The 67677-nt window shown below is 52.5% G+C and overlaps 3 protein-coding genes across 4 annotated transcripts; 1 reads left to right on the forward strand and 2 right to left on the reverse strand.

The window, feature by feature from the left end:
• Positions 1-9664: 9664 nt before the first annotated feature.
• EXTL1 (exostosin like glycosyltransferase 1) lies at positions 9665-23516 on the forward strand. The gene is made up of 11 exons (XM_045859496.1): positions 9665-11298; positions 16081-16177; positions 16481-16588; positions 17459-17578; positions 18142-18274; positions 18457-18563; positions 19412-19501; positions 20440-20526; positions 20870-21030; positions 21888-22059; positions 22216-23516. Exons 1-11 carry the CDS (start codon positions 10529-10531, stop codon positions 22396-22398), a joined length of 2028 nt encoding a protein of 675 aa, XP_045715452.1. The 5' UTR covers positions 9665-10528; the 3' UTR covers positions 22399-23516.
• Positions 23517-25859: 2343 nt separating this feature from the next.
• Positions 25860-33771, reverse strand: SLC30A2 (solute carrier family 30 member 2). Its single transcript, XM_045859497.1, has 8 exons — positions 33140-33771; positions 32288-32508; positions 31087-31233; positions 30301-30454; positions 29355-29529; positions 28518-28623; positions 27277-27411; positions 25860-26983 (listed from the first exon to the last, which is right to left on the reverse strand). The coding sequence occupies exons 1-8, from the start codon at positions 33187-33189 to the stop codon at positions 26838-26840; spliced, it is 1134 nt and encodes a 377-aa protein (XP_045715453.1). The 5' UTR covers positions 33190-33771; the 3' UTR covers positions 25860-26837.
• Positions 33772-37330: 3559 nt separating this feature from the next.
• On the reverse strand, positions 37331-48885 carry TRIM63 (tripartite motif containing 63). 2 transcript variants are annotated; one of them, XM_045860001.1, is made up of 9 exons: positions 48562-48885; positions 47506-47678; positions 44852-45017; positions 43897-43992; positions 42473-42706; positions 41792-41814; positions 41317-41441; positions 39009-39080; positions 37331-37909 (listed from the first exon to the last, which is right to left on the reverse strand). In XM_045860001.1, the coding sequence occupies exons 1-9, from the start codon at positions 48718-48720 to the stop codon at positions 37899-37901; spliced, it is 1059 nt and encodes a 352-aa protein (XP_045715957.1). In that variant the 5' UTR covers positions 48721-48885; the 3' UTR covers positions 37331-37898. The 2 variants fall into 2 exon arrangements, with proteins under 2 accessions (XP_045715957.1, XP_045715956.1); XM_045860000.1 differs by having other exon boundaries at positions 44852-45020; positions 48562-48879.
• Between the last annotated feature and the right edge of the window lie 18792 nt (positions 48886-67677).

The following is a 67677-nucleotide window of genomic DNA, read 5'->3' on the forward strand; positions in this document are numbered from 1 at the left end:
GATATCTACTCTAGTGGGGGAAACGCAGGGGGTTATGGGAGCCTTGAATAGTGGCACCTGCATAGGGGGAAATGGAGTCAGCAAGGCTTCTTAGAGATCTCACAGAGAAGTTAAAATTGAAAACTGGAGGAACAGAACTTAGGAGTACAGGGAGTGTGAAGAATATTTTACACTCTGCTGGAGCGTGGAGTGTGAGGAATGGAATGGAGAGAGTGAAAGAGACCTGGGAAGATAGGCAGCACAGCATCCTCGCGGGTCTTACAAGCTTCCATAAGAAACGTGGATCATTCAGGCAGCTCAAAAACTTCCAATGGCTTCCTACTACCTACTGAATGAGGTCCCAACTCGTTACCCTGGCGTTCATAGGCCTTCCCTAACCTGGTCCCCCACCCTCCTCTCCAAAAGCGTTGCATATGCCCATCTCCGACAGAAATCCCTTCTCTTCTGCCTTGCTCTGCTCCCAGCTACATTTACCTGCTCACCGTTGTGGACGTGTATTGGATTCTTATTGTTACTACCACACTCATGCTCTTCTAGGTACATTTTCCTGCCTGATGTCCTGTCTAAGCTTGTTCTTCCTTGGAAATTCCCCTAGGTCCTCCTTTTCTCTCCATGAAGCTTTTCTGGTCCCTCCAGTCCCAAAGGGACATCTGCCTCCTCTCTGTTGCTGGGGTATTTTTGTGTGCCTCTCATTTGGGGGCTTGCTTCATACTGCCTTGTGCCATCTCCTAGGTGGGAGGTCTTAACTCTGTAATAAACTGTGAGTAACTTGAGGTCAGGTGCTGAGCTGCACAACTGATACTCCACCTGCCAACCACACGTTCCCTCGGATCACCGGAGTGCAGAGTCTGTGCTTCAGGCTTCCTTAGGCTCACCTCTGCTGACACACTGCCACTGCCACCATCCTTCCACAAGCCAAGACGAAGTCATCAGGATAGGGCGATGGCAGCACTGCACTGTGGTAATTAAGCCTCAGCTTTAATTAAAGCCGTGGTTGGTGGCAGTGAAGGAAGAATATGAAAAGCTTAGAGCACAGCAGAGTGGCTACCTCTGGCTGATTAACGGGTCTTGTGAGGCTGGCCCAGAGCACTCATGACGGACCAGAGTCCGGAGTCCCAGGAGGGGCAGCTGGAGGTCACTTCTCTGTCTTCTGCTCTAGACCAGGCCACGCTGGGGACATTTGGCTGCTGAGTTTCAAACTTACCAAAAACAGCCTTGGCTGGTACGGCTCAGTGGGTTAAGTCCCAGCCTGTGAACCAAAAGGTCACCGCTTTGATTCCCAGTCAGGGCACATGCCTGGGTTGCAGGCCCGGTCCCCAGTTGGGGGTGCACGAGAGGCAACCACACAATGATGTTTCTCTCCCTCTCTTTCTCCCTCCCTTCCCCTCTCTCTGAAAATAAATAAATAAAATCTTTAAAAAACTAAAAGTAAACAAATAAAACATAAACCATTTCTTTTTTTAAAAAAAGTTTATTTATCTTTAGACACAGGGGAAGGGAGGGAGAAAGAGCAGGAGAGAAACATCAATGTGTGGTTGCCTTTTGCATACCTCCAGCTGGGAATCTGGCCACAACCCAGGCATGGGCCCTGACTGGGAATCAAACCAGTGACTCTTCAGTTCCAAGGCCAGCGCTCAATCCACTGAGCCACACCAGCCAGGGCTATAAACCATTTCTTAAAAAAAATAAACTTCCCAGAAACAAGGGTGTTGCAGCTTCCTTCACCTCTTTTGTCACTGTTAGATCTGCTTTGGGCCCAAGCTCTTTTGTTCTGCAAAATAAAATACTTAAGTTCAATTGTATCTCCTTCCAATCTAGTCTCTTCTGGTATAAACATCCAGATGCTTTCAGTTTTCAGCAAGCAGTTGATTTTCTAGCCTTTTCATCATAGATCTCATCCAATGACCCGAGGTTCCCTTCTAGTCTGCTACAGTCCCACTCTGGTCGTTACCTTGTTGCTGTTACTTTAAGTCGGTGTTTGAGTGACCAGCCTTGGATTTCCTGTTCTCTCCCTGATAATGGAGAAAATGAAATGGAATAAGCATTGCTAAAAGAGTCACTTAAAATGGAGTTGGGAGGTCAGTAAGGGGGTGGAGCCTATGTATGTGTCATGTCTCAATTCTTGGAATTTTTATTAAGTTGCTGACCTGTTGTTAAACTTCGCTCAAGGCTGAGACAAACATCTGGATCAGTGATTGCTGCAAGGACATATATGGACCTTGCTTCCACCACATCGTGGTGCTCAGACCGTCTGCATTCTTCACCTTGAAAGGAGCCGATCCATTTTGACAACCTGCACTCTCCACCTACATAATGGGCTTAACCAATTGCAGCTGACCTAGCCAACACCACTCACATGGAGGGCCAAAGTGAGGACCACAGGTACCGTTTTGTCCTTCATGAGCCCTGCCTCTGTTTCCTCTGGAGAACAATGTAGGTTGCCACCTGAATCTGTGCCCCCGGATTACTATTCCTCCTATGCTCAAATGCTTTTTATTCTTTATTACAACTTATACCTTATTTTTTGTTAACACCCTCTACCTGCTGAAGTCAGTGGACACTTTTTTTAGTCCAAGTATTATATGTATACAACAAAGTGTGTAAAGTGCATTAATATTAAGTAGTTAGCTTACCACCCCCTTTTAAAGTTTGACGTAGAACACTTCCAGTATACTGAAAAGGTTGCCTCGCCTCCCTTCTCAGTTTATAGCCACTCATCCCCACTCCCCAAAGGGAACCACTGTTTTTCTTTCTTTCTATCATCATCAACTAGTTCGGGGGAAACAATGTTTTGTAACTTTTGACAATAATATTTTATGCTCAATGATCCTTCAGCCTAGGAAACCTGTGTCGATGCCATTCCTGACAAAGACCACCAGAGACACACGTGTGATCGAATCAGTTGGCTACTCACTGCAGGGAGGCGGAATGCACGTGATGGGAAACTGGGGGCATCTCAGAAAGAGGGTACAGAGAAGACATAGGATCTGGGCTTTCGTTAGATGATTTGGGGGAGGGTTTAAGGAAGCAAAGCACCTGGATTGGATGCCCTCTGGAAAGGGGGGTGGTACTATGACTGGGGGTCTTAGTGATTCTAATCTAGAGGGAGGGAAGACCACTGAGGCCAGAGCAGTCATTCGTAGTGTCTTATACGAGGGTAGAGTGGTGGTTGGACCTTTTAGTTCACGTGTTGTCTGTGATCAGACATGATTCTGGCATTGTCCTATTTGTGCCTTGATCCATCAGGGTCACAGAGTGGCCTTTGTCAGATGTGAATGTTCTGTGGACTTGTTCGTGTTCAGCCCGGGAACACCAAAGACCTGCTGTGAGTGCCAGGCCAGCCCCCAGCTCCTAGGGACCACTTTTCTCTTTCCCATGTGCTCACGTGTGTTGACGTCTCCTCTGGGCTGGGTGCAGGGGGTATACAAATGATTTGTCTTAGTAGCCTTAAGAACCTCAAAGTTGGTGGGGAAAGTGGACAAGAAAACAAATACGTACCGTTGAGAAGCACGATAGTTAAGGATCTAGACCCTGGAGACAGGCTGTAAATTTTAAATCCCAGATCTACCACTTACTGTGAATTCTTGAGCAATGGCTATTCTCTAAGCCTCAGTTTTCTCATCCATAAATGGGGATAGCAACGGTACCTACAGGATAGAGCTGATGCAAGGATTATATAAACTAACCCATGTACCACTGATTGCTGAAAGGGCTTGGATTTGACAGGAGGCAGAGGTGGATCCAGGTTTTGTGGGGCTTGAAGCTCAAACAATTTGGGAGACTTTCTTCAAGAAAAAGAATTTTAAAATACCTTGCTTTTTCTGAATTTGAAAACATATGGTTGTGTGAACACATTGCAAGGTCCCTCCCAAGGCCTCAGAAGGGAAACTGAAGCTTAAATTTCATTAGCTTCTTTGTAACTTGGACTCTCGGAAGGAGCAAAATTATGAAAGAGGTTTATTCTTTTCAAATCACTGCCTTCAAACTCTCCCAAAATATTCTAGGCGTGGCTCAAACCAACTCGAACTCTCTTAGCTTTCTCTTGCATTACGGCCATGGAAGTCAGTAGGCAGTAGCCAGTGGTGAAATAGTTCATTGACTCGGGTCCTGCACTGGACATAGCTGCCCCGTCTGATAGTGGGATGGGACAATGGGGCAATGTCACCATAATGAAGTATCTTCACACCAAAAGATGAAGCTGGCAACTCCATAGGATCTAGTAGAATTTATTATAGGGAAATTGACTCACAGGACAACTGGGCAAGGGCAGACAGAGGGCGCAAATTATTCTCCCCTAAAGCCTCCAGTCACTGTACTGTTTTAATAATATAACTCAGGTACTAATGACAAGACAAAGGGACAAAGAATGAAGCAGTGCCAGGGGACATGCTATCACCAACTTGACATTCGTCTTGGTTGTCATCTGGCCACTACTAACAAAAATATTTAGGGTTACCTTTTCGGGAACACACATAATCATTAACTAGAGGGCTTTGATACGCTTACTAAGAATAGCAAGGTCGGACGCTGGCTGGTGTGGTTCAGTGGATTGAGTGCCAGTCTGCAAACCAAAGGGTCACCAGTTCGATTCCCAGTCAGGGCTCGTGCCTGGGTTGCAGACCAGGTCCCCAGTAGGGGGCATGTGAGAGGCAACCATGTATTGATGTTTCTCTCCCTCTCTTTCTCCCTCCCTTCCCCTCTCTCTAAAAATAAATAAATTAAAAATCTTAAAAAAATAAAAAACAATATATCAACTGCAGCTTTTATTGTGGTTTCTATGGGAAGAATGGATGGGGCAGAGTAAATAGGCTTAAGACTGGCTGATATGAATGTCAGTGAGCTCTGAGGCACAGGAGCTGTACCCGGCTGTCTGGTACCTGGTCCTCGGGGGACTAGGGCAGGGGGTAGTGTCCCTGAGTTTGAGTGCCCCGTAGAGGGGTGGCTGGAGCTCTGGACTGGTTGCTTTGCATTTCAAGAGCAAGCTCAAGGGTAAGTCCCTTATAACCTTTAGGAATTGGGAAGTCTTGGGAGGGGGAGTCCCTCCAAAGTCAACAAGCCACCACCCCCACCCCACTCCCACCCATGTCAAAGCACCAAAATACAGAAACTAAAAAGATGTAGTGAATACAGAGTTACAGACAAGGAAGGATGGGATTTACTTTTAAACAAATCTTCTCGCTGCTGTGAGAAGACAGTATTTTAGTGAGACCAGAAGAAAGGCATGGCCAGGGGCCGATCCGGGCCCAGAGCGATGGCGGCCTGCACCAGGGTGGGAGCAGGGGAGGGGAAACCGGGCTGGTGGCAGGGTTTGTTTGGAGGTGAAACTGCCAGGACCTGAGCGACCTCTGATGAGGACGCTGGTTGGATTTCACGAGGCAACTTGAGGCCCATCTCTCCTCTCTTCTTATTTCTGGGTTTTGTGCCTGTGTTTCTCCGCCAGTCATGGGTTGTACTATCTCACTCTTCTGATGTTAACAGCGTAGTAAAGGGATTGTAGGAAATGCTGCTTCCGGATTAGAGATAGAAATAAAGTGTCCAGCGTGATGCCTGGCATATAGTAGATACTCAACAAATCGACAGCCAGTCCAGCAGGTCTGATATCAGCCCATGATTTGGCCTATGGCCCACTAACTGGGTTCACCTCTCTGCATCTCCCTTCCCTAATCTGGAATCAGAATTAACAGCACCTAGCTCTTCCGGTGGCTGTCAGGATTAAATGGGGTGATGCATGTGAGGGGCTCAGCCTTTGCAGGGGCTCCATCAGTTGCCATAACTACCATGTCTTAAAGAATGTCAGTCTAGGCCAGGCTCCAGAGGTGGGGCCCAGAGTTCAAAGTTCAAGAGAAACCGGACTGAGCTGCCTGTGTCTGCTCCTGGGAGCCCACTTCCGGGCCTGATTCCTTCCCCCAGCTCCCACCTCTCTGCTGGGGAGCTCCTCAAAGAGCCAGCAGCAAGCTGTGTTTACTCTGCCAAGCAGCATCCCCAGGGAGGGAGGAGAGGAGAAATAAATCTTCCTGCCTCTGCTTTGGAAAGCAGACTGATAATTATCTGCCTGGGAGGTAAACATTTGCTAAGCTGGCCCTGTGCATTAACTCCTCGGCACCCAGGCCTGAGGTGAAGTTGTCTGGGCATGGGCTGCTCTGGGCGGGCCCCGGGGCACCTAGAGGAGGCTGGGCGTGGCTTCTGGAGCCTTCAGAGAAGCTCTTAACTCAGGTTGAAATGCTCAGGAAGACGGGACAGAATGACTTCAAGACCAGGATTTGAAATTTGCCTGTCTGCTTGGCCTGTCCAGCCCTGCAGCCCTCCAGAACCCTGTCCCGGGAACGTGGACCCCAAAGGAGCGGCCAGGGCTGAAAGTCTATTCAGCAGTTTCAGGCAGGGATGCTGTCCTGTGTGTGAGGGGCTGGACCAGCGAGGTCTGCTCACCTCAATCCCCTCTGGCTTTCTCCAGACAAGAGAAACCCACCCCACAGGAAGCACAGGCCCATTTCCCACAGGAGGGGAGCCCACGGGCAGTGTCTAGATGTGGCCGGTTAGAAGGCTGCCTTGGGCTGACTATGATTATTCACACGGGTGCACACCTGTCCAGCTTGCCAAGCACTGTGAGCTCATCCCACATGTTAGCTCATCCCACATGTTAGCTCATCCCACAAGCCCCACCATAAACCTGCGAAGCAGGAATTAGCCCACTGTGGTGCAGTGGTTCCAATCCAGGTTCTGTTACTCATTGGCTGTATAGCCTTGGGGCAATCACTTCACTTTTCCTAAAAAATGGGGAAACCCCTGACTGGTGTGGCTCGGTGGGTTGGGGCGTCGTCCCGCAGACCGACCCAGAGGTTGCTGGTCAACTCCTGGGCAAGGCCCGTGCCTGAGTTTCGTGCAAGGTCCTGGGCTGGGTAACAGACTGATGTTTCCCTCACACATGGATGTCTCTGTCCCTCTCCTTCTTCCTCCCTTCCCTTCTCTCTAGGAATAAATAAGTAAAATCTTTTTTAAAATGGGGAGAATAGCTACCTGTCTTCCTCCCCACCCCTCTCTCTCCACCTTTGCAATATTGCTTCAGGGCTTTAATGAAAACCCGGCTCTAAAGAGCTCAACAGTGCTTGGTGCAAGGTTGGCAAATTTGTCAGCTTCTCCCTTGAATCTCACATTTCACAGGGGAGGAAAATGAGGCTCAGTGAGCTTTGCAATGATATTCACCTGAATGCTTTTTAAAAATATTTTTTTAAATGTCACAGCTTAGATTCCTTTTTTTAAAGATTTTATTTATTTTTATTTTTTTAGCGAGGGAAGGGAGGGAGAAAGAGAGAGAGAGAAAAATATCAATGAGCGGTTGCTGGGGGTCATGGCCTGCAACCCAGGCATATACCCTGACTGGGAATCGAACCTGCGACACTACAAAGTATTTTTTAAAAAAGATTTTATTTGTAAAATAAAACCAATGTATGGTTGCCTCTTGAGCACCCCCTAGTGGGAAACCTGGCCTACAACTCAGGCATGTGCCCTGACTGGGGATTGAACCAGCGATCCTTTGGTTTGCAGGCTGGTGCTCAATCCACAGAGCCACGCCAGCCAGGGCTGCTAAAAATTATACAAATGCATAGTGAACACGAGTCAAAGTTGCATTTCACTTATTCATGAAGAAGTTCTCAGGATGACAAAGCTGGTTCAGAGGACTGACTGATATAGCCAAAGAAGCATAGAGAATGCTGGGAAAAGATTGCTAGTCACATTCCAGACACAAATGCCCTACAGTGAGTGGCCTACAACCTTTCGGCCTTAACCTATAATCTCCGCTGGTCAGAAATCATTTTGATACTATTGGATATCTGTTTCCTATGAATTAGCACCTTAGTTCTCGGACTTATAAAATGCCTGGGCCTGAATACACAGGGAGCCGCGTGACCCCTGGGGCTTGTCTGGTGATGCCCCAGTGGGTGGATGAAGATCACGGTCTCCTCATTGCCTCACTTCTAAGCTTTGTAAACTTTTCCTTAACAAGGTCAAGTGTTAAAGGCTGGGAAAGGGAAGGACTGACCTTCTGAACTGTGTCAGGATTACTTCTGAGCAAGAATTCCAGATCTTTTTGCTCTAGAAAGCCTAGCCCTGCCACCATGTTAGGCTGATGATGAGAAATTGAAAGCCAAGAAAGAGGCTGTGACGTGTCCAGGATCACATACCGTGCCTAGGGAAGGGGCAGAAGCCAGAACTGTCCCCCTACCCCCCATCTGGTCCCCTGGGCTACGTCCCTGGCCTTCCCTCAGGTGGGGTCCAGGTGTGGATTATCCACTATGGGCAGGAACCTCTCTGAATCCTGGGGGTGCCCAGGGCTGCAGATTCCCTTTAGCTGGAGCTGGAGTGATATCGTGGGCTCCTGCGGGGTTTCACCAGGGTTTGAGCGTATCTGTGCTCCAGCAAGTGAGAGCTGAGACCCCGGAGGCTCCTGCAGCTGCACTGGTTAATTTTGCAGTGAGGCCCCAGCCAGCTCAGAGCTGGAGGAACAAGCAGCAGCAGAGAAGCAGCAGATGGGTTTCCACGGTGACTGCCTCCTAGAGCTCAAAGTGTCTTCTTTCCTCTTGAATGGAGATGGGGTTGCAGCAGGAAAAACTTGGGTACAGGAGGAAAAAAACAAGTCCTGGTCCTGATCTACCCCAGATGGAAGCTTAGTGTCCCTTGAGCAAGTCACTCAACTTCCTCCGGGTCTGAGGAGGAATAAGCGCCTACTCTGTGCCAGGCATTATCTCATTTAATCCCCTTCCCAGCAAGCCTTTGTTCCTGATATTTCTGTGATCAGCATTTTACAGAGGAGGAAACGGAAGCACAGAGAGGTGGAGTAACTTGCACAGGAACACACAGCTTGTTAAGAGCACCTGAGCTATGCTCTTAACCACAGCACTATATAGACTCCAGGCCTCTAGACGGGAGGCTAGACACATCCCGTCTGCAGATTTCATGCCCATCCCAGAAAAGCAAGGGTGGAGGAAGCAGAATCAGGCTGCAAGGAGAGAACACTCCAGATCCAACACAGGGAACTTAGCCTTTGTTTTCTGCCTGGGCACCTTGGCCAATATGACACCTGGCACCTGGGGCAGGAAGCAACTCTAGGCCCAGGCAGCCTGCAGACACCCTCCTCCACCCCCTGCTGCTGCCAGGGTGTGGGGTGGGGGCAGCTGAAGGAAGAGGGACCAACCTGGAAATCGTCGGGAGCACTTTGCCCAGCACCCTCACGGGGCTACTTAACACCTCATTTATATTATGTCATCCGACTTGTAGACTCCCACACTCAGGCCCCCAGCTGGGGTGACCATGGGAAGCTCTAAGGATTAGGGTCAGGAGCTCAGGGTTCAAATCCCCAACCCTGCCTCTTAGCTGAGTCTCCTTAGAAGGATAACATCCTTTCCCTGAGCTTCGCTTTTCTCATCTGTAAAAAATGACAGTGATAAGCCTCTGACTTGAAGTGTTAATGTGAGAATTCAGAGACAGGCTGTGACAGCTCATGGCAAACTGAGGTATGGTCCCTGCTGGCTCTGATTAGCAAGTCAAAGAAACTGGTTTGGAAGGGGTTAAGTGGAGACCCTGCCTCCCAGCCAGGAGCGAATCAGGGCTGCCAGGGGAGGGGCCCGGCTGCCACTAGGAGAGAGATCGAGACTGGCCAGATGTTGCCTGGAGAGGGAACGGAGAAGACAAATCCGAAGGGCTTGGGCGCCATGGGGCAGGGTCTCGATGCAGGGTCCCGGCCTCTGCACCGTGACAGCTCCAAGACAGAGGGTGCAGGGCCAGCTCCCAGGGGTTGGAGGAGGAGGGGCCAGGCTGCCTGAGCTGGAGACAGCGGCAGGGTAGGAAAGGATCAGGACCAATAGCCCTTTTGGCACTGTAGCCAAGGGGCACCAGCTGCATGCAGGCCTTGACCTCAGCTGACCCTGATAGCCCACATGGGGCACTGGGTCTAATTTTAACTCAGCCACAGGGCCTGCAGCCCAGGAGTGCTTGTCAGCGGGCACAGGGGTGGCCAGAGCTGCTCTGGGGCTGCTCAGGCTGGGGGAGGATTGGGGAGACCACCCCGTGCTTCTTCCAGCCCTGCACCCTGGCCAAGCCACCTCTTGTGGGAGCTCTGACAGGTCCCCCATGGCCTGGCAGATTGTACTCTCCATCAAGGACCAGGTCAGGGGGTTCAGCCAAGAAGAGAGGACACAGCCTAGCAATCTAGACAGCGGTTGCATCAGCCTGAATAGTGTCCGGGGCAGGGGCTCCTGCTGGGAGAGCAAAGGTTGGCTTGGCTGTCCGAAGGCCCAGGAGGCAGAGTCCTGACCACAGGAAAGCCAGGCCAGAAAGCCGGGTTCTACCTGGCCTCCTTGTGCCTGGTTGGCAACTTGCTGTTTGACCTTAGGCAGGACAGCCTGCTCTTCATGAGCCTTGGTGTTCCCATCTGTACAATGAGGGCACTGAACTAGGGTGATCCCAGCTCCAGTGACCCCGCGTCGGGCCCCTGCACCTCCTGCTTCCCCCAGCCCTGGCTGTGGGTGGCCACATGCAGTCGTGGAGAAGGAAGTCCCTGTGGCTGGCACTGTTGACCTCCTGGCTTCTCGGCCTCCTGGGAATCTTTCCCCTTCTCCGCCTGGCAGTGCCCACCAGACCGCGGGCAGGGCCCCCCCCAGGCTGGCCCCGCTGGCTGGATGCAGAGCTCCTGCAGAGTTTCTCCCATCCTGGGGAGCTGCCAGAAGATGCCCCTCGACCTCCTCAAGCCCTCCGCAGTGGCAGCTGTGATTGGGGAGCTTGCTTTGATGCCTCGAAGTGCAGGGGTGGCAGCCTCAAGGTGTTTGTGTACCCGGCCGCTGGACCCATTTCTGAGACGCAGCGCAAGATCCTGGCTTCCATTGAGGGATCCCGCTACCACACCTTCGACCCTGCTGAGGCCTGCCTCCACCTCCTCAGCCTGGATGCCTCAGCTGGAGGGTGCAGCCTGGTGCCCCCGACATGGGACCAAGGCAAGAACCGTCTGGTCCTCCGGCTCCACCCAGCCTCCTGTCCTTGGACCTTCCAGCTGGGACAGGCGATGGTGGCTGAGGCCAGCCCCCCAGTGGACACCTTCCGGCCTGGCTTTGACGTGGCCCTCCCGATTCTCTCTGAAGCGCACCCGTTTCGAGGTGGGGCTCCTGGACAGCTGCGGCAGTACAGCCCCCACCCCAGGGCGGCCCTGCTAGCCCTGGCAGAAGAGAGGGGTGGGTGGCGCTCGGCAGGGACCAACTCCTCCACCTGCCCCTGGGACGGGCGCTGTGAGCAGGACCGTGGACCTGAGCTGTAAGTGGAACTTCCCCCTGGGGGCTGGAGGAGAGGGGTCTGTGAGGGGAGCGAGCCCAGAGGTCAGGGTGGAGGGCGGGATGGAGACGGGAGAACTAGCGACAGCAGGAGGGAGTCAAGTTAGACAGCGGGGAGCCCTACTGCCTGGTTCAAGGCGGGTTTTGGAGTTCTCCCTTGGGGATCTTGAAAAACATAAAAACATGACTCACTCTTACTCTTTTTCTCTTATGCCAATGCCTCCTTCACTAATATTTTATTTAACGTGCACTCCTATACTGTTAGCTCTGTGCTGAGCACTTCCATAAATAATGATTGTAATAAGATAATACTCATTGCTATCATTAAGTGTTTGTGTATCAGTCACTGAAGCTCAGAGAGGTTAAGTCATTGTTCGAGGCCACCCAGCCAGCGAGTGCACAGGCAGTATTTTAACTCAGAATCGCCTGTCTCCAAAGCCTTCAGCATCAGCATTCCGAATTCTAAGGGAGGGTTCGTTTACCGTCGACCCTGTCAAATCCCACAGGGCCACGGTGATCAGTCACAGGTGGGGGCTGCGCCTGTGTCTAACTCTGGAGATTGACCTAGCAAGGAAACAGTCTTTGGTCAGAGCAAATATGAATTGGGCTAGACCTACAGAAGAACTTCCTGCCAGTGGGAGTCCTGAATACATATAGAGGGCACTGGCCTATGGGACATGGAGAGCTCATTTAGAAACTTCTCTCTACCTGGCCCCGTTGGGGTGACACACCTTAGGTGATACAGCTATTAACCCCTAAGCACCCTAACCTGTCTGCCCCCCCCCCCCCCGGAGGCCAGCAGTTTCCAAAAGCTGGCAGGGCAGGCAAGAACGAACATCTTCCTGAGCTTGTCCGGGGACCCTGAAGCAGAGGATTCCCTCTCCCTCCCCCAGGCACACCCCTGTTCTCTGCCGGCACAACGTGGGCTATTCTGAGCTCCGCTTCCCTCCCAGGAATTCGTCCCGTGGCCACGCTCCGTTTTTGCCTCTGCCTGGGGCTTCTGGGGCTTTTCGCAGCCCAAGGGTGCTCGTGGGAATAAATCTCTCTACTTCCTCTAGGGAGCCCCACAGCCAGGGGAAGTACATACGGAATTTCCCCACCAGCTCCCACAGCCTTTTGGCCAGGACCCTCTCCTAGTAGGCATTCTCGGCAGTTACCCCAAAAGCCAGGATCCCCCAGGTACCTCGAGCTCAGAGCTCACCTTTGGTGACAAGGGGCTCCACTCACCATGCCCTGTGTCACTTTTCTGACTTGGCTCTTAGCTGTTCTTGCACAGACAGGTCTTCTTTCAGCTGACTGTAGTTACTGCGAAATGCAGCAGGTTTCACTGGTGAATAGGAAAGGTATTGCAGCCTGAACCTCTTGGAGAAACCGAGAGTTAGGGAGCTGTGCACAGTTTACTGATTGGCCCCGAACTGGCCAGAACTGGCCGAGGTTTTCTAATCAGCGTGGCCCTCCCTCTGAGTGGCATTTTTGGTAAGTTTTTCTCCCAGGCGTGACGCCTGGCAGGCTCTGATATTGTTGTCTAACATCAAGAAGTTCTGTCTTTGGCTTCCTCCCTCCCACCTGTAGGTCACAGGAGTTCTCATCTCTGGGGCAGTTTGGGTCTCAGTTTCCCTGAAGTGCCAGGCAGCTGCCTGAGCTAGCGGGCAGTGCAGGGACAGAGTGTGGGAGGGAGGCCGGCAGCCGCGCGGCCAGCCCTGGAAGGTGGCCTGCGTAAACCACTGCTGGCCCGAGAGAGAGGCGATTCACTGTCCCCGCCGCTGTCCCACATTCACTCAGCGAGCAAGGGAGAGGGGGAGGGGACGACGTGAATATTCAGGGAAAGCTTGCTCTGGGCCAGGTGCTGCGCCACCTCACAGAAGTCACGCTAATCCTCTGTCATGCCCTTCAGTGAGGGAGGTATTAGCGTTTTCACTCCGGGGAACGGGGAACCGAGGCTCAGAGGGGCGGAGGGCACGGGGCCAGCCTAGGGCCTTTGGTGACAGGCTCCTTGATTCATCACAGCCTCCCTCATGTTTCTGCTCAGGCGCTTGGCACTGGGCTTCAACCCTGCACTTCTGGCTCCAAAGCCCATGTTTTTCCACCTTTGTCGGGCAGTTCTCCTGTTGCTTTGGAATAAGCCTCCACCCACTGAAATTGTTACTTATTTTTATGAATAGGGGATTCATTCACATGCTACAAAATTCCAAAGGCACAAAAGGGCACACAGTAAAAACTCCCTCCCGCCCGGTCCCCGGCCACCCCGTTTCCCTTCCTGGAGCCAAACACCGCTGCTGGTTTCTCTCTCGCGTCTTTTCTGAGCTGCTCTGTGTGTGCACAAGCAACAGGAACCTCTGCTCTCCCATGGTTTTAATTTGTTTATTTGCACAAGTTCAGTGCAGGTTTTAAAGTCCCCTGGCCCATCTCTACTGGGTGCAGGGGGTGCCGTGCCTCCGGCCCATGACGCCTTTAGGGGCCTATGAAAGGGTTTTCATTTTTTTCTGAATCAGGAGAAAAAAATGAGCTTTTAGGTAGAAGAAAATATTTTCATATATAATATTAATATGTTCATGTTTATATCAACACATCAAATATAATTTTTATCCATTTTTTTTTATGGCAGAGGGGTCACAAAGGCCATAGGAAGTGCCCAGGGCATATGAAAGCAGGTGGAGCCACATGCGCTCCAGCCTTGACCCTGGGGCCCTGATTCCATGGCAAGTATCTTATATGATCACGGAACCCCACGAAACCCCAGATTTCATTGGCAGTTGCCACAACGACCCTTCTATAACACACACATGCAGGTGCTCCTCCAGCCTCTGCTTGTTTACTTCTACTGATGGGGAGCTCACCATCTTACAAGGCTACCGACTGACTACTCACAACCAGCTCCATTATTAGAACTTGTACCAAAACTGACTTTTCAGACATGGGGTCCATTGGTCCTGGGTCTGGCTTCAGTGGCACACTGAGAAGTCATTCATTTAGCACCCAGTGAGTGACCCGTTCTCTGCCAGGCGCTCTGCTCGGCCCTAGAGACCTGAGATGAGGGAGGCACAGCCCCGTCCTCAAGTAGCTTGGTCCTGCAGGACAGACAGACGAGTCCCTGGTTGTGATACACACTGTTAAGCATGGAGAGGCTGTGCAAGCCGCCTGGCTCCTGTACTTCAGAGCTATGTGACTTCTGCCGGCCTCGGTTTCCTCATCTATAATATGCGACGTTAACAGCACATACCTTCTATCTCATAGGGCTGCTGTGAGAATGAACTGTGGTCATGAAAGTCAAGCACTTAGCACAAAGTATGTGCTCGATAAAGGTTAGCTTGGCTCATTGCTGCTCCAGCGCACGTAAGGGCTGTGGGAGCAGAGAGGAGGGAGCCATCTCTGGAGAGATCAGGAAGGCTTGCTGGAGGAAGTGACATTTGAGCTTAGATGTTAAGACGGAGTGGAATTCCTTGGGCTGCAAGGAAGGGAGGGGTGCTCCAGGACAAGGCAGAAGGACAGTTCAAAGTGAGGGAACGGTGGGGGCTAATGAGGGCCGAGGGGTATAGTTCCTTCAACAGGCTCTTTGTTTCTGGGCTCTCTGAAGCCTTAATCTTAGGTGTTTTCAGTCCCTTAAGGCTTTACTGGGGGCGGGGGAGTGCTATAGCTGGCTGGTGCTGCCGCTTTTAATGAGGTGAAGGGGGTTCTGCTGTTTAACTCACTGTCCCTTTCATGGAAAGCCTGGTGGACACAGCACTGCAGAAAGAAGGCAGCAGCCCCGGGTGGTTCACATAACTCAGGGCCCTGAGTAGCGCACCTTGGTTCCCGTTCCAGCTCTGCCCAGCTCTTGCTGAGACCCTGAACTCATCTTTGAGTCTGAGACTCAGTCTCCCCATCTGTTCAATGGGGGTTGGCCCAGAGGCTGACTAAGGACTCCCAGGACTGCTCCTTGAAGGTTTGGACTCAGGACCAAATACGCTGTAGCTGAGGAGGATCCTGGGACCCTCTGGGCCCTGTTCACCAGTCCTGTTCTGAGCAGGCCGGTGAGCCCACGAGTCCTGCCTGACGCCCCTCCCCCTACCCAGCAGCTAGGTCACGGGCACCACTTCTGTGGGTGGGCGGTGCCAGGGAAGTGGCTCTGAGGAGGCTGTGACCCCCCTCCCCCCAGGCACACATAGCCTGAGTGTGGCCCTGGAGCTGGGGGAGGAGGTGGGAAGAACAGAGGAGGCCTGTCCTCTGGGTGAGGGGCCTCTGAGCAGCAGCTTCCTGTGTGGTTCCAGGCTGGGGGCCCAGCCCACCTCACGACAGAGGAGCCTTTCATGGGCCTGGGCCCTCGGGATGGGGGTGGGGAGGCAGGGCATGGAGGCCACTCAGGTGAGGGCTGCCCCAGAGTCTGCGGGGGGCAGAGCTGTGGGAGGGCAAACACGGGCATGTCCAAGTCAGACCGGCCTTGGAAAATCAGGTCCTGCCGCTGCCCATTTTGCAAATGAGGAAACCGAGGCCTAGAGGAGAGAAGGGAGGTTTCTAAGACCAGCAAGGGCAGAGGCAGAGCTAGAACCAGGGGCTCCTGCCTTGTGGGTGAGGGGTGCATGTGAGGCTGGCGCTTGTGTAGGTGTATCAGTGTGTAGCTGTGCTTGTGCCCGAGCGTTTGTTAACATACAAGAACAGGTGGTGGGTTTGTACCTTGTGAATTTGGGAGTGCTGCTGTGGGGGCTGGGGGGCCATCAGTGGGCCAGGTGCTGGAAAGTGCAGCTGTCTCAGGCCTCAAATACGCTGGGCCCCTCCTGTGCCTCTTTAGGGCCCGCCCTGGGGCAACGCTGCCCAATGCCACTTTCTGCCTCATCCCGGGCCGCAGCCGCCGTCTTGATGCCTTGCACTTCCTCCAAGCCCTGCAGGTACAACCCCAACTTGGGCATCCCCCATCCCTGACCCCCCACACCTGAGCTGCCAGGGTCCTCTGGGCCCCAGGCCAATGGGAAGGAGCCGCGAGCTGCCCTTTACTCCTTTACTCTGGGACTCGGGTGTGCCCGTGGCCCCGTTCATCCCACCCTCTGCGGAACAACCCACACTCCCCGAACCACTGGTCTCTCCTCCTTGCTCCTTGCCCCCAACAGCAGCAGCTGCTGCCTTGGAACTGGGAGGTGGGTGTATGTGTGTAGGGCGGGACGGGGCTCCCCAGTGACACCCCCACCCCCCAGGCTGGCTGCATCCCTGTACTTCTCAGCCCTCGCTGGGAGCTGCCCTTCTCCGAGGTTATCGATTGGACCAAGGCGGCTGTTGTAGCTGATGAGAGGCTCCCACTTCAGGTAGCCGAGGGCCCTGCCCGTGGGGTGGGGACTGGGCCCAGGACATGGGAGGGACCCCAGGACCCCAGCCCCTAGGCCAGCCCCAGCTCTCATCCATATGCCCTGTCTCTGTAGTATGTTGGTGACTTTGTTCCCAAGCCTCCAGGACTCCACCGGATCACATGGAGACAGACTCCTGAGGGTTCTGAGAGCATGTCCTGAGCCTCTTTCAGCCTTAGTTTCCCCTTTTGTAAAATGGGAGGAGTTAGAGCAGTTGATCTCCATGGGCCCAGCCCCACGGGTCCATGACCACTTAAATACCCAATGTAAGAGAAGTCCACACACACACACACACACACACAAAACCCCCAATTGGAGTGCCTCAATGAATGAGGCTTCGGGTGGCAAAGGAAAAGACAGCGACTCTTCCATCTGATGGAACCAGTTTTGCCCGGCTCTGGGAGATGCGGGTGTGAACTTTGACCCCGCTGAGAAGGGAGGAGGGTGCAGGGAGCTAACACCAGCAGCTACCTCGCACTGAACCTCTACGCCGCGCTGAGCACGTAACGTGTGCCACCTCATTCAACCCTCACAACCACCCTGGGCAGCAGGTACCATTATCGGCCCCACTTTACACATGCGGGAACACTCAGAGAGGTTAAGTCGCTTGTCCACAGTCACACGGTTACTAAATGGCATTGAAACTCAGCTCTCTGTGACCCTTGAACTTCCAATGCTATGTTACCCGGGACTTGGCCTGAGGGTGGCTGCTGCTAACTCTGGAGAACCACAGGAGAGGGCTTCTGGTTCCCTGACCCCCTACCCCAGGGTCAGTTGGGGCCTGACAAGGCCGCACCACACGCCTTCTCTTCTTCTCCCTCTGCGGCCCAGGTCCTGGCTGCCCTCCAGGAGATGCCCCTGACGCGGGTGCTCACCCTGCGTCAGCAGACGCAGTTTCTGTGGGACACCTACTTCTCCTCCGTGGAGAAGGTCATCCACACCGCTCTCGAGGTAAGGGGGGACTTGCATGGCTGGGGCCCTGGCACCAGGCTCCTGCCCCACCCCCGCAGGACAGCTCCTCCGCCTCGTTTGGGCTTCCCCCTTAAAGATGCTTCTGGGATGACGCGGAGACTGGAGCTCTTGGATAAGCTCCTTCCCCAACGCCGGCCTCAGTTTCCCCATCTGTAGAGGGATGGCGGTCGCAGATAGATTCCAAAGCATGCACCGACTCCAGCTGATGGGCGCTGGCTGCCCTGGGGCTGCGCGGGAGAGGCTTTGGGTCTGGAAAGAGTGTCGGAGCCGTTGGCGAGGTCCGTGACCAGTGAGGACGGAGAGGGAGGCAGCCAGCTCCCCAGCATCTGCCAGCTCCGGCCACCATCACCGAGTGTCTTCTACTCTGGACTCCTGCGTCTGAAACCCTTCTGCTCCCAGGGGTTGGGTGCCGCAGCTGCCACCCCCCTCCCGCAGCCTCAAGGGGGAGGGGCGGAGCTAGCCAGGTCCTCACTTCCTCAGACCCCGTTCACTGCCGCCCTGGCCACTCCGTCCAGTCTGCAGAGCCCGCTCTCATTTTACAGATTATTCAGGACCGCATCCTTGGAGTGTCTGCTCACCCCTCACTGCTGTGGAACAGCCCCCCGGGGGCTCTCCTGGCCCTGCCCACGTTTTCCACAAGTCCCTCGGACTTCCCCTTCTATTACCTACGGCAGGGTATGTCCTGAAGTCCCCTCATCGTATCTCCTCGAGTTCCTCCCAGTCTCAACCACAGAGCCCCACCAAGGCATCCCCAGGTCCCTGACCTCTCTCCTGGCTCCCAGGGTCCCCAGTCCCGTCACTCCCCAGAGGACTGTCCCCCCACCCCCACCCTAATAGCCTGTGTCTCATTCCCCCAGGCTCTCACCCTGCAGGCAGGTTCAGCGCCCTGATCTGGGTGGGGGCCCCAGGCCAGCCCCCCCTGAAGCTCATCCAGGCGGTGGCAGGCTCCCAGCACTGTGCCCAGGTCTGTCCCCTTGCCAGCTGGGATCCAGGGTGGGGGCAAAAGACAGGGCAGGGCCCTTGAAGACACCTGGACCCCAAAGATAACCACCCATTTTGGGGAGGGAAGGCACGGGGAAGACTTTTAAGCACCATTGCTGCCTTCTTCTTTAAGTCCCAAGTTTCTCGTCCTTTTTCCCCACCCCCCTCTCTGCCTCCCCATGGAAATTGATGACTCCATCCAAAAAGAGGTACCTCTTGGGGAGGCTGGAGGGATAAACATACCTGTGTTCACTCACTTACTCACCCAGCTCACTTTCTGAGCACCAGGCCCCGGGCTTGACGCTGAGGGTGCAGAGAAAAGGCAGGAAAGGGCTCTCCCCTGGGATTCAGATTCAGTCAGCATTTCCTAGCACTCAGGCTGCCAAACATACCTTCCAGAGAAGCCAGAGAGACTCTCGAGAACACTTGCAGAAGGGGCAAGCCGTGAGCTCAGCCGGGGCACAGATGGAGTGGCAACAAAGACGGGAATAGGAGCTGGGCTGGGAATGATAACGGAGCAGGAGGAAGAGAATGAAAATCTTCGAGACAGGGTGGGTGTGGGACACGGGGTCAGGACCCAGGCTAGGGGCTACCACTAGAACCCTCTTGAGTTCTGATGCCAAGGGCAGCTAGCTACCTTCGTGTCACTGGAACCCCTGCCTTCCAGACGCCCAGAGGCAAGAACAGGACAGCAATGAAAGGACCTCAGCTCCAGCTGTCTTCTCCCAAACTCACATGTACAGCCGCTCACCCATACTTCTTCCATCCTGAGAAAGAAAACGCTTGGGATCTTTCTGGCCCAGACTTCAGTAACACCCGCTTTCCTCCTAGATCCTGGTTCTCTGGAGCAATGACAAGCCACCCCCACCCAGGTGGCCTGAGACAGCAGTGCCCTTGACAGTCATCGAGGGGCACAGGAAGGTGAGGGGTGGGGAGCGGCATGGAAGGGGTGGGCTCAGCCCCAGGAGGCAGGGCCCCGAGTAGGGGGGGTGGCGGGGGGCGGATTTACTCTGGCCTGAGCCAAAGCCGGACTTCACAATGGGCCTGAAGAAATCGGACAGGAGGTTTGCCTACTGGCCTAATAGAAATGATTCTCTTCCACCCCTGGCCCTTGTGGATTGTGCTTCCAGAGCACTGGGGTCTTATGAGACGAGGGAAGGCAGAGGGGGTACGTGGTGTTTCAGATGAGGTGTGGAGGAGAGACTGGGGTCTGGAGGAAACGTGGACAGACGGGCCCGAGAGGGGCGACTTCTGCCAGCCTGGGTCAGCACGAGCCACCTGCTTGCTGTATGGTTCTGGACGAGTCCCTTCATCTCTGAACCTGTTTCTTGTCCTCACTCGAGGACATTGCTTCTAGAGAGAGAGGAATGGGGGGAGAGAGAGACACCAGTCAGTTTACTTCTCATATGCACCTCAACTGGGGGTCAAACTTGCAACCTGGGTATGTGCCCTGACTGGGAATCAAACCCATGACCTTCCAGTCTATGGGATGATGTTCCAACCAACTGAGCCACACCAGCCAGGGCTGGACCTGTTTCTTTCCAACAAAGGATATTTGACAACCCTTTCCAGGGATGAGGTGAGCATCCAATAAAGACAAGGGAAGAATCCTGAGATGTCAGGAAGGGCCCCTAGTCACCAACTCCCACCACCCCCCCCTTCCCATTTTACCAAAGGGGAAGTCCAATTCCAAGAGGTAAAATGAGTTCCTCAGGTCAAAGTTCAGGGCAGGCTTCCATTTTCACTGCCTTTTCTTTACAACATGCCCTCAGGACTCCTGCTTGGCACACACTCGGATGTTCACGGGGGGGGCCCTGCAGCTTCCCACCGCTGGCTGAGTCATCTCTCTCCCACTGCAGGCCAGCGACCGCTTCCGCCCATACAGTGCCGTCAGCACCGACGCCGTCCTCAGCCTCGATGCCCACAGCAGTCTTTCCACAAGTGAGGTGCGGACTGGGCCCAGGAGGAGTCCAGTGTGGGTGGGGACTGAGCCAGAGGGCCCTGGTGGCCCCTCGGGTCCCCGAGCTGGGAGGGCCGGGTGTCAGAGACCCGGTCTCCTGCCTTTGAAACCGCCCCGGCATGCGACTCAGCCTCCTCCTTAGAAATCTAATAGAAACTTTCTACAGACTATTTTGAAAATGCTTTTTTGTCCACTCCCAGCTGAAAATTTTCCCCTAAGCATCCTCTGAACACTTCCATGGTCTTATCTCCTCTTCCTGAGCTCAGGCCGGCTTTGCGTCCATGTCTCTGGATGTTCCTCCCTCGGACCTCACTTAAATGTCTCCCCAGGTGGACTTTGCTTTTGTGGTGTGGCAGAGCTTCCCGGAGCGGATGGTGGGCTTCCTGACGTGGAGCCACTTCTGGGATGAGGCCCGGGGTGGCTGGGGCTACACCGCTGAGAGGGTCAACGAGTTCTCCATGGTCCTCACCTCAGCCGTCTTCTACCACAGGTACAGGTGGTGGCCCTGGCACCAGGATCAGAGGGCCAGCGACCCTCTTTAAAGCAGGAGCAGGGTGGCCTGGAGCGAACACTGACTAGAGCCCAGAGATCCAGGTTCAAGGCCCAGGCCTGCCATGTCCCAGCTGGGTGGTGGGCAAGTCTCCTCACATCTCCTGAGGTTCAGCTTCCTCATCTATAAAATGTATTCACCTCATAGGGTTGTGTGATAGTCAAATGATAAAAGAAATTTTAATAAGTTAAAAAAATAAATGTGTGTGATGAGCTGGGGGCTGCACAAGCACCCCAGTCTTGGGGCTGGGACTGAATTCTGGAGGGCCTCTTTAGAGGGCCTTCTTTAACATGTTTAAACCAAATGCGGAACCTCTCGCAGGGAATCCTCAGCACAGTGAAGAACACCCCTACTGTCTGCGGGGCCGGGCTGTTCAGTGGGAGGGCTGCGTGGAGCAAGGCTCGCCTGCAGCGGCACCAGCCTCGTTAGCCCACATCCTTCCAGAAGCTGGTTTTGGGCTGCCATGTTTGAGGGCCTTGGAACCAGCTGATCCCCTCTCAGTCTGGGTCTGAGTTCATTCCTCAGAGCCTGGGGTAGGGGCCCCAGGGAGCTGTGGGGGAGGGGGCAGGGGTACACCATTGGCTGCAGGCAAGCCACAGAGAGCACAGAACAGCGGGGAGCACTTGGTACTTACAGTGGGGGCTCTCTGAAGTGGCCAGGGCTCAGAGCGGGGAGCAGGGGTTTTGTGAAAGGCTTGGAGACTGGGGTCAGGGGGAGAGTGTCAGGACTGGGAGAATGAGGCCTGGGGAGGGGGCAAACTCGGTTGCAGCCTCTCCCTGTCTCCCCCCCTCACCCAGGTATTACCACACCCTCTTCACCCACTCCCTGCCCGAGGCTCTGAGGAGCCTGGCAGATGACACACCCACCTGTGTGGACGTCCTAATGAATTTCCTAGTAGCAGCAGCTACGAAGCTGCCCCCTATCAAGGTGCCCTATGGGAAGCGGCATCTGGAAGCCAGACCACCACTGGTGAGGCTGGAGGGGCACTGGGAGGAGAAGTAGGGGAGAGTTCCCTTTCACTGGCTAACCCGAATTCTTTCTGCTGGGGGCGGGGGGGGGGGGAGGGAAAAGGCTGGGTTCATAAAGACGGAAAACCCTCCGACATATTTCTCCTCCCCCTCTTAGGTGTCTAGGGGCCGGGGGCCCGCACCTGCGTTGCAGCCCGCAGACCATAACTGCATCAACCAGATGGCGGCAGGGTTCGGCCACATGCCTCTGGTGTCCTCTCGCTTCCGTCTGGAGCCAGTGCTCTTCAAGGACCCCGTGTCGGTGCTGCGAAAGAAGTATCGCAGCCTGGAGAAGCCCTAAGTAGGACCTACAGAAACCCCTTCCTTACTCCCACGGGCGCTGCACCTGCTTAGGGGAGGTGGCGCGGCTCAGATGTTCCCTCCCTAGAGACATCTACGGACCCAATTAAGGAATCCAGTTGGCCAACACGTCAGATTCCAATTGGCCAATCAGTTACATCGCCCGGAGGGGGTGGGACCTCACCCCACTGTGCAGCCCAGCAACAGATGATGGTTCCGCCTCCGTGCCTCTGCCAGTGCCAATCACTCTGCCCAGTTGACTTCTTGTCTTTCAAATCCTCGCCTCCCACAGGGACTTGTCTGACCCCCATCCCGTCTCCGGGTCGGTTTGGTCTCTTCTGTGCTTTTATAGCTGGGTGTTTCCCGCAGTCCCGGCATTGTGCATGCTGCCTGGTCGCGCATACCATCAAGCCTCTGGACTGGCCCGGGAGCCTCAGAAAGGCAGGGTCGTGTTCTCCTTCTCTAGCCTGGCAGGTGCGCTACGAATATTTGATGAAAAGATAATGGAAGAAACATCAGCTGCGTGCCTGGCTCAGTGAGGACGGTGGCGGGAGTGTGGACAGGAGTGAGGAGTTGAAACTCCATCCCCATCTTCGGGGTTTCCAGTCCGGTGGGAAGGCAGTTTAACCACAGACGCCTGCGTTGCCAGGCACGATCATCACGTCCCAGCGATGGAGCAAAGAGGCGCCAGGAAGCTAGTTTTGGCTTCCTTCTCGAACCGGCGGAGCAGAGCGAGGAGGGGACGAAAGGGATGAGAAGGCGGGCGATTGACCCCTGCCCCGCCAGGGACCCTGGGCTCAGGCTCGGCCGTCGCCCTGCGTTACCATCCTAGACCACTAGAGGTCAGCGCCGCTCCACGCTCCAGTCGGGAAACTAGGAGGCTCGCTGCTGTGCAGCCTGAGGTCTGAAAACTCAGCGGGTAGGGGAATATCTGAAAGGACAGCCCCACTTTTTGGCTCACACACTTAGGACCAAGCAGGGTGATTTCTAGGTGGGCTGGGTGGGAGCAGAAGCTGGAGTGCCTTTAGGGGAGAGTGGAGTGGGGGAAGGGACGCTGGGTTCTCCCGGGTTCATCCACCTGGAACTGGAATTATCACTTCCGAAATAAAGCTAACGTCCTCGCTGCCCAAACTCAGGCTATAAATACCCCGTAAGCAGCTGCGCAGGGGAGGCACCTGGGAGGGGGACGATTCTAGAGGGGTGGGGGTAGAGTGGGTCCAGCCCAGATCCAGGGTGTCAGGTGTTTTTCTGCTTTGATGTCCTCGCTGCTTTGGAAACTCCCGTGACTAGTGCGCTGGCCAGAACATGCTGTCCCCCAAGGCCTCTCCAAGGCTTCCCACCCCCATCGTCTAGCTTAACCTCTGCCCCCTGGATGACTCAGGTCCTTCTGGGGGCCAGTCACCGCTGGGGGTGCTGAGAAGGCTCTCTCTCGGGAGGCATAGGGCTGCTAGATTCTTGAGGTGGGGGAGACGGCGAGTTACAGAAGATGGGAGACAGCCTGGCCCAGGATCGAGAGCAGCTGAGGGTGGGTGAGGAAGCGCACAGCTGCAGCCCAGGCAGCCTTCCCAGGACGCAGGGCTCTGCGTGCCAGGCCCAGCCAGGGGAAAGAGGCACCTTTGCCTTCCCCGATCACAGCTGCAGCACTCAGAACACTGAATGCCTTGGCAAAGCCTTGCCCATGGGGAGGGCACTGCAAGGCCCAAGGTCTCACACTGTAACGACATGCAGCCCAGAGCAGGTCCCCAGCCCCTGCTGCAGGGGAATGAGGCAGAAACTCCAGACCTGCCTCATACTGGCTCTGTGACCGAAGGTTGCTCTCTGAGTTTTCTCATCTGTAAAAATGGAGCATCGCCATGCCTGGAGAGGGGGTTAAGGACTCAGCATAGAGCAAAGCTCAGGACCCAGGTTCCTGGGACCTTCCATGGCTGAAGGGGCATTGATTCCCCTGAGACTGGGGTGGAGGGCAGCATGGCCATCAGCAGTTCCCCGCACACCCTTCCAAGACAACACAAAATGACTTCCCACTAATTTTCAGGGGCATAGGAACCCACTGATCTAGGTCACAGGTAACCCTGACGTCAGTGCTAGAAAGGCACAGAGTCATCCCTTCACTGATGAGAAGAGAGAGGCTCAGAGGGGGAGGTGAGTGACCAAGGCCCCCCTCCTCCTGCCCTGGGTACTGACAGAGCCCAGACAAACTTGGTGCTGCCCCTGCGGAGGCTGGGAAGCCCACCAGCCCACCGGGAAGCCCAACAAGGCAGCCTCAGGCTGCATCTTCCAGGATAAATATAAAAGTAACCACTCCTCACCGACCCGGTGCTTAGCAGACTTTGGCTTCAGTCCTCACAACAACCCTGTGAGGCGGTTGTTAACATTCTGTGAGACCGGAGACAGGTTTCCCCCTTTCGTTTTATAAACATAATCCAAAAATAAACAAACAGCCCTGGCTGGCGTGGCTCAGCGGATTGAGTGCCGGCTGGCCTGTGAACTGAAAGGTCACTGGTTCGATTCCCAGTCAGTGCACAGGCCTGAGTTGCAGGCCAGGTCCCCAGTTGGGGGCATGCGAGAGCCAACTGATTGATGTATCTCTCTCACATTGATGTTTCTCTTCCTCTCTTTCTCCCTCCCACTCTCTAAAAATGAATAAATAAATAAAATATTTAAAAGAAAAAAACAAACATACACACTTAAGCCACCCCCTAATTCAGGAACCTTCACACAGCCCAGGAAGCCAGCATCTCCTGGGCCCCTCCGTGTCCTCCATCCCCAAGTTCAGAACAGGTCAGGCCACACTGGCAACAGCTGGCCCCATCAGATCCAGTTTCAGGCTGAGCTCCTCGGGACACTGCCAGGCTGAGGAGTGGCCCCGGAGCTGTGAAGTGGTTAGGGCGGGTCCCAAGATGACATTCCTGTCCCCCCTCCCAGCGGTGACCAGGGTGTCTTTGCACTGGCACAGCTTCCTGGGCTGGAGGAATAAGGAAAGAGGAAACCAGCCAGGTCCTTACCTGGTCAGAAGTCCTCCTCCCTCCAGGCAAGGGAAACATGCGTCTCACAGCTGGAGTGACCAGCACACAGATGGCCTTCGGGTGCCCCCTGACCCCCCATCTCAGGGGGACACGGAGGACAGGGCAGGGGACCTATGTTACCGGCAGTATTGGTGGTGAAATTAGACCTCAGTTCTTAAGTTGTGCAAAGGAAGATTTCAGAGCTAAGAACTCAGATTGTAGGAGAAAGTTTATTTAGAAAGTGACAGAGGTAGCAGAAGGGCCCTTGGAGATGAGGAGAAAGGCAGAGGTAAGGCAGCTGGGGGTGGGGGAGAAGAAGGGGGAGGGAAGGGCACAGGCACACTGGTCCTTCATCTTGAGGGTTTTTTTTTTTAATTTTTAAAACGTGTTTATTTTAGAGAGAGAGAAACATTTACGTGAGAGAGAAACATCAGTGAGATCAAACTCACAACCTAGGTACATGCCCTGACCGGGAATCGAGCCCCCAGCCTTTTGGTGTACAGGACGATGCTCCAACCAACTGAGCCACCGGGCCAGGGACATCCTGAGGGTTTTAAAGGCTGGGAGTTTAGGGGAGATCTTAGGGGAGGATCTCGATAGACTATCCATCAGCTTTATGCTGATGCATCAAAATGAGATTGATTCCCTGACTTCATCTGCCCGTGCGTGTGGTTGGCACAAATGGCACTAATTGGACTTTTGTTATCTATCTCCCCGAGTAGGGTGATTTAAGCTACGTATTTACTGTCTGGTTGGGGAGAAGTGTAAACCATTTACTCTTCTGCATCCTTGGTTGGGGAAGATAGAATTTTGTGATTTACTAGATGGCTATAAATGGCCTGGCCATGTAACTCTGCCTCAGTTTCCCTATTCCACTTGCCCTGGCTCACTAGCCCATCTCCTAACTCCCCAAGCCCCGTGGCCTCTTTAAACCAGATCACTGTTAGAGGCAGAAGAGGGAGGGGGCCCTGTCCACGGGCTTCTTTGTGGATTCATAAGGCAAAGGCAAGACAGATTGAAAAAGGGAAACGGGGTGTGTAGACAGGGGACGTTGAGGCCAGGCTCCCCTCCAGCACCCCTCACTGTACTCACCGCCTTTCCCTGAGGCTGGTGGTTGGTAGGACAGCATTGGCTGAGGATTAGGCCCAAACCCAGGCCTGACAGGAGCTGACCCGGGAGCCGAAGGAGCTCCTGTACTAGCTTTACACTGGCTGAGCTCCCATCGTGGGGTGGCTGCAGTCAGATGGGAGAGGCAGGGGAAGAGCCTCGCTCCTGCAGTGGGCACGACTCCTCCACACTGAACGTGGAGCTAAGATTAGGAGAGGGATCTGGTTTTAACAGCCAAGGTAAACAGAGTCCTGGCTGGGCTTGAGGGACACTGGGCCCCGCCATTTGTAGGTCCTGTCCGTGCTCCAGTTGGCACCTGGCTAGGCAGTCAGTCCGACGGACCCTGGCACGCCTGACAGTCCTTCATGTCCTCGGAGTAGTCCTCGATCTGGATGGTTATGGTGTGGAAGTGGAACTGCCTCTGTAGGCGGGCGCTGGCTGCCTTCAGCACAGCCTGGGCATCTGTGTTGTGAGCTGGAGGCCAAGAGAACACACCAGGGGAGGCACCAGAAAAACACTTACTGACTCTTGGGCCCTTAGAAACAATCAGGAGCCCAATGCTCATGCCCTACCCACAGCAGAACAGGACGGATGACCTCAAACATTAAGAAAGCTCAGATTCCACTCCTGTCCCAGGTAACCCCCCAGCTCCCACACCTGGTGCAATCCTGAAAGAAAGCACTGGAACCACCTGGACCCATTGGGGATGCCCAGGCCTCTGGCCGCCTCTCTCCCTCACCCCGCCCTGAGGTGTCCCCACCGCTCACCGATGGCAATGTGGACAGACAGCACGGGCTGCGCCACAGTCAGCGCCCAGATGTGCAGGCTGTGCAAGGCTTCCACGCCCTCCACCGCCAGCAGCAGGTCCCGAACGGCCGTGAAGTCCACGCCCTTGGGTGTCCCTGGGGACAGCAGGGTTGGGGCTGAGGGAAACCGCTCCCTTCCACCCATACTGGTTCCTGTTCCTCCACTGTCATCTCAGAAGAGCTCCTTGGCCAGATCTGCTATTGCCCCTATCTCCCAAATGATCTCCATCGTATCTCCCTGTGGTATTTTCCTCTTAGCACTTAAAACTATCTGACAGCATCTCCTTTGTTAGCTTCTTGTCTGCCTCCACCGCTGGAACGGAAACTCCCTGAGAGCAGGACAGCCTGCTGTGTCTACCGCCCTATCCTCCTCATTGCCTGGGACAGCGCCTCACCCATAGTAGGTGCTCACTAAAGCGAGGCTGGCTCTGTGGGGTGGTTGTTGTTATTTTCTGTGGTGGAATAAGGTACCTGGAGATGGCTGCACCTACATGGGGCGTCATCATCATCTTTATGTGGGTCAGTTACATTCTTGGAGAAAAAGTGCTGAGTTGTAGCTGGTCATTCCTGCTGACCCCACACTAGGATTCAGATTGCCCCTGCCCCCATGGACACCCCTGACGCCAGACCTGGAGCACAGAGCCGGACAAACAGCGCGGTGACTTAGGGCACACCGTTTGCTGCTGCCTAGCACCCCTCGAAGCCCAGCCACACCCTCCTGTGAGGCAGCATCCTCAGAAAAGAAGGCTTGAACTGGCTCGCAGCTCAGCAGCCTCGGCCAGCACTGACTGATCTTTTCTGAGCCTCAGCCCGCCCCCTGTGCAACAGGAAGCACAGTCCTCACCCCTCTCTCTGCCCGAAGGAAGGCAGACTGAGGCTGAGGAAGTGTATGGGGAAGGGCCGGGGTGCCAGGTGCTGCAGACCCAGCCCCGAAACCACCTGACTGGGTTAAGAGGACACATCTCAGCGGGGAGGAGGCACCCTTGGGCCTCGAGGGGGAAGGGAAGGCATGGTCCGGGGACATTTCCAGGAACGGCCACACCTGAAGGCCCAGCTCCGTGCCAAGATTAGCCGAGGGCTCCAGGCTATGCCAGGCTGCAGCCCTGGCTCCCCACCACAGTGCTGGGATCCACCCCTCCCCTCTGGGACTCCCATCAGAGCCGGAGAGCCAAGAGCAGAAAGGGAGCCCCAAGCCCAGTCACCTTCCATTAGCACCAGGATCACGTCTCTCAGGATGGTCAAGGTCGTCCCCAGGACCAGGATGGAAAAGAGGAAGGTGCAGATGGGGTCTACATACTTGTACTCCGGCTGCAGGAAAAAGGGAGAGCAGAGCTGGGGTTCAGCGCCTCATCGTCCCTTTGCCTCCCCTCCCAGCACCGTGTGGGGAAGAGGGGCTCTCTCTGCGGGTGGGCATGAGCCTGGCCCTGCGTCCCTGTGTATTCTGTGCCCAGAAGGACAGGCATGACAGACCGCAGTTCAGGAGAAGGTGTAGTCCCTTCCCAGCCCTCCTTGGCAAGCGGCTGAGTCACGGACAGGGCTAAGTGGAATCTTAGATACCATCTAGCCCCTCACCCCCATTTTACAGGTAGGTAAATGGAGACTCGGTTACATAAAGGGACTCGCTCTACATCACACAGCTAGCAAGGGGCGGAGCCAGGCTTCACACCCAGCGCCTGACTGGTTCAGAGGTACTGCGCCGCCTCTGTGTGATGGGCGAGGCCCAGGCTTCCGCAGCACACAGTGCTGGGCTCGAATGTAGCTCCACAACTTACTAGCTGCATGACTCGGAGCAAGTCACTGAACCTTTCTGGGCTTCAGAAAACACCACTACTTACTCTTCAGGGTTGTTGTAAGGATCACAAATTGAATAAATGTTCCTTCCCTTTTCCCACCATCTGCCAAGAGCTGGGATGGGGCTAGAAGCTGGAAAGGGTCCTGTGCAGAGAGGAGCCCCCAGATGATCTACACCCTGCCCACCCCCCACCCTGTACAACCCGCAGAGCCACACCCTGTCCACCTCCCCCGTCCCCAGCTCTGACCTTGAAGTATAAAATATAGGCCGCCACCAGGATGCCCACGCTCTGCAGCAAGTCTCCTATCACGTGGATAAAGGCAGCCCGGACACTGGGGTTCCCCTGCTGCTGGCTGGTGTCATGGCTCTGTCCGTGGTCGTGGCTGTGCCCGTGGCCAGACTGGTGAAGAGTCAGCCCCATTCTACGGGAGGGAGCGGAGACAAAGCCCAGGAGCTCACTGAGGGAGCAGGTATAGAGGCTTCAATCAGCCAGGAAGAGGCACTCATGAGGGCTGGCCTCCCCGTGGAGCAAAAATCCCAGGCCCCCAGAATGCGTGATTCCTTTGACTGTATGAGGAGCCTGACCCATGGGGCCTTGGTTCTGAGTGCCACAGGAGAAAAGGTTCAACTCCAGTGCCAAGCCAAATTTGGGCACAAAGATGCCCCAGTGCGGAATCTCAGGGCAGGGGGGCACCATGGAGGCCATCAATCCCTCGCCGTGTCATGGATGGGGAAGCGGAGTCGTAGGGATGGAAGTGGCTTGCCCGAGGCCGCTGAGCAAGGACGACAGAACCCAAATGAGACAGTTGCTCTGCACACCCTGCCTCTCACTGAGACCAGTTTCAGTCATATCAGCTTGAGAAACAACTTGGATCCTTCCCCTAGGGACGTCTGCTCCTGCAAAACTATACTGACCCCCCTCCCCCTGCCACAACTTCAGTCAGGAAGCCTCGCACGTTATTCACCAACATGCATGGGGAGGGGAGGTGGGAGGGGAGATGATGCTGCCGCACATTTACAGTTCCCGACGGACCTGGCCCAGGCCTCAGGCAGAACCCAGGGGTTCCAGGCGCCGGAGCTCAGACAGTTAGGGAAATTCTGTTCCTGTAGCCTGCACTGGAGCGTGGCCCGCCCTGTTTCCACCAGAAGGCACGCTGGTGTGCACGTGAGAAATGGGAGGAGGGAGGCCTTACATGATGTTCACGGCCACGGCGCAGCCTGCCGTTATCAGCATGGTCCTCCCCTCGATCTCATAGTCCCCGGAGATCAGCCGCTCCACTGCCAGGTACACCAGCACCCCAGTCATGACCCAGATGGACAGCACGGAGAGCAGGGCTCCCAGGATCTCTGAGGAAGAACCGACCCCAACGCCAATCTCGCATGCGGCCCTACGGCTGAGGGGACCTCCCCTTCCCCCCAGGACCCCCCTGTCCCAAGTCAGGGCCTGGGTCTAATGGGTCTCTGCTGAGAGTATGGCTGCACCTTACCCTGCCACTCACACATCTGACAATGTCAGAGCTAGAAGGAACTTAAGAAGGCATTCGAGTCAAGTCTTTTTGTTTTACATGTAATGAAAGCAACTTTTTAAACTATTGCTCAGCTGGCAAACTAAGGCTTCTGCAGAGGGGAGGCTGGGCTATCTCCCACCAAGAGGAAAAAGATAATGCAGCTAGGACATGAACTAAAGAGGGATTAAAGTCTGCACCTTCCAGAAGGCTTTGCTGACCTTTCCAGCCCCGAAGAGCTGATCCATGGAGCTAACATTACAGTCATTTGTTCTCGAAGTTTGCCCATTTCATTTCATAGGAAGGTGAGCCCTCCTTTCCCAGAGGACGGAAGCCAACTTCGACATTATCTTTCCCCACAAAAGACACACTCCTGGCCTCACTCAGGGAATCTGCCCATCACAGCCACCTAAGAACCCATGCCTTGACCTGCCCCTCTCCCCGCCCCACCCCCACCCCCACCAGGGCCCTCACCAGCTCGCTGCCAGCCGAAGTTCATGGTCTTGGTGGCTGGCCGGGAGGACATCCAGAGAGAGAAGAGGCTGATGAGCATGCTGGCAAAGTCAGTGAGCAGATGGGCGGCGTCGGTCATGATCGCCAAGCTGTGTGCCAGGTACCCACCTGCAGGGGCAGTGATGAGGATGGTGGGTCCTGGTTGGCTGCCCGAGGAGCCAGCTTCCCAGACTGTGGTGTAGCATGGAAACCACGGGCTCTGGAGGAAAACACTAGACTGGGACCTCCTCTCCGCCCATGCGCAGTCCGACCATGGGCAAGTACTTCCTCTGTGCCTCGACTTCTACTCTCTGTGAATCGGGACTAACATCTACTTAGAGGGCAAATGTGAAACATCAAGTTCAAATAGGGCCTGGAAAGCACAGGAGGCATTTAGTAAACTCTCTTTCCTTCTAGGCATTCAGGCCTTCCCTGACCTACCAGTTGTGTGTGGTCTCGGGTAAATCATTGAACCTGCACGTACCTCAGTTTCAACATCTGTACAATCAGGAGAAGGTTGTTTTGAGGATTCGTGCGATAGGTATATATAAAAGACTCAACAAAGTACAGGGAATATGGTCAATGACATTGTCATAACTACATATGGTGTCAGGTGGGTCCTAGACTTACCGGGGTGGTCACTATTTTGTACTCCTGAAACTAATATACTATTTGTATGACAATGGTAATTGAAACATAAAGGTTTTATTTAAATAAAAAATCTAAAAATTGTTATTTAAATAAAAAATTTTTAAAATGAATAGTGAATGTTCAATCTTGACCATGACCCTTGAACACCTGTTTGAACAGCACAGGACCACTCGTAGGCAAATTCTTTCCAATAAACACAATTAGCCCTTCATATCCTCGGGTTTCCCATCTGCCGATTCAATCTACCCCATGGAAACCAGTACTTCGTATTCACAGACGCAGTTTTCCAACCTGGGATTCCCAACTGTGGTGCGTTGGTTCAACCCATGGATGAGAAGGGCTGGTTTTGGGGGAGCCAAAAGTTACATGTGGATTTTCAACTGTGCAGATCAGCACCCCCCTTCCCCCCAAGCCCCCCACATTGTTCAAGCATCAGCTGTATTAATATTACTGGAATATTCAGGAGAAAAGCCTTTGGATCACCCAGACTACCCATGGGCCAGTTTCGTTTAATCGGCACAAAAGTCCTCACCAATGATTTCTCCGATCATGAACACCAGGCAGATGGCAGAGGCCACATAGAGCTGGCGGCAGGCCCGCTCCTTCTTGGGGTCACAGTGACTGCCAGGACCCTTCCCGGCGTGACAGTAATGGTTGCTTTCGGCGGCCAGCTCGATGGATGGCAACTTGGGGTCGGGTGGGGACACAGAAACCCAGGCAGCGCCATCCTGCCACGGAGGCCCCGTGTAAGACCTGGCGGGAGAGGACGGGAAAGAGGAGACTCCGCTCTGAGGTGGGGAAGAGGGGGGCTGACTCCAGGCCTATCTCTCAGCGGGGCCTTGGCATCCCCACGTGTACAATTAGGAGAATAGCTAAAGACACTCGAAGCTGGACAGTCCCTAAGGAGTGACCAGAAGCCCATGTTCCAGGTGGGTGCTGGCGGACTGACCAGGCTCGGGGAGTCTAAGGGCCCTGGCGCGGGAAGTTCACTCCTCCCCCATCCCTCCCAGGGCCTGAAGGAGGCAAAGACCTTGGGAACTGGCCAAGGGGCGGGACCGGTGCTCGGGAGCCTAGAGACGGACTAGAGCCCCTGCGGAAGGGCAAACACTTATCTGGTGCACCTGGGGACAGAGGGCCTCCCGGGGTGAGGCTGCCGGGGGCAAAGTTCCCGGCCGTGGGCGGAGCTCTAGGCGTTGCACTCCCGACCAGCGGACTGTGAGCAGCCTCGAGGGAGGGATGATCCCGAGTCCGCTCTGGATTTCCCCTCTCCTTCCCCTTACCCCACCCCTCCTGTGTGGTCCTGCGTCTAGCCGCCACCCAAACCATCCCAGGAGAGCAAACGCTGCCGTTCAAATTCCCATCCCTCCCCAGGCTCTCGCCTTACCGGGCTCCGGGCCTGGCGTCCAGCAGATGCTGCTTATCCGTGGCCTTCATGCGGCCCCGCGTGCCCCGCTCTGGGTCGGGAAGCCACGCGCGGCTGCCCAGCGGAGTGAACCTTGGAAGCTGCGCGCCAGACGCTCGTGGCAAGGAAGCGTCTCACCTTCTGGGAAAGCCCTGCGTCCCTCTCCGGTCTCCCCCGCGCTCGCCCCTCGCACACCAGCGCTGTCGTGCCGCCGCCCCTGACCGGGCTGCGCTGGGGCCGCGGTGGGACCGTCCCGCTGCTGCGCTGTTCCAGCCTCGACTCCGCGCGCCGAGCGCTTTATCCGGCCCTTGCCACCCCGTGTGAAGCGGCCTGCCACGCGTCGTGTGCAAAAGCCCGCGGGGGAAGGGGGAGGGGTGGCCGGCTGCAAAGGATGCCCGGGAGATACCCCAGAGCATCCATCCGCCGTGTCCGCGGGGCCCGGGGAGCCCACCTGGCTGGCGAGGAGTGCCTCTACTAAGTTAGGAGTGGGCGACGGCTGCGAGCGCTGTTCCGCTCTGTTCCTCGCATGGGGCTGGCAGCGTCCCACAGAGAAGTTCTCGGATCTTGGTTTGTAGGAATTCACCTTGGATCCCCGGAGAGCAGGCAAGTGGCTCCTCAGGCTCCTTCCCTGGGGAAGTTGTGGCTTCCCTGGGGCTGGAGACTGAGAGTTTGGTAGGTTTCCACCCTCAGGGGGCAGCCACTAGCAGATGGCTGTGTTCCGCTCAGGCTAGGTAGGGTGGTCCTGGAGGTGGGGGGGAGGGTGTTAGGGGGCGGGGGTGCCTCCCCCCTCCAGCTGGGGCGGTGGCCCTCTTTCGGACTGGTTGGGACCGAAACAGACCCATCCTCGCCACTGCAGCAGCGCTGGTTCCTTGCGGGCGCGCTCCAATTAGAACTCGGAGTGGCCGGCGTCATCTCCATCCCCTGCCGTCGGCCGGTGTACTTCAGCGCGGGTCTCCATCTGCTCCGAGCGACTCTGTCACCACTGTCCCTTCTCCTCTGACCCCAGCAGCTCGCAGGAGTCCCAAGAGGTGCCTTGCATGGTGTTCCGCCTCTCACTTTCTGGCCTCAAATTCCTTAGGTCTTCTATTGCAAGATACTTCAGAAAATAAAACTGTAAAGTAAAGCAAGTATGTGATTGTTAAAAAAGGAAAGAAACGATAGTAGCTATCTCTAAGCCGAAGAAGTGATGAGGGGAAGGGGGTACCCGGAGGGCTTCTGGGAGCTGGCAGTGTTCTTTCCTTGACCTGCATGGTGGCAACACTGGATTTCATTCTACAACAGTAACTAGTTTGTGCGCTTGTGTGTCTGTAATGTATCACGATTTTTAAAGAAGTTACTAAAAATGCTTCAGAACTTGAGAAAGGACCAGAAATGAGAGCAAAATCTGATTCCTTGACATTCAAACTTAGGGACTGAGCTAAGTTAGCCTTGGAAAAACTCCCAAATGTGAGTCAAGATGTGAGGGTTTCAGGGTCATCACAGCCCTGACGGGCGTGGCTCCGCTGGCTGGGCACTGTCCTGCAAAGTGCATGGTCGCAGGTTTGATTCCCAGTCAGGGCGCATGCCTGAGTTGCAATGTTTCTCTCCTTCTCTTTCTCCCTTCTCTTCTCTCTAAAAGTAGGTCAGTAAAATCTTTTAAAAATGTAAAGTGTTAATGTCCACATCTAGAAGAATTTTTATGACTTTATTTGAGCCAAACTGACTACCATTGCCAGGAAGGAAAATCTCAACAGATTGAGAAAATGCTCTAGAGAATTGCAATTTTGCGCCCCACTTTATACAGTGCAAAGAAAGGAGGAGGCACAAAGAGGGTGATGTGGAATTCATTGGTGACAGCTTAGGGAGGCGAGAGAAAGTCAAGCGGGGAAGTCCCTGGGATTGGATAAAGACTAACAGAGGAGAAAAATGCTTCTTCTACGTTGGTGGGTACAAGTTGGTTAACAATTAACCTGCTATCATTGTGCCCTGAGAGGTCTGGAAAAAGGGATTACTCAGACATTCCAAAGATACATGTTAGACACACAAAAAAAACTATAGGCAGTCTCCGTTAAGGTAAAGATTGAACTTTGTCAAGGAAGATACCAGAAGGATGTGACTACCTGCCATGAATTTTGGTTAAGAAGTTTTAATTTCAGACCATCCTGTGTGGTTACTTTGTATCTCTGAGGTTGTAAGGCCGGCCATGCAGGCCCCCTCTGAGTTTGTAAGGTTGCGTGTGTGGCCCCATTTTTGTCCACAAAGCACTTTCCTAAAGTGAGCCTCAAGCCTTGGCTGGGCGGGTCAGTTGATTAGAGCGACGTCCTGATACGCCAAGGTTGCAGGCTTCATTTCCGGTTAGGGCACATACCAGAAGCAACCAAGGAATACATAAATAAGTGGAACAACAAATCAATGTTTCTCTCTCTCTCAAATCAATTTTTAAAAAGTGAGTTACACAGAACATTAGTTCTAGAGCAGGGGCCTCAAACTTATTTTCACCGGGGACCACATCAGCCTCGAGGTTGCCTTCAAAGGGCCAAATGTAATTTTAGGACTGTATAAATGTAACTATTCCTTAACAGTTAAGCGAGAGCTCAGTGCTGCCACCGGGCAGAAACAAGGTGCTGGGCCAGATAAAACGAGGTGGAGGGCGGGATTCAGCCGGCAGGGCCTTGTGTCTGCCACCTGTGCTCCAGAGGATGTCACATAAATGAATAAACTGGAAAGTGTTGGGTTAAATATTCAATCCACCAAAGAGCCTTCAAGATCAGGCAGTGTTCCAAATACCATAAATGTGATTGGCCAGTCATGGTCTAAAGTCAAATAGTTTTCTTTATAGAGGGACTACTCACTTGCTACTCAAATGTCGAAAAGGTGAGACAGTGTCTTCAGTGTTCATCAGATTTATAAGTCCAAGGTTCTTAGACCCAGTTAGTGAGTGCACTGTGCCCAATTCAGCTTCATCTCTCTCCCAGCCCCTAGACCTCTTGTTCTTGGAAAGCCTTGGTGCTAATAACTATCGCCTTGGTCATTGCCTCATCCCCTAGCACTGGTGGCTGCCTTGGCCTTCCCTGGGGTACATGTGGACTCCAGCAGGGCCTCCGCTGTGCAGCGCCAGCACCCATGCCCAACCCACTGGACCACGGAGGTTCTCCTCCACCCACTACTCACAGAGTCAACGGATGGTGTCCCATCTAGCTTAGCTCCCCTTAGCAGCTGCCTAGAGGGGCCAAGCGATGCAACCTGGAAGTGTACAGCAATTAACAGCCTGGGAGACAAACTTCAGTCCTGAGACAGGAAGTGAAAGGATCCGGCAGACAAAAACCTCTCCCTCTGAGGAAGTGCTTTGAGTCCAGTTATGTTCTTTATGACCCGCTTAGAACATTGCACAGGACTGAGCAAACAGCTGGGTCTCTGGTGAAGCTGCGGCAGGCTCAGTAACTCGACACTTTCTATTTGGTTCTCTCCTCTCCTGCCTTGCTTCCATTTCCCCTCACCTGGGCTGCCCTGGGATTTAGCCAGACTAACACACTGAAGCGCTGCCTCGGGTTCTGTTTTCCAGAGAGCCAGAGAGCTGGGCGGCGTTAAACCTGTTTCTCAAGGATCATCTCAGGGAGTTTTACATGGAGCTCTCATAAGGAAACACTGATGTAAAGAACTCTTGTTTGGTGGGACAGAAGCCCAGCCTTGCCATTGCTATCTCCCTCCTGAAGACGTCTTTCTGTCAGGCGCCTGTCCCTCCTCTCTGAACTCTCCAGAAAAGAAAGCTGAATGAAACAGGACAAAGCTAGAGACATTTGCTATCGGGGCACCATTTGCCGAGCAGGCCTGTGACCTCGTTAGACACGGCTGCCACTTTACTCTTCCGAGCTTGTCCCCAGGACTGGGAATCACTGGAAAGCAAAAACAGAACTGACCACTCCCCAGTCACAGGTGGAAGATAACATGAAAATAAACTGCAGCCCCCCGTTACAATGCCCAAACAGCACCCCCTCCACCCTTTTAGAATCCAATTATTACCCAATAAAAACCCAGAGCCCCCACCCCTCAGTGCTGGTGTACCTCTCCACACCACGTCCCTCCCCTTTCTTGGAGAGTGAGTAAAAACTTTATTCTCTACACTTTCTTCTCTCTGTGAATTTTTCACAGCCGCGTCACGGACCACCCTAATAGAAAGCCCAACTCCTTTGGTAGTAACAGGAAGAGAGCGCTGTGCATTTATTAGAACAACGGGTAACACAAACAGTCTCCACCCCCTTTGTCAGGGACAGGCACTGGAGCACCACACGTCACCCCTCCCAGGTGCGCGAGTGCTGCCCAGCCCTCCCGGCCAGGGAAAGGACGCGGGCGAGGGGCCACCCTGGCTTCCTTCCCCCGCCTAACAGCCGCCAGTCACACGATGACCAGGCGTTATCATACAAAAGTCCCTTTACAAAAAGCACCAAATTGGCATACATATACAAGTATATACAAAAATCACATTTTAAAAATGTACAAAATACTCTATTTTGCACCAGTGTAGAAAAGTGTCCTCTGTGGTTGTTTCAAGCACGCTCCCAGTTCTGCTTCAGTGACTGCGCGGGGCACAGCGGTGGGGGCCGCTCCTAGTCCTCGCTCTCTGAGCAGAGAGAAGACACACCTCCCTTCGCCCCTCCAGGGGCCCCGACCCCTCCCACTCTGGGCCTGGCACCAAGGCAGCTGGGCCCATCCCCACCCTCCCCAGTCTCTCTGCATCTAGAGGGTCTCTTCCTCAGCCAGCTCCTTACTGGTGTCCTGAAAGAAAAAGACAAAGAAACGCAAAGTGAGACAGGCACTCAAGGGGGTCCAGGGCTCACCAAGCTGAAGTGACTGGTGATTAAACTCCAATTCCTGCCTGGCCTCTTCCTTTTTAAACCAAAATCGAATTTAGTTGCCCAGACAAAATGGGATTGCACATCCAGTACAAAACTCCAAAAGACTACTTTCTATTTCTCAACTGGACTGGAATTTAGTTTCAATAATAACTTGGCTTTTAAAGTAATATTAGCAAACATATGCTAATTAGCAAGCACATCCTTTCCATGCACCAGACGCTGCACGCTCTCAGTATACTCTTTGCAGTCGGCAATACGGTCACGCCCCCATGGACTGAGGAGTAGCGCGAGACTCAGAATGTGAACTGCCCAAGGTCACACCGCCGGTCCGTGATAAAGCCGTGACACAGTCTGCCGGGTTGGCTCCCTCGGATGCCTGACGGGGCCAGCTGACGACACGAGTGAGGAGAGCAGCAAGGCCGACACAGTGGCGGGCCTGCCAAACTGGCTCGTGCAGCCCCCCCAGAGGAGAAACCAGCCCAGCGCCCACTCTCCGGGAGGAGGCAGAAGGGCGAGCCCAACGTCACCAACTCTTTCAACCTTTTACAAGAAGGTGGAAATCCAGATTCTTAGTTGAAATCTCCTTTTAAAAAATCCCTTAAAAAAACCTCCTAAATTTTAAAATGCTGCCAACAGATTTGGAAAAGATTAAGCATTGTGCTGGCCAAACAAAACAGCTCAGTGGACCGAGCTTGGCTCTTGAGGCTCTCGGCTCGTTTACATGTTATGCTGCGTCAATTTCCATATAGACATAGGTCATTTTGACATAAAAATGGGAGCTCCTTGCTGTGCATGGTTTGGGGTTTTTTCCTCGAAGAGCAAAGGGAGCAGGACATTATCTATAAAAGGTTGACACAATTATGGTCATCAGCACCCAGTGGCATCACCCCAATGTCCAGCGCGGCGCTTTGCACCCAGTCAGCATTGCATGTTTTTGACTGACTGACTGACTGACTGACTGACTGACTGGATGAATGAGAATGAATGAATGGATGGATGGAAGTAGGTGGATTTCTTACCTTCTTCCTTTCCCTCTGTGGATCCTTCCTCTTCCTGATCTTCTTCTTCAATGTACTCTTCCTCTTCCTCATCTGAGTGTGACAGAGAACACCAGGGTTAGGATAGGCTGGTTTCTCAGAGGTGTTGCTCGCACCAGGCTGGGGACAGCACTGGTCCCAACCCCTCCGACGCCTAGTCGGAGTCAACCATCCATACAATGACTGTAGTGGCCCAGGAGGTGATGGGCTTGCCAAAGCCAAGCTGCACGTGGGTGGGCTTCCTTCCTCCGCCCTCTGCCTGCACACTCCCGGGGAGGGAGGTTCAGGGGGCTCCTTTGTTCCAGGAGCCACAGCAGGCTCTATCACCTGATCTGCCTGTGACCAGAGGGGACTTTGCTAGGCACACTGTACTTCTGCATACTTCTCAGTTAGACAGAATAATATCACCTGCAGAGATGGGACAAGAATACCTTGATTTTCAGTGATCAGAGTCCTTGTCTTGAAGGAATTTGCCCAGCCTTTGAAATCTGCTTGCCTAGCACTCCCTGTCCACTTTTCCTGATTGCTCAGCCTACAGAGGGGTGGATAGGGGTTGGGAGCACTTCTGGGGCACCTGCTCCTTGGTTCTCTGCAGCTGAGCCCCAGACAGACTGTGAGTGGGTTGCAGCCTGTGTCCTCACTTTCCCGTGCTGAGAAACCACCTTCAAGCTGTGCTAACAAGGAATATGCCTATTGTCCACCCCTCTCCAAAGCTGCTTCCTCATTCCTTTGGGGCCTTAAGGGGTTACCACAGAGTCAGAGCATTGTCTAGAGTGTCTAGGAAGAGGCTTGAAAGAGTGAATGCCTCCAAAACGACAGCCAAAATTCCAGCCACCTCCCAGGAGTCTACGCGTAACCCAGGGAGTTTTGCTGCTCTTGTTTCCTCGTTGTTACGTTAACTACTCATGCCAAGTGCTGTGCGCAGCGCTGCACATGAGCTGTCTCATGTAACCCTCACCAAGGATCTATGAGCCCGACGGCCCTTGGTGACATCCACATGGGTTGCTACTAGCTGTGTGGCCTCCAGGAAACCTCTCATTGTCCCTGGGCTCTACTTTCTCAACTACAAAATGGAGATGACAACAGAAATCACCTCATGAAGTTGTATTAAGTGATAGAATTTATGTCAAGGGCTTAGTGTCTGGGATGTAGAAAGTGCTTAATAAATTGTACTGTAGCTGTTGGCATAGTTCTCTCCCCAGTTTCCTACGAGGAAAACTAAGGCTGAGGGACATTATGAAAGGCAGCACAGGTCTTCACAATGCCACACTGTCCACACAGTACGACCCACTCTGGAATATTTTCGTTTCAGGAGGGTGACCCTGGAACAGGTGATCTACAGTGACGGCCACACCCACGTCTGACAGCATCTCAGCTTCGGAATGCGTTTTGTCCTCACCCACAAGTGGGGTCTATCTGGTGCTCTGAGAATAGATGTGACACCACATTCTGCAAGCTGGCAGGCGAGCTGAGCTTCCTCCTGTCGGCCACGGCACCAGTCTTTCCTCCTCCTGCACGCCCGCCTCTCTCTGTCCTGTTCATGGAAGCATTGCCTCTCAGGGCAACACCGGTTTGGCAAGACTGGACCCATTGTCTCCTTTTCATTGCGGAATAGCTGCCTTTCAACCGCGGCCTTGAGCAAACTGTTTATATCTTTGTTCTTCATGGGGTTTCTTCATTTTCTCTTATTATTTTCCTCTTATTACTGTTATGGTTACATGTGACAATTATCGTAGGTACCCTGTGGAAGGGTAACTATAAACAGATATGAGGATATGGTGCAGATAAAGTAGGGTCCCTGAGGATCATAGAGGATAGGATGAAAAAGCTAAAGCCAAAACTAGCTTTAGCACTAACTAGCACATGTCTGGTGTCCCACAAACTCTTCTGTGTCAATATCTTAGTTGTTGCAGCAGCACCGTGAGGTAGTCACCATGAGCAGGCCCACTTTCAACCTAAGTTTTAGTTAGCAAACTGAAGCTCAGGGAGGTGGAGGGGTTCAGCAGGGGTCACACAGATAACACATGGCAGTCCCAGATCGAAACTTAGGTCTGTCTGTCTCCAAATGCAATGCTCTTCTGACAGCCCAAGGTGCCTCCCTGCAGCGATGATTTACTGAGCAACAATTATGTACCAGGCACTGTGCTCAGCTCTGGGCTCATCCGGAAGCTGGCTGATATCTGGGCATCTTTGCTAGTGTGTCTGTCTCCACATGGGGCTCAGTGGAAGGGAAGCTGATCCCCAGGGGTTGGGCAGGGAAACAGACAAGGGGCACCCCCACCTTCTTTACCTGTCCCAAAGCTGATGGCCCTCAGGGTCTCTGCTATGTGCTCTAAATCCAAAGTGAAGTAGTCCATGTTTTCAAAGCCCTGCTCTGTCTTCCCCAGCTGGCAACCCTTGGAAGCTTCCACAATGCTGTGGGGAGGAAAGAAAGTGGCGGCGGGGGGGGGGGGGGGGAGAAAGAGAGATCTGGGACTTAGTGTAGGGAAGGGGTGTTTTAGCGCCAACTCCCACCAGTGCACATGCTTGCGCCCACACCCAGGCCTTGCACCTAGAAGCTCTCTCTGGAGCGGTGGCGTATTTCCTCTCCAGTCACGAGCAAATACCAGTTCGAGAAAGCACGGGACGATGCAAAGGCCAGGAAAGCCAGCCCGGGATGAGACCCTCCCAGCAGCCCTAATGTAAAGGAGGAAGCCCACTGGACAGAAGTCAGAGGCCCTGGTAGGAGCTAGGGCCTTGGGTCAGAGCCCTGGGGAGACACTGACCTTTTGATGAGTTGCTTGGCACTCTGTGGGGGGAGAGAGAGCAAATGGTTAGTACTGCATTAGGGGTGGCCCCGGGGAATCAGCAAAACCAGTGACTGGGTGCTGCAGATGGGCACTTGGTGCCATTCCCTAGCCCAGCTGTGACCTGCTCCCCACCCTGAACTGAACGGAACTCGGATCTTCTCCCTCTGTCCGTGGTCTGCACAGGCCTTGGTGACCATTCTAGGCCCCTTCCATTGTCCTGGCAGGGAGCTTGGATTTTAGGGATATCAGTCTAAACACCTTAAACCCCGAACTCTCCGAGATGACAATCTTATCCTGGTCATTTCTTTATATCCAATGTCTAGCACAAAGCCTGACCTACAGTAGGTGCTTAGGACATTTTTATGGAACTGCACTGTGGAATCTTTTAGCTGGTCCCTTTCTGTCTCCCCCAACAAGCTCTTCTGGGGCAGGGCTGTCTCCTGCGTCTCTGTGGCTGACCTAGAGTAGGTGCTCAGTTCATAGGTGTAGGTAGGGATTCTTTCATGCCCGTTTTACAGATGAGGAAAATGAGCCTCAGGGAGGTTTAAATGACCTGCCCAAGGGCACGTAGGTAGTCAGAGAAAGAGCATGATTTGGACCTTATACAGAGCTGTTGAGTGGAATCGACTCTACCCACACCTTCCTGGTCGTGCTCACCAAGAGGAAGATGGCTCCACCAGGCTCGTCCAGGGACTGGATGGCTGTCTCCACCAGCTTGGTGGACTTGTCCAGTTGCTCCCGGTACTGCTGCGTGAGGGCCTCGATGAAGCTGAGCTTCTCCTCCTGCTCCTGCGTGATCTGCTGCAGCAGCTCACTCTTCTTCTCATCCAGGATGGCGTACAGCATGTCGAACTTCCGGCTCAGCTGTTCCTTCGCCTGGTGACTGTTCTCCTGGGGACAGAAATCTTGGAGTCACGCCTGTGGGTTTCTCCCTATCCCCAACACTTCCTTTCTGGAATGGGTGGGCTAGGAACAAAGAATCTAAAGCTGGAAGAGGTCTTACTGCACCCTCATTTTACACAAAATAAAATGAAGGTTTAGCAAGAAGAAAGCACTTGCTAAGTTTTCATAGCTACTCAGTACACATCTGGAGTCTGGTGTCATGGGGAAAGCAACCCCCTTCTTCAAAAATAGAGACTCTGGGGTCAAATGAAATAATACAGTCTGGCCCTCCAGTGTGTCTGCAAGTCACACTCTTCTCCCCATTTTAGGACCAAGAATGGATTTGAGAAGCTCTGCATCACTTGGTCCTGGAAGAGGTGGAGAAGCAGCTCCTCCCCTAGTGACCTCCTCAGTGAAGGTCCCTGGTCTTCAACCCAGATGCTACATCTCAGTTTCCTATCTGCAAAATGGATACAATAATAGCCTCTCATCAGACTGGGGGCTCTAGCATCATCTATCAGCCTGGGAGCCCACATGGGTGGTAACAATGTCCCCCTCCTTCCTTTGAACCGATCTAGTACACACTCTGTCTACCAGCAATATGATGGTCCCTTGCCCCCGTCTCATCTCCAGGGACCCATCCCAGTGAAGAAAAAAAGTCATGGGTGCTTCGGCAGAATTAGAAAAGTTTCCTTCTGCCTCTACAGTCTTGCTGCTCAAAGTGTGGTCCATGGGCCGGCAACCTGGGCAAACCCCGAGAACTTGTGAGAAATGCAGAACTCCACGCCTCATCCCAGGTCTCTTGAATCAGAACTTGGATTTTAACAAGACCCCACGGTGACTTGTGTGCATGTCAAAGTTTGAAGCCTTGGTCTACAGCACACAGAGAACAATGGTCTAAAAACTACCAATGCTAAAAAATAAAATAAAATAAAACCCTGGGAATTGTTGGTGGGGCGGGGGGGGGGGGCTGTCTTGTTCACACCCCATCCCTAGGGCCACGGGCAGGGCCTGACACCCAGCTGTGCTCCAAAAACGTTTGTTGAATGAGTGGATTAGAGGGTTAGTCAGTCCCTCCCCACCACCCCTGCTTGAACACCCCAGGCTGCAGGCCCCAGCCTTGAGTCACAGCCCATGGGTGAGCCTTCACCCCACAGGTTAGGCTGCGCTGGAGGCTTCAAACCCCCGGGGTCCCTCACCTTGGTCACACGACTGGAGTCCTCCAGCTGAGTGATGATGGTCTGCATGCGGTCGTTCCCCGCCACCAGCATGGAGATGCAGTTGCTCAGTTCAGTCTAGATGGGAGGAGGGGGTGGGGGATCAGGAGAGGAGAGACAGAAATAGTCTCAGGGCCTGCCCTCTTGGGAATTGGCTGCACGTCGGCACCCTCACTCCCCTCTCTGCTAAAAAGAGCCTCCAGTAGCTGTTGGGACGCTCTTTCTGAGGTCCAGCTGAGGTCCAGAGCAGAGAATATGAGAGATATTGTTTCCTTTATTTCACAGGTGGAGCACAGAGAGGGGAGGTGAGCTGCCCAAAATACACAGCAAGGTACTGGTAGAGGAGGGGCTTGTTTCTAAGAAAGAAGGGATGAAGAGAGGAAAGAGTTGGGGGTTCTAGAAAAGATCAATGGTGGGGGATGGGGGAAAGTGGTGGTAGGAAAATGGAGACAACTGCATTCGAATATTAATTTTTAAAATGATTAAAAAAAGAGAGCAAGAGAAGGGCAGGAGGTGGGGGAGAAAGAGTATTAAAAGAGGGGCCACAGGTCGCTGCACGGATAGGATAGTGGGTCTCCCACAGGTTTGGGGAATTTGGAGCCCGAGACAGGTGACTGGCACAGGAAGAGGTACCTGGGGCCCAAAGCACAGTGGGGTGTAAAAGTCGTGGCCTGAGAGGCCCCCGTGGCCTGGCCCCGGGGTCTGGCCTCTCCCCTGTGGCCACACCCAGGTGCTCTCAAGTGGCTCTAAGTATAACCCATGAGCTCAGCCACCTCCCCCAGGAAGGCAAGGACTGTTGTCCCTGTAGCCTGGGAAGTCCCTCCAGAGGGACCGTTACTGAAAGGCTGGCTCAGCAGGTCTGCAAGGATCAAATCTGAATCCTGAATCATCGGGCCGTGCCCGACAGGCTGTGAGAGGCCGTGGCTCGGGCCAGTACCTTCTGTCCCTGGAAGACACTCTGCAGCGGGGCCACCTCGCATGCCTTGTGGGCCCCAAACACCTTGCACATGGAGCACGTGGGCATCTCGCAGGTGAGGCAGTAGATGTTGATTTTCTCGTCTTCATGCTCCTTGCACATGGGGTGTCTGCCCTTCTGCAGGGGCCTACTGAAGTGGAAGAGTCATGAGTCACAAGGTGGGGGTCTCTTCACCCCACTCCAGTCATAGCTCCCCCCCAGGTCCATGACCCAAGTGCTCAGTGATTGGATGTCCTGAGCCTAATCCTGAGCTAGGGGAGCTGGTTCCCCCTATCTTGTGGGGAACCAGTGCCAGGGAAGCCAATGACACCATGGTTGTCACCACATACTAGGACTCGAACTCTAGTGATGGAGTTGGCTTGGACGTTGGAAGGGTGGTAGAATCCCAGAGTCAGATCTGGAGACATTTTCAAGAAGAGGAAACTGGGCCCCTGAAAGGTGAATTGACTTGCCCAAGGTCACCCAGCCAGTCAGGGCAGGGGAGGCTGAAGTTCATTTGCTCTAATTATAGTCACCACAACTCTCGGGTTCTGCAGGCTGGGCTCTAAGTGAAGCCGTTTATCATGGCCTCATCGGATTCTATATTTAATCCACCAGACTGTAACCTCCGTCAAAGCAGGGAAGCTTGCCCACTCCCTTCAGCCCTGAGCCTGCAGCGTACAGTGCCCTGCACCGAGGAGGTGGGGAGTAAGTACAGATGGAAGGAACGAATTAGCAAGCATGGAGGGCGCCCCGACGCTCAGAGGCGGAGGCAGTGTGAGTGCCCGAGCCACACAGCTAGTGCCCGAGCTTCTCAGGGCTGCCCAGCAGCCCAGCACAAGCCTTGACTCCCAGTCCAGAGATTGTTCTCCCAGGGTCTAGACCCTTCCTTCCCTGTCCTCCCAAACACTCATTCTTAAAATGTCTTCCTCCCTTTGTCTCTCTCTCCACTTGGGGCTCTGACGTGTTATCTGTGCTTCTCTCAGGAAACTGGTTGCCTCCTACCCGAGATTCATTTTGAGGGGTCTAGGTCTCACCTCCCCTAACTAGACTCCACACTTGTTGAGAGTCGACACCGTGTCTATACCACCTCTGACTTCCCAGCCCCTAACACGGCAGGCGACTGCCCAGCCCAGACTTCCGCATCCGGGTTTGAATCCGGACTGTTCTGCATTTATTCATTCTGTGACCTTGGACAAGAGCTTTCACTTCCCTGAGCTGTGGCTTCCTCCCAGAGTCCCTGGGATCGTGGCAGGAGTTGGCTGTAATGGCAGTGTAGTGCCCCGCACAGGGCAGACCCCTACTGTGGCGGCTATCTTTGTCCTCCAACCATGCAGGAAGCCCTCGCAGGTTCAAACACGATAGGGCCTTCATAGGTTGCCACTGGCTAGGCTAATATTCTGATGCAATGTTGGTTTTATTAGGATTATAATGATCGAAAATATATTTGCATTTCGTAGCGTCGAGCCCTAGCGCTACGGAAGGGGACACAACAGCAGGCAGAGTGTTGGTCGCGGAGCCAGCCAGCCAGGCTGCCTCTCAGCTGCAGCACTTGCAAGCTGAGTGGCCTTCTCGTGTCCAATGAGGGCAAGAATGTCTTAGAGTCACTGTGAGAATTAAGTAGGGGTAACTCGTGGGAAATAGTACGGTGGGTACGCATAGTAGGTGCTCAATAAATGTTTGACATTTTTCAACATTTCCCATTAAAATCCTACACAGTCCCCAAAACGAATCTTACTGTCCCCTCTGAAAGCAGGGGAAATGAAGGCTCGAAGACTTACCCAGGACCCTACAATGCAATAGTAACAGAGTCGGATGAGCAAACACAGTTCCCTAGGCCTGGGCTTTTTCTCGCTAGGATGGGTCTGTCACCTTTCCTTGGGCAGGACACTGCCTACAGGCTGGAACAGTTTTGGACCAGAAGGACTGCCTGGAAGTCTTGTCGGGACGTCCTGATTTGTAAAGATCTCCCTGCTAGCTGTGTCTCTCCCCAGTTTGAGGCCCAACACGGCACAACCTCCACCGCTCCCAAGCTCTGCCTGAGATGGAGCTGCACTTCTACAATTGAGGACACGTGGAGCCTCCCGGTCAGGGCCGCTCCCAGCTCTTCCATTTCCCCGCTGAGCAACCGTGGGCAACTGACTTCACCTCTTTGAGCCTTGGCCTCCTTCTCTGTGAGATGGGATGGTAAGTCATGCCTGGCTTACAGGGCTGCTGTGCAGCAGCTGGAGAAGCATTCCCAGTGTGTGCCTCCCTTAGCTGTCGCTTTCCCTATAGAAACTGGCTCTGTTCTCACTGGGCACTTTCTCAGCTTATCAGGGCCACTCAGCTGGCCCCAGTGCCTCTCTGAAACTCCCCCAGCTTGTCTTTCCTCCAGTTCCTATCTCAGTAGCTTGCAGTAGAGCAGTCTGGGCCCCTTCCCACTCACTGAGTGACGCAGAGAATCAGGGATGGGGGACAGAGGGAGCCTCTGTTCCTGCCTGAGGAAGAGGGACATGGCCCTCCAAGCTGGCTGGTGGAGCCCATCCAGCTAGGGGACTGGATCCCAAGCAGATGAGGGAGGAAGGAGCCTGGGAGAGCCAGGCACAGGACGGCTGGGCAGGGAGGACGGGCTCCCCGCGACCGGGCGCACTGACCTGGAGCACTCCTGCTTATAGATATCGATGATGTTCTCCACCAGCAGGTTCCTCTGCAGGCCGTACACCCCGTGACGGTCCATGATCACCTCGTGGCGGCAGGAGGGGCAGCGGAAACGGCCTCCAGACATGGACATCGAGCTGCCTCGATTGGTCCAGTAGGGGTTTGCAGCCTGTGGGTGTCAAGGACAGAGGTGAGGCTTGGGCTCCCCCCTCAGCCCCTGCCCTTTCTGATCTCTTACTATCCTCCCTCCAGCTAGCCCCACCCATTCTCGTCAAACCGCAGGACCCGGACGGAGCCTCCCGTCTTGAGTGGAGAGGCAGCTCACTCACACAGGGAGCGCCTGAGAAGCACCAAGCAATCAACAGACCTGGAGTTCAAGTCACAGCTATTCTCTGAATGACTTGAGGCAGGCAACCTTAGCCCTCCAAGCCTCAGTTTGCCCGTTCGTCAAATGGGCATTATAATTAGAACCAGCGACTAGGGCTGCTACTTTAAAGATAAAACAGTGAGAGAACATTTTGTAAAGTGCTTCTGGGGAACCTTGAGTCCTGCCCCCCAGCCAGGACATCCACTCTCCTGCCTTTCTTAGGAGATGGAGCCCCCCCACCCCGCCCTATACTGGAGGCAATAGCCTTGAAGGGGAAGGTGTCGCTACTGGCCAGGGCCTCCCACCCTCCCTCCTCCTAAAGCTCTGGGCCCCCTGCCACCAGGGAGCTGGCTCCAGCCCCAGGGGTCTGGTTTCTCTCTCTTCTCCCCCTGCCTCCCCCACTTATCACTTGAGGCATTTGACTCCTGATTGAAGAGTCAACTGCAGTGCTCAGGGCAGAGGTGGCGGAGCTGCCACAGGATGGGGAGGGGACACATGCGTCATGGAAAAGGAACTGGGCCCTCAGAGCCACTACCCAGCCCCCCTCAGCTTAGTCCAGAAGCCTTTGCAAGGGAAAAACGGGCCCCAGTTTAGAAGAGTTCTGGGCTAAGAGAGAAGGGTTTTCACCAGGGGAAAGCCGAGGAGCCCCCTGAGCCCCCAGGACTAGGCCATGCCCGGCACTGACCTGGAAGATGTCGTTGGCACACTTCCGGCAGAGGTTGTGCTGACACGGCAAGATGACCACGGGCTTGGTAAACATCTCCAGGCAGATGGGGCAGATCAGCTGCTTCTCCAGGTTCTCCAGGGGGTTCCCATCCTGGATCAGGCCTGATTTGTAATCCATACCGTCGGGGGGTGTGGGGCTCACCTGGCTGCCTCCTTTACCTGCTTCGCTCTAAGCAGACGTGAGGTTGTTGCCTTTGTCACAAAACACTTGCCCGGAGTCTCTTGGCCTTCTTCTCCTGGTTCCTGAAGTCTGTCTTGGTCTGAGGCCCCTCTGATATTTATAGCTGGACCCTGGTCACATGAGCCCCAGGAGGGGACCAGCTGAGCATTCTGGTGCCAGCACGGCTGGCGGGGCTTGAGTTTCCTCCCAGCCTGCAAGACCAGACTCTCAGATCACGTGTGGGAGTGAGCAATCGCTGTCCTCTTGGGACGGGGGTCGTAAACAAGAACGGCCTGTTCGTGGGCAGACTTGGGGGAGGACTAGGAACCCAGAGTTTCCTCCAATCAGTCTCCTCCCACACCGGGCTGATGAGCCAGGGATGGAACCCAGGCAATGGGCCCGGGGGAGTTTCAGGGTTAATAGCCAGTGCCCGCTCTCTGGCCATCATCAGGTCCACCCTTCCTCTGGAGTCCCGGGCAGCGCCCAAGAAGAGGGGGCAGGGCAGCCCCTGTCTCTGAGCCCATCCTTCTGCCTCAGACCTGAGCACAGCACATTGCTGGAGACCTTGGCACGGACCCCCGACCCCAGCTAGCCAGCCCCCCATCCCGTGACCACTGATGCCACTTTAATGCCGAAAGAGCTCCCCTAACACGTAATCCAATTCCCTCGTTTTACAGATTTTGACACTGGGATCAAATAAGGACCTTATTCAAAGTCAAAGGAAGTTAAGGGGCAAAGCCAGGAATCACATTCATTCATGAGATATCTTCCTGAGTGCTAACTGTATACAGCAGGCGCCAGGTGACAGGCAGATGAGTAACGCTTTTCCCCGCCCTGAGCTGCCCACAGCCTAGGCAGGGAGGCAGACGGAGATGACCAAGCCCTGCCTGGTCACACTTAGAAGTTATCCACGTGCTCTCTGCTCTCCGCACCCATACGGATTGTTCTCTGCGTCCTTCTGGATGGCTTCCATGTTGGCGGGTGGAAGTCATTGGAGCAGCGGTCCCAGAGGCTGTTTTTAACACAGAAGCTCATGCCGAAGAACGTTAATGAGGGCCACCAGGTAGAAGGTGCTGGGGCGAGAATGGGAGCAGCGACATCAGGCATCAGGATGAGCCTGGGAGGGCCTGAGACACACGGGAGTGTCCGGGGTCTCACAGAGGACGGACGGCAGGAGAGTAGGCTCGATCTCCGCAGCCTGCAGAGGAGTCGAGGGTTGGAGCCTGAGACGAGACCCAGTGAGTCGTGAGGGCAGAGAAGCCAGCATTGGGAAGGGTGGGGAGTGAGGAGGAGGAGAAGCAGGGGAGCAGTCAGAGAAAGAGGAGGGGGCCTAGAAGACAAGGGGCTGGGGAAATTCAAGGAGAGGCTGGCTCCCCCAAATGTGAATGGCTAGTTTTGGCCGAGCACTTACTATGTGCCAGACACTATGCTAAGAACTCTGTACATATCATTTCATTTCATCATCTCAGCAATGACAAAAACTGTTACATCCCTGAAAAGGGTTCCTGAGCCCAGTTCCAGCATGGGGGCATGGGGTTCCCCTATAGCAACAAACAATTCTAAGGTACCCGCAGGGTGCCCAAGAATGCCACTCCGTTCTGATGTGATCTGCCAGGTCAAGGGCTCAGCCGCACAAGACCGCCCTCCTTCAGACACCCAGGCTCTTCCCTGTACTTCTGACCCATGGGCTACAGACTGGAGTTTCCCCTCCGGCACCCTCTCCACAGGTTCAATTAATTTACCTGAGGCGCGCGCAGAGATCAGAGGAAGATTTCATTTACTAGTCAAGGGTTTATTATAAAAAGATAAAGTTCAGGACCAGCCAGGCAGAAGAGAGGCATAAGGCAAAGCATACGGGAAGGTGTGCGGCACGATTTTCCCAGGACCTCCGCATGTTCATAGACCCACGAGTTCTCCAAATCCTGCCCTCTTGGGTTTTTATGGAAGCCTGAGTACGCAAGCCATAAGCCTGACTGATTAAATCATTAACTATTGGTGATTGATTAAGCTCCAGCCCCTCTCCCCTGCCCAGAGTGAGAGACATTTGGGACTGAAAGGTCCAACTCTCCAATCACGTGGTGGACTCTCCTGGCAACCAGTCCCCATCCTTGGGTGCTTCCACATCAAGTCATTCACGGAACAAAAGACACCTCCATCACTCTCTGCACATAGAAATTCTAAGGGTTTAAGGAGCTGTGAACCAGAAACTGGGCAAAGAACAAATATCTATTTCTTATTATAGACCTGAGGAAACTCAGGCACAGAAAGGAAAACTAACTCATATGAGGTCACGCAGCTTGCAGAGGTAGCTCGAGGACATGAACCCCGACATGCTTGACTCGGGATCCCGGGTTCCTCATGTGTCTACTGAACTGTGTGGGTCAGCCGTGCCAGGCCAGGAGGACGAGGGTTGAAAAGGGGCCATCCCTTCTTCCTGGCTCACATGACCTGTTTTTTTCAGTCTTGCAACCGAGACAAGTCTGAGGAAGGAATCAGCTCCCTGAGAAGGACAAAGAGGGACGAGAGAAAGCACTGGGGTCGCTGTGCTGCCAGGTCACCCACCCCTGGGACTTCCCACCTCTTAACTGTTTAGACGCAACTCAACAAATACCATGGTGTCACCATTCTGTCACTTGCAGCAGAGAGCACTCTCTATGCACTCATGGTTCCAGCTTCTGTATGCTAATGACCCTCGAATCCCAAATTCCCGCTCTCTCCCTTCCCCGAAGCTTTGCTGGGGATCTCTCCTGGGATGCTCTGATAGCACCTCAGGCTCCGATCCACCCACAGCGCACCAGTGCCCCTCACACCGAGCTCCTCAACCCTTTCCCTTGTTTCCTGTCTCAGTGAGCCGCTCTACCATCCCCCGCTGCGCAGACCAGAAGGCTGAGCGCCACCCTTGGGCTCCCCCTCCCTCCCGTGGCACCCAGTGAACCTCAGCACCCAGCACGGGTCCATCTTTGCATCTCACTCGTCACCCTCCCATCTGTGAGTCTGACTCTCCCTCTGGACTTGGAAGACTTTAAGGGCAAAGACTGTCTCTTTACCTCCAGTGCCTGGCACATAGTAGGCACTTAACAAATGTTTCTTAAATGAGTGAACAAGTGAATGTGTGAATTGAACAAGGGAGCAGCGGGGTGGCTGTCAGACTTGGGGGAGATCAAGGTACTTGACCAAGAATTTTGCTTGTTTTTTTGTTGTTGTTGTTGTTTGTTTTTGTCTGCGAGGGTACAGCCAGTGGAGAGAAAGTACTGGAACACTGGGGAGGGGGTGATGGAGTAAATTCCGAAGCATTGGGAAGGAGACAGACAATCTGACTGTTGAGATGGGAGGATAAAAGAGAGGAAAAGATGGCTCTGGCTGGTGTGGCTCAGTGGGTTGAGCTCCAGCCTGCAAACCAAAGCGTCACTGGTTTGATTCCCAGTCAGAGAACATGCCTGGGTTGCGGGCCAAGTTCCCAGCAGGGGGTGCGTGAGAGACAACCACACACTGATGTCTCTCTCCCTCTCTCCCTCCCTTCCCCTTTCTAAAAATAAACAAATATTTTTTTTAAAGAGAGGAAAAGATGGAGGTGAGGTGCTGAAAAGTTGAGAGAATGGTGCTCATATTGATGACCTCAGTCGAGAGTGTTGAAGCCAACTTTTGAGGCCAAAGCAGGGGGAAGGGTAGCATGCGTGGGTGGTGGGAAAGGTTTGGACCAGAAAGTGTGAGACACAGGAGAGGAAGCGCCCCAGAGAGGGCTGAGAGCTGCCTGGAAGCAGAAGAGCCTCACCGATGTTTCCCAACACGCAGTGCCATCTGTGAGGAGCCATTCACACGATCCTGTTGACTTTCTCCAGCCACGCTTGGCGCTCCAGGTGCAAACAGCCAAGCAAATGGACAGTGGGATCAACTCCAGCCTGGGAGCTGGCAAGGCCAGCGCCGCTGAAAGTCAAGGGGTGGGGAAGGGAAATTCCCACGTGGGCCATGCTGGGCATCAAAACATGTCCTGTCATTTCATCCTCACGGCAGCCCTGCAAGGGAGGTATTATGATCTTCGCTTTTCCCAGGAGGAAACGTGGTTCAGAGAGTTAATGGCTTGGCCAAAGTCACAAGTGGCAGAGCTGAGCTGGGGTTCGCATCCTCCTAAACCTGTGCTCCTCACATTGACGCATTTATTGAGCACTTATTGCATGCCAGGCACTGTGTTAAGCCCTTTCCGTTCATCCACTTGTTTGGTTCTTGAAATAACTGAGTAACACAGGGGTAATGATTTTCCCTGTTTTACAGCTGATCTACAGAGGCTCAGAGAGGTTAAGTCACTTGGCCAAAACCCAGCCAGTGAGTGGCAGAGACCACACCAGAAACAGGGAGTTATGAAGAGTTAGCATTACCAGTTGCTGGAACATTCTATCAAACTGTGGACTGACGAAGAGACAAATTCAGAATATCTATCAGTGGTGCATCTGAGCCCAGGGCCTTTAACTACTGCATCTTACTGCTTCCCTCTCTGCAGGCCTCCTCGTTCATTCACTTTACCGTTTATTCGGGAGAGCTGCAAACACACGGAAGTAGAGAGAACAGTATAAATGAACTCACGTGACCAAACCCAGCTCTCACCCTTCATGTTTCCCCAATCCTACTCCATCTGTAATCCCCCCACATACTTCTTTGTTCTGGAGTATTTGAAAGCCAGTCATCGTCATCAAGTCATTTCACCCGGAAGTACTTCAGTGAGCACTTCTGACTGATAAGGATTGCCTTCCATAATCACCGTGCCATTACCACACCTAGCAAAAATGACAATAGTTTCTTTTTCTTTGTTTGTTTGTTTTTAAAGATTTTATTTATTTATTTTTAGAGAGAGGAGAGAGGAGAATGAGAGGGAGAGAAACATCAATGTGTGGTTGCCCTCACGTGGCCCTCACTGGGGACCTGGCCTGCAACCCAGGCATGTGCCCTGACTGGGAATCAAACTGGCAACCCTATGGTTCACAGCCCGCACTCAATCCACTGAGCTACACCAGCCAGGCAACAATAGTTTCTTAATAGTATTATCTAAACCCCAGACCATTTTAAGAGGTTGCTGATTGTTTCAAATGCCTTTTTACAGTTAGTTTGCCCAAATGTGACCCAAATGAGGTCTGACACAGAGCACGTTGTTGATTTTGTCTCATGAATCTCTTTTAATCTGTACCAATAGCCTTACCTCCCATTCTTCTGTGCCACTGATTTGTCAGAGAATGATTCCAGGTATTGTGATTCTCATTTTGACACATCAAGAACTGAAGTTCAGAGAGGTTAAGTGACTGATGGAACATTGTACAGCTAAGACAGACTTCTCATTTGGTACTGCCCCCAAAGTCTGTGTTACTGGAGGGAGGGGCTCTAGTGCATGAGGGGGTCCCAGCTGAGTGGGAGGCCGGGAAAACAGCAGGGAAAATAGTCTGGGCCTGTCAAGGAAAAGAGAGAGATGTAAGGTAATAGTAACTACAACACGTTTGTTCGTTTGCTGGCTGCCTGTCATTTATTTTCCACTTGGTGCAAGGCACACGGTTATGGGGCATCAGGAAGGCTCGATTGTGGCTTGGGTAGTATAGAGTGGGATTCCCTCCATTTCTTTTTTGGACTGTTGGTGTTTTGATATAAAAAAACCGCGTGCGTCTGGTTACTGCAGCCTGCCTAGTGTATGGGGTAGGGTGGGGGTGGGGGAGGAGGTGGAGGAGGACAGGTGGGGGAGGGGCTCAAAAGGGCCAAGCGCCTCTGGAAGTCTGATGGTTGAGGGGGGAAGGGGCTGGTGTTGTGTCCACCAGGCTGCTTCCTTGCAGCTTCCCGAGCCAGGTCACAGGTGATCATGCTGCTGGCAGCCTGGGGAGATTCTGAGTGTTCTGGGGATCCAGACACAGGGGCCGTGAACGGGAGGGCGGACTTCCCCAAAAAGAGGCTCGCCTACCAGTGACACGGGTGGGCCTTGGGGAGACCGGGACGGTGGAAGATGGCTTTCCCAGGGTACTGGCACTTCCACAGGAGCTGTTTCTGGGAGTGGAACCAGCCACTGGAGGGACAGCTGCTGTGCTCTCACCCTCGGGCTGGTAGAGACCTCAGCGGTGGCCCCTGGAGGCCCTCGGTTTGCCATCATGGGTAGTGGGAACGGGGTGCTGGGCCACACGGAGCCCGTCTGCCAAAAAGACTGTGGGAGGCCGCTCCACCACTGAGACTCGTGGGCACACCATTTTTGATTGATTTAATACTTGCAAGCAGCTGGGCATCCTGGCACTGTTTCAGCCAGTTGTCACAACAAACATGAGTAGATCATACTTACCTCCATTTTACAGATGAGGAAACTGAGGCACAGATTGGCCTACGGCGTTGCCCCAAGTCCCATGGCCTATGTAGGCAGAGCTGGAATAGGCAGATTAAACCACAAAGTCTTGCTCTTTTTGATTGTCACTAGAGAGGGAATTTTTTAGAAACCTGAGATCTTGAGGCCTCTTGGTTGAGGGAGAGGACCGTGGCCTGGGGCCCGGACACCTGGGCTCCATGTTTCATTCTGCCAGAGACCAGCAACGTGAAGCCCAGCAAGCCACACCCACCTTCGGTTTCTTCATATGCCGAATGGGGCACTGGAAGAAGATCCCTGAGGGTCCTCCCCCATTTCCAGTGGCAGGGTTCTCAGGAACTCTTCCCTGTGGATGACTCAGGCTGGGGGGAAGTGATGCTGGGAGGAAACCACCTTCCATCTCCCCTTTCATTGCTGCATACCTTGGGCTTGCAGAAAGGTTTCGTGGGTACATGATGGAGCAGATCCTTTCCATGTGTGTGCTGTTCTCCACCCACCCCTGCCCCAGTGACCTCCCTTGGAAGGTGGAGTCCACCCTGCCTCTTCCTCTGGATTTCCCCTCAAGCATTTGTGGTGCCTCAGAAAGGTGGGGAGAGGTATTATTTTCTTACAGTTTAAGATCCCTGTCACATGCTTCAAAGTCATCCTCATAGAAGAATCATCCCAAATCATGGGATCAAACCAACAGGACATTTGATCCAGAGGTGAAAGCCACAGCAGTAGGCAGAGGCGGGTCCCTGGGGCCTGGGGCAGTGGAAGGGGAGCAGAGGGTGCTGGGAGCCACCACCCAAGGACTGAAAGTGCCACAGGCCTCTTCCCTCGGTCCTCAGGCCCAGACAGTTACTGTGGGCAGCTCCAAGGGCTCCGGGGGTGGGTGGCCTTAGGGAGAGGGCCTGGCCCAGGGAGCAGGGGTGTTAGTAGGGTCTGGAAGGGGCTCTACAGCGACAATCCTGAAATAAAGTATTGAAAGTGCTCTATAGACTGGGGTGTAATAGACCATTGTTACAAATCCCCGAGAGTGGAGAGAAACAACAAAGAGGCTGCCCAGGCTCTAATGAATCCAAGTTCAAGTTTAGACTTCTCTCCATATCAGCTCCGTTACCTTGGGAAGGTTTTCTATCCTCTATGCTGCAGTTTCCTCATCTGTAAAATGAGAGTTGGCTAGAATAATGATATCCCTGGGCCTTTCTAGCCCCAAGAGTCTTGGGTTTTGAGTCACTGCCCGCAACACTCTATACTTTGTTGAAAACCGATGATATAGAGGTGGGAGTCCATTAGCACACGGCACGCGTCTGGCACATGATGGACACTCAGCAAACATTGTTGTTAATATTTTCACAGGTGACTAGTACTGTGGCTTTTACAGAACAGTTGCCCTGGGTAACTCCATGACCAATACAGTAGCTATTGCTGCATAACAGATCTTCCCAAAACTTAGCATCTTAAAAAAAGAATAAGCATTTATTATCTCACACCATTCTGTGGGTCAGCAACTCAAGGGCATTGAGCTGGGTGGCTCAGCTCAGGGTCTGTCTCTAAAGAGGTTACAGTGAAGACATCGCCTGGGGCGGCTCGCAGTCAGCTCATCTTAAGGCTTCACTTCCAAGATGACTCAGCCATACGCTGGCAAGTTGGTGGGAGGCCTCGGTTCCTCCGCACACATACCTCTCCACAGGGTTGCTCGAGCGTCCTCACAGCATGGTGGCTGGAGAGTGACCCAAGAGAGCAAGACTGAAGTGGCAATGCCTTTTATGACCTCGCCTCAGACATCACACACCCTCATTTCCATTGTATTCTATTGGCCACGCTGACCAACCCCGATACAGTGCGGGATGGGAGCACGCAAGGGCATGAGTTACTGGAGGCAAGAATTATTGAGGTCCATCTTGGAGGTCAGCTATCACTAAGTGTTTTATAACTATAAATGTATTATGAATTCACGAGGCCGATACTTTTATCATCCTTATTTTACAGATTGAGTCACGGAGAGATTAGGTAGTTTGACTAAGGTTACATTTCTAGGAAATGGTCTGGGGCATTGTTATGAACTGAATTGTGTCTCTCCAAAATGTTGACTCTATCTCTCAATACAATGGTATTTGGAAATGGGGCCTTGGGAGGTGATTAGGTGATAAAGCCACGACTCAGGGCCCTGGTTTGATGGGGCTAGTGCCCTTAGAGACACGGGGGAGCCTGCTCCCTCTCTCCCTCCATGCACACTGGCCAAGGAAAGGCCACGTGAGCATACCCGATGGCAGCCATGTGCGAGCCAAAAGGAAAAGGCTTAGCATGAAACTTTCCAGCACCTTGATCTTGGACTTCTGGGCTCCAGACCTGTGAGAAATAACTTTCTGTCATTGAAGTCATCAAATCTGTAGTATTTCCTTATGGCAGCCTGAGCAGACTCAGACAGGCCTTGAACTCAGAGAGCTGGGCTGCTTAGCTCTACTCCTAAACTTTCCTTCCCTCTGTGGCCCTATTCCGGTTGGGCCCCTGGGCTGTAGGGAGAGACTCTTAACAACTCGGGGCCAGCCTGCACTGGGAACACTTGGAAAAGGAACTGGGGGAAGCCTCATGGCAAATTCAAGGCCCCGGGGCTCAGTACCCACCCGTTGCTCTGGAGCTTGTACCCCAGAGAGAGAGTCTTGGGGGCCAGCTGCCCACACCGCCTGGCCTGCTGCGCCCCACCCCCACTAGCTTGAACCTGGGTTTTGCCACACACACTCTGGACGATCCAGATCATAAGCAGTAAACAGGAGGAAAACAAACTATATTTAAACTGGCAGTTGCTCCGCGAACGACGCTAAAAGACAAGTGACCCTTGGGAGAAAAACCACAGAAACACTAGTACAGACCCATGTCAATCTCCACAACACACTGAGGTTTGACAAACAAGCAAAGGGTACAGAAAAGGCAATTCGCAAAAGAATAAATGCCAGTGCCTCCTCTCCCCAAAACAAAATCAAATAAAACAAGGTGCTTGTCCTTACCAATGTTAAAAATCTCCTTAAAACCACAGTAAGATCTGCATTTTCTTCTATCAACTTGACAAAAATACGAAATAGTAATGATAGCCAAAGCTGGTGAAGGGCAATGGACACTGCCTCTGCACTTGACCTTGGCAGGGCGCGGGGGAGGTACAATTTCACAAAATCAAAATGTACAATACTCATACATGTGTCTTAGCAACTGTATTCTGAGAACTCTGCCTTATCAAAAAGCTAGAAAGATGACGACAGGAAGGTAGAGTCAGATAGCTAGAAATAGATATTCAGATATATAGATCTATTTATTTTCTTTACTTTTATATATTTTTTACTTTTCAATTCAGTTGACATATTTTAGTTTCATGTGTACAACATAGTAGATCATTTACATACAAAGATTTTTTTCCAATTTTTTTAAAATCCTTATCAGAGGACATATTTATTGATTTTATTTTTTTAAGATTTATTTATTTATTTATTTTTAAACAGAGGGGAAGGGAGGGAGAAAGAGAAGGAGAGAATGTATAAATGTGTGGTTGCCTCTCACGCACCCCTACGGGGGACCTGGCCCGCAACCCAGGCATGTGTCCTGACTGGGAACAGAACTGGTGACCTTTCAGTTACAAGATGATGCTCCAACCAACTGAGCGGCACTGGCCAGAGCTGTGACGTTGTTTGTAGCAGCAAAACATTGGAAACAACCCCAGTGTCCATCAGTGGAACAAAAATATTGTTGTGTGGTCACATGGTGAATACCATCAGCAACGAGCGTCAACAAATATTGCCATGTGTGACAACAAAGATGAATCTCATAAAGAATGTTGACCAAAAGGGTACGCACTATATGATCCTGTCTTTATGAACTTCACAAAAAGCCCACACTAATCTGAGCTGTTAGACGTAAGGATAGTGTTAACCTCAGTCGGGGGGCTGGAAGTGGGCATAAGTGGGGCTCCCGGAGTGCTGTTCTTGACTGGGTGCAGGTTATGCAGGCGTGCTCACTTTTCGAAAATGTCTTGACCTGGACACTTATGAACCGCGCACTGTTCTAAATGTATATTATACATAGAGAAAAAGTTTATGCCCAGGCTGGTGTGGCTCAGTGGATTGAGTGCCAGCCTGAGAACCGAAAGGCCACCAGTTTGATTCCCAGTCAGGGCACAAGCCTGCGTTGGAGGCTGGGAGAGGCAGCTGATTGATGCATCTCTCACAGGTTGATGTTTCTCTCCCTCCCTTCCCCTCTCTCTAAAAGTAAATAGATTAAAAAATTTTTAATTTTTTTAAAAAAGAAAAAGTTTACTAAAAATAAAACAAAAACATACCCCATAAACATTCCAACTGTTTATAGAATAAATATATTTATGCATAAATATTTCTCCAATTAAAAAATGACATTGAGCTTTCTATATTGAATACTAATATGAAAAGATGTAAGCAATATCTTGTTAGACAACAGAAAAATACATGTCACTTATATGTAATATGATTCTTTTCTATTTAAAAAATTATATATGTGTATATGTAAATAAATTTAAATGTTAAAAATTTTGTTCAGGCATTGAAAATGGCCGGGGAAAATTCCCACTGTTAAAAGTCACTGTTCTTATGGATTGGAACTCAAGGAGCTGGGGCTTCTTTCTGGGGCCCTCTAGCAAAGCCCAACAGGAAATTTAAGCTGCAGCTGAGCGAGCTGGGCCCTCACCTCTCAAAGTCTAGCCCTGGCCAGCTGGACAGAAGGGACTTAGGATCAGGGTTCTGGAAACACTGTGAGAGGTGAGCTGTCCCAGGTCCCCTGAACAGCCAGGGCAAAGCCTGGGGAGTGCATTTAAAGGTCCCTGCCGAGCAGGGGGAGGACAGAGGTAGCCCTGCCCTCATGAGCCCCAGGGGTGGGGGGGGTAGGGGAGAAGAGGGGACACAGCCCTACACGAGGAGACCATTTAATTATCACAGCCCTGTGAGGCAGGTATGATTGCCTCCCTTTCTAGATCAGGATGCCAAGGTTAAGTATGTTGCCCAAGGTCACATAGGTGGTAAATGGAACAGCCACACCTTAAACCCAAATCTGTCTGAACCTCAGGGTGGGGCTCTGCACTAGGCTGGGCAGGGAGGGAGTGAAGATAGCAGGAAGCAACTGGCTGCCCCAGGCAAAGGCTCAAACACCCAGTCCACACACGGGTCTTTGCAGGGCTCAGAGCCTCGGGAGCCCCCAGCCTCCCAGCAGTCCCAAAAGCAGGTTCTACCCGGTATCTGCAGCCAAGCCACTGATCTGGGGTCAGGTCTCAGCCACTAAATCTGGCTCCAGGGGCCACTCTGTTAACTCAGCACTGACACCTCAGGTTCCAGCTGCTGGCAGCCTAGAGGCGGGCGCCCTCCAAAATAGATGCCGGGGTGAGAGCCTGGTCATTCCTCTGTGCCTCTGCACACAGCCTCCCAACCCCTAATCCGCCAACTCCCCCTCCACCCCACACTCTCCCTGCCATTTCCCTCCACCCTCGAGCTCTGAGTCACTCTGGACCCGAAGCCTGGCTATAGGAAAGAAACAAAGGGTGGGGCAGCGGGCGGCCATGGCTGGAACAGCCCGGGTCCTGGATTCAAGTCCCTAAAGTTTGAGCCAGATGTGACTTGTGACTTCGCCGATTCCCTTAAGCAGTTTAAAACAAATTAATTCATTGATTGTTGGGGGTGGCATGTCAGGGACAGCAGGTTTGGGAGCCTACTGTGTATCAGTTTTCATTAGTCCTTACAACTGTGAAAGGTGGGTATGAGTGTCTCTGTTCTACAGGTAAGAAAACAAGCTCAGAAAGGGGAGTAACTTGTGCAAGGTCACCCACAGCTGGGGCTCTGGAACCAAGGAAGGCCTGGACTTTGAACCTGGCCCTTTCAAGACCATACTGGCTGTGTGGTCTTGAGCGACTTACTTTACCTCTCTGGGCCTCAGTTTCCTCATCGACAGACATGATATTAAATTAACATCAACTTATCAAATCATTGTGAGGACTTGTGAAGGTAATGTTAAAATTCTTAGCATGATACCTGGTACCGAGAAGATCCTCAGTCAGTGTTATGATTAATTCAATTATCCAACCAAGGAGAAGATTCACTCCCTAATGGTAGTGGGGCTAGGGAAAGATTTTAACCTTCTCACATCAATCCAAGAGGTTACTCCTCAGAGAAGCAGCATTTCTGTCCCGTTTTAGCCCAAGACCGAGAGTTCCCTGGGTGTGTGTAGCTGTGGCGGGGGCAGGCACGCGGGGTCCGGGTGGTGTTTGGGAGAAGGTGGAACAGTGGGGGAGGGAGAGTTGCCTCAGTCTGGAGTTGGGGGGTCGGGTGAGGTCTAAACATGTGCAGGCTTCCAGACCTCGTTCTCAAAGTACGTCCCAACCGCCTGCCTGGGCACCTTGCATGGTAAACAGGTTGTCACCCTCCGAGCCACATGTGAACCTGATAAACCCTGGCAAGGCCCACGAGAAGAGGGGAGGCTCATCTATAAATACTCCATGACTCAGGCCCGGTGTCCTGTTGAAAGAGTTGCTTGTGTTTATGACTCTGTCGCTCTGGGGAGGTGTTCCAACTTACGAAGGTAGGTCTGGGCCAGTGAGAGGTCTCAGGCCTCCCAGTTTGCTTTCCTAGGGCAAGTTTGGGTCTGGGGCAGGCCCACCATGGCCTGACTTAGTATCCAGTCCATTATAAGATTCTGAGAAAATCTCTCACCTCTGTGGGCTTCTCATCATCCAGGAAACAAACCATGTTGCTAAGGGGCTGCAGGGCAAGGCAGTCTGGGAGAATGTGGAGACACAGAAGGACAATTGGAACTACGGAGCTGGTTGGGGAAGACACATGACTTTGAGGTGACTACTCTGTGGGATCCACCAGGAGACAGACAGAAAAGCGCAGCTGAATTTAGAAAACCGGTCAGCCTGGGGTGGAGGGAAGAGTCCTTTGCTCAAGACTGTCTGAAGTGACTTCTGAACTTACAGCCCCTAAAGACCCTCGATTGCCTGGCTTTGGACGCCTGCTTTGCAGCACCCACCTCAGGGCCTTTGCACATACTGTGTGCTCTGCCTAGGACTGTCTGCTCCTTCCCGACTGAGATGTTCCCTCTTCAAAGATGCCTTCCAAACCACTCTGCTTCAATAGGAACCCATCCCGTTACTACTGGACTGAACACCTATTTGATTTCTTCTTAATATTTATCAAAATCTATCATTGTTTTCACTCCATTTCCTTGTCAGTTGTCTGTCCCCACCCTCTCCTCCTGACCCAAGAAAGTATCTGTCCCGTGAATGGTGGAATTAGATGGGCTATATCCACGGCTCCTGGCACATAGTAGGAGCCTAACAAATATCTGTGGAATAAATGAGTGATCCAGCCCCATCTACTTCCTAATAGCCCCCCTTTTTTTCTGATTCTCTTTAAGACTGATTTCCTGGTATTTCTCCATCACACTCTTCTCATTCCCTTTCCCTACGTTCCTTCACTTGGAATGCCCTGTCACATCCTGTCCCTCTGTCCCTCTGCCCCTTCAAACCCTGAGCAAGGCTTACCTTCCACTGGATCGCCTGCGGGAAGCCCACTTACCCCTAGATCACGTGCCCTTGTGAAGCGAACAACGTAAACAACTCTGCATGATGGCCCTGCTCCAAGTACCACCACTTGTATGTGACCTGGAGCGAGTCACCTCAGCTCTCTGGGTCCCATTTCCCCTAGTTAATTCTGTCCTTGTGATCATATCCAAGGGAGATAATACGAAAGCAGAGAAAAGCCATACATGCCCAAAGATATACTCTGGGGCATATTGACTATAGAAGAAAAATGTTTAAACAACAAAAATGTTAAATGTTGCCCTGGCCAGGTAGTTTGGTTGGTTAGAGCATTGTCCCAATACACCCAGTTTGCGGGTTCAATCACAGGCCTAGGGCATATACAAGATCAATCTCAGAATGCACAGATAGGAGGAACAACAAATCAATGTCTGTCTGTCTGTCTGTCTGTCTCTCTCTCCCTCTCTCTCTCTCTCCCCCCTTCTTGTCTCTCTAAAATCGATAAACTTTAAAAAAATTTAATGTTAAATGTTAGTAATAATAAAAGCTGCTCTCTAATGAGTGGCCAGGCCAGGCGGTGAGCAAAACATTAACAGCTGTGGTTAAGAGCACAGGCTCTTAATCCAAACACAGAGAAGTATCCAACTAAGAGTGCAGTTGATGAGTTTTCACAAAGTAAGTATGGTCCTGTAATCAGCAAATGGGGCGGTTTTGAGGACCACCTGAGACGAGACCTGGAAGGTATTCAGAGCGCTGGTGATCAGCGGCTGGTGTTGCTCTTGCTGCGCGGGCATTGTGCTACGTACGCGCCTTACATGCATTCTTTCTATCCAGTCCTCACAGTAACCCTATGAGGTAGGCACTAATATTACCTTCATTTCAAATAAAGAAACCTAGATTCAGAGAAGTTAAATATACTGGCCAACATCGAAGTTAGTAAATGACAGAGGTGAGAGAGGAACCCGAGTCTTTTGCCAAAACCCTCCTCCCAAGTTCTTTGATACACCGATTCCTCAAGATGTCTGTTGCAGCACGGACCAACAGGTTTAAAAACTAGGTACTCAATGACCAACTTGAAAAACAGTGGTCTTCTGAGTTCTTGAGTCAACTAAATAAATATTTATTGAGTACCTACTATGTGCCAGACACTGTTATAGGTACCGGAGATACAGAGCAAGCAAGTCTGTGTTCTGGGAGAAGACAGACATGGAAATAAGTGAAGATGATTTCTGACAGAATAAGTGCTAACGAGAAAATACAGCAGGATATGGGATGCAGGTTCAGTTCCTGGTCGGCGTGTGTATGAGAAGCCACCAAGCAATGTTTCTCTTCCTTCTTCTCCCTCCCTCCTGCTCTCTCTAAAAACAAAAGAAAGAAAATCTTTTTTAAGAAATAAAAGAAAATAAAGCAGGATAATGGGATGGAGAGAAACTTCCAATCAGAAGGACTGCTTTAAATGTGACTTTCAAGGAAGCCCCTCCCCACCCCCCAGGAGGTGGCCTCAATGACGTGCAGAAGCCGGTCGTCTGGCAGCCTAGGGGAGGCCGTTCTGGCAGAGCAGCAGGACGCCTGGCACGTTTGAGGACCGGGTAGACTGTTATGCAGCTGTTATAAGATACCATTTTGAAAACAAACCCAGGAAAAAATAAAGTAAAAAAGTACGAGATACACTAGGATGATACTATTCTAGTATCTGGGCACACCCCTTCCCAACCTTTGCTAGGCAGACAAAATTCTCAGGAAAGTGAAACGGTTATTTTATTGGAGTGATTGTGAAGGGTTTTTTAAATTTTGTTCTTTTAAAAACCATATCTGCTGTTATCATATTATTGCTTCTGTGTCTAATTTTTTTTTTAAGTAGAAGAAGGAGAAGGTAAAGGAGGAGGAGGAGGCAGAGGCGGAGGCGGAGAAGGAGGGCAATGAGAAAAGAAGCACTCCGAGAGTCTCATACAGACCCAATGATGCAGTCCCCTCGGTACCGGGAAGGCCTTGCAGGTGAGACTGATGTACCACCTCAGTGACCGTGCCGTGCAATCTCGAGCAAGTCACACTTCCTCTCTCAGCCAAATACTGAACATGCAAGATACCACACTGCCTGGTACCCCTGCCGGAAGTGGGGTCCCTCACAGATGAAGGCACTGGTAAAGTAAAGCCTTTCTACTATTCACACGACACAAACTTACGAGAATAACTTTTAAAGTATATTTTATTGATTACGTTATTACAGTTGTCCCATTTTTTCTCCCCTTTATCCCCCTCCACCCTGCACCCCCTTTCCTTCCAGCATTCCCTCCCTTAGTTCATATCCATGGGTCGTACATATAAGTTCTTTGCCTTCTCCATTTTCTAAACTATTCTTAACCTCCCCCTGTCTATTTTGTACCTACCAATTATGCTTCTTATTCCCAGTACATTTTCCCCCATTCTCTTCCCGCCTCCTCCCCGCTGATAACCCTCCATGTGCTCTCCATTTCTGTGATTCTGTTCCTGTTCTAGTTGTTTGCTTCGTTTGCTTTTGTTTTTTAGGTTCTGTTGTTGATAGTTGGGTGTTTGTTGTCATTTTACTGTTCATAGTTTTGATCTTCTTTTTTTTTAGATAAATCCCTTTAACATTTCATATAATAAGAGCTTGGTGATGATGAACTCCTTTAACTTGACCTTCTCTGGGAAGCACTTTATCTGCCCTTCCATTCTAAATGATAGCTTTGCTGGATGAAGTAATCTTGGATGTAGGTCTCTGCCTTTCATAACTTTGAATACTTCTTTCTAGCCCCTTCTTGTTTGTAGGTAACCCTCTCCTTTTCTCTTGCTGCTTTTAGGATTCTCTCCTTATCTTTAATATCTGGTAATTTACTTATGATGTGTTTTGGGGTGCTCCTCCTTGGGTCCAACTTCTTTGGAACTATCTGAGCTTCCTGGACTTCCTGAAAGTCTATTTCCTTTGCCAGATTGGGGAAATTTGCCTTCATTATTTTTTCAGATAAGTTTTCAATATCTTGCTCTTCCTCTCCTGCTTCTGGCAGCCCTATGATTGGGATGTTGGAATGTTTAAAGTTATCCCAGAGGTTTCTAAGCCTCTCCTTTTTTTTTTAATTCTTGTCTCTTCATTCTATTCTGGTTGAATATTTCTTTCTTCCTTCTTTACCAAATTGCTGATGTGAGTCCCAGTTTCCTTCCCTTCACTGTTGGTTCCCTGTCTATTTTGCTTTATTTCACTTGGTGTAGCCTTCATTTCTTCATTTGTTCTGTGACCATACTCAATCATTTCTGTGAGCTGCCTGATCACCAGTGTTTTGAACTCTGTATCTGATAGGTTGGCTATCTCCTTGTCACTTAGCCCTTTCTCTGGTATTTTGATCTGTTCTTTCATTTAGGCCATATTTCTTTGTCTCTGCGTACTTGTTATGTGGTAAGGGGCAGAGTCTTAGGTATTTGCCAAGGCAGGGCAACCCACTTCACTGTTGTTGTGGTGCTATATGTGAGGGAGGAGTCAAAGAGGGACCAATACTGCTTGCTGAGCTCTCAGCCAGCTCGTAGTCACTTCTCCCACTACCCACAAGTGAGTTTCATCTTTCCAGTGCTGATTCCCGGGTGAGTGGGTTTGTGTATGTTCTAGGACCCTATGGGTTCCTCCAACAGCCTCTACTGTGAAACTGGGAATTTCTCCCACTGCTGCTACCCCCACAGGTTTTTACAGCCAGAGGTTTTGAGGCTTCATTTCCCCATGCTGGAACCCTGGGTTGTGCAGTCTGTCTTGCTCCCCAGTTATTCCTCCCAGTTTATCCACACTCGAATGTGGGATATCCAGGTCCACCAGCTGCCACCTTGCCATGTGTCCTCTCCACCCCAGTTTCCCATCTCCTCCCTTCCTACCAGTCTGGATAAATGTTTCCTCTTTAAATCCTTGGTTGTCAGTCTTCCATACAGTTCAATTTTCTGGCAGTTCTGGTTGTTGTTTGTTTTTAAATTGGTGTCCTTTTGGTTGCGTGAGGAAGCGAAGCATATCTACCTATACCTCCATCTTGACCAGACAGTAACTTTTTTTAAACAGCACAAAAAAGAAACATTCAATCATTAATAAAAATAAATAGGGAGAATGAGATGACAAGCCACAGACTGGGAGAAAATATTTGCAAAAGACATATTTGATAGAGAACTGTTTTCCAACATACACAAAGGGCTCTTAAAACTCACAAACCAATTACAACATGGGTAGAAGATCTGAACGGGTCACCAAAGGAGATATATAAATGGCAAATAAGCTTATGAAAAGATGCTCAACACCCTACATCATAAGGGAATCACAAATTAAAACAATGAGATGCCGCTACACACTCATGAGAATGGCCCGAATCCAAACACTGACAACCACATGCTGGCAAGGACGTGGAGCAACAGGCTCTCGCTCACTGCTGGTGGGAACACAGAACGGCACGGCAGCCTGGCAATTTCTTACAAAACTCACCATGCCCTTACCGCACAACACAACAGCTGTGCTCTTTGGTACCGATGCAGATGCATTGAAAACTTACGTCCACGCAAAAACCTGCACATGAATATTTGTAGCAGCTTCATTTATAATTTTCAAAGCTTAGAAACAACCAAAATGTTGTCTTTCAGTAGGTAAATGGATAAGTCAACTATGGTACAGAATATTATTCAACACTTTAAAAAAAAGAGCTATCAAGCCATGTAAAGACAAGGAGGAAATTTAAAGGCATGTTACTAAGTGAAAAAGAAATCAATCTGAAAAGGGTACATGCTGTATGATTCTACCGCACGAAGTTCTGAAAATGGCAAAAATATGGAGACAGTAAAAAGCTCAGTGGTTGACAGCGGTTTGGGGAGAGGGAGGGATTAACAGGTGAAGCACAGGGAATTTTTAGGGCCGGGAAGTATTTTGTATAATGCTTTCCTGGTAGATGCATGTCATCTACCAGTGGTCCCCTGATATGACTTATCAAAACCCATTCCCACAAAGAGTAACCCCTAATGTAAATGATGGTCTTTGGGTGACAATGACCTGTCAATGCTGATTTGTTGATTGTACCATTCTGCTGCAGATGTT

This window comes from Phyllostomus hastatus, unplaced genomic scaffold, assembly GCF_019186645.2.
Source record: "Phyllostomus hastatus isolate PE091 unplaced genomic scaffold, TTU_PhHast_1.1 phas_scaffold_182, whole genome shotgun sequence".
NCBI classification, from domain to species: Eukaryota; Metazoa; Chordata; class Mammalia; order Chiroptera; family Phyllostomidae; genus Phyllostomus; species Phyllostomus hastatus.

Coding starts and splice junctions, on each gene's coding strand:
- SLC30A2 (XM_045859497.1), bottom strand. CDS start 33,189: ATGAAGGCCACGGATAAGCAGCATCTGCTGGACGCCAGGCCCGGAGCC. Junction 32,509..33,139: donor GACGCCAGGCCCGGAGCCCG/GTAAGGCGAGAG, acceptor CTCTCCCGCCAG/GTCTTACACGGGGCCTCCGT. Junction 30,455..31,086: donor CTTCGGCTGGCAGCGAGCTG/GTGAGGGCCCTG, acceptor GTTCTTCCTCAG/AGATCCTGGGAGCCCTGCTC.
- EXTL1 (XM_045859496.1), top strand. CDS start 10,529: ATGCAGTCGTGGAGAAGGAAGTCCCTGTGGCTGGCACTGTTGACCTCC. Junction 17,579..18,141: donor TCATCCACACCGCTCTCGAG/GTAAGGGGGGAC, acceptor CTCATTTTACAG/ATTATTCAGGACCGCATCCT. Junction 22,060..22,215: donor TGGAAGCCAGACCACCACTG/GTGAGGCTGGAG, acceptor TCCCCCTCTTAG/GTGTCTAGGGGCCGGGGGCC.
- TRIM63 (XM_045860000.1), bottom strand. CDS start 48,720: ATGGATTACAAATCAGGCCTGATCCAGGATGGGAACCCCCTGGAGAAC. Junction 47,679..48,561: donor GTGCCAACGACATCTTCCAG/GTCAGTGCCGGG, acceptor TGACACCCACAG/GCTGCAAACCCCTACTGGAC. Junction 39,081..41,316: donor GGCCATCAGCTTTGGGACAG/GTAAAGAAGGTG, acceptor TGTCACACTCAG/ATGAGGAAGAGGAAGAGTAC.